General features: G+C 33.2%; 4 protein-coding genes across 7 annotated transcripts in view; 2 read left to right on the forward strand and 2 right to left on the reverse strand.

The window, feature by feature from the left end:
• Positions 1-3,746: 3,746 nt before the first annotated feature.
• On the reverse strand, positions 3,747-49,947 carry LOC139528613 (uncharacterized). Its single transcript, XM_071324648.1, has 6 exons — positions 49,833-49,947; positions 35,283-35,607; positions 34,322-34,557; positions 20,434-21,052; positions 11,715-11,741; positions 3,747-8,271 (listed from the first exon to the last, which is right to left on the reverse strand). Exons 2-6 carry the CDS (start codon positions 35,482-35,484, stop codon positions 3,806-3,808), a joined length of 5,550 nt encoding a protein of 1,849 aa, XP_071180749.1. The 5' UTR covers positions 35,485-35,607; positions 49,833-49,947; the 3' UTR covers positions 3,747-3,805.
• Positions 49,948-55,978: 6,031 nt separating this feature from the next.
• Positions 55,979-58,957, reverse strand: LOC139528616 (uncharacterized). The gene is made up of 4 exons (XM_071324654.1): positions 58,884-58,957; positions 58,041-58,168; positions 56,887-57,022; positions 55,979-56,327 (listed from the first exon to the last, which is right to left on the reverse strand). The coding sequence occupies exons 1-4, from the start codon at positions 58,953-58,955 to the stop codon at positions 56,013-56,015; spliced, it is 651 nt and encodes a 216-aa protein (XP_071180755.1). The 5' UTR covers positions 58,956-58,957; the 3' UTR covers positions 55,979-56,012.
• Positions 58,958-59,013: 56 nt separating this feature from the next.
• LOC139528614 (tubulin delta chain-like) lies at positions 59,014-67,303 on the forward strand. 4 transcript variants are annotated; one of them, XM_071324649.1, is made up of 6 exons: positions 59,014-59,110; positions 62,067-62,334; positions 62,729-62,851; positions 63,294-63,849; positions 66,017-66,181; positions 66,832-67,303. In XM_071324649.1, the coding sequence occupies exons 2-6, from the start codon at positions 62,230-62,232 to the stop codon at positions 67,233-67,235; spliced, it is 1,353 nt and encodes a 450-aa protein (XP_071180750.1). In that variant the 5' UTR covers positions 59,014-59,110; positions 62,067-62,229; the 3' UTR covers positions 67,236-67,303. The 4 variants fall into 4 exon arrangements, with proteins under 4 accessions (XP_071180750.1, XP_071180753.1, XP_071180751.1 ...); XM_071324652.1 differs by having other exon boundaries at positions 59,021-59,110; positions 62,109-62,334; XM_071324650.1 differs by lacking the exon at positions 59,014-59,110 and adding an exon at positions 61,291-61,778.
• LOC139528615 (carbohydrate deacetylase-like) overlaps positions 59,090-72,089 on the forward strand; it is a 19,520-nt gene continuing 6,520 nt past the window's right edge. Inside the window, exons 1-3 of the mRNA XM_071324653.1 lie at positions 59,090-59,251; positions 69,061-69,285; positions 69,982-70,112. Of these exons, the coding sequence (XP_071180754.1) occupies positions 69,117-69,285; positions 69,982-70,112 (300 nt within the window). The 5' untranslated portion in view covers positions 59,090-59,251; positions 69,061-69,116. The remainder of the gene's footprint in view (positions 59,252-69,060; positions 69,286-69,981; positions 70,113-72,089) is intronic.

Raw genomic sequence — 72,089 nt, forward strand, 5'->3', positions numbered from 1 at the left:
TAAACGAGTCTTACGTATGATTCGTCAAGCGTACGTACCTTTCGTCAATTTGGAAGAAAGCTCTATTAGTTCAAGAGAAAAAAGTACTGTAACAAAAATGCATGCTTCTTTCGAAGGCAGATTGTGAGCTTTAATGAACGGTGACCCTATGTTTTTATTTCATTTTTCTATTAGGTATATTATAAAGTATATTTATAGAAAAAAAATGGCTAAATCCTATATTTAAACGAAAACCGTTATACCCGCGAGCCCTTAACCTCCAGTATGTTGAAGATTAGAAGTAGACATATGTTGAAATACAATAATGGTATGTTAAAACACAGGTTTTCAAAAATAATAAACCTAATCGAAGTTTCAAAATAATATCTACAATTCAATACCTTTTTCTGAAGCAAGCTTAATGGGTTCAAAAAATTGTTATACCAATTCTACAATTATTTCAACAGTTTGTTTTCGTAAATCAATTCTGAGCTCGATACATATTTAATACGTTATGATGATACAAGTTTGAACATGATATTTACAAATTTAAACAAAATTATTACGGATCCAGCAGGTTTGATATTTACAATATTTCGATTACTGTAAATGCAGAAACTTTTGTGAAGGTTTTAATAAAGCAAAAATTGCAATTCGATATATCTTGCAGTTTGAATTTTGATAGCTATATATGCAGCATTAATTATAATTGAAATCACAATACTGTGGATTCATTTGTTTTCGTGGTTACCAATTTTCGTGGATTGCAGAAAACTTTCCTTTTCATGGATAAGTAATTTCGTGGTTTTGCCAAAGGTTGCATACAACCTGATGGACAAGTTACAATTCGTTGAACATTTAAATTCGTGGTGTACCTGTACCCACGAAAACCATGAAAATTGGTATCCAACGAATAATAATGAATCCACAGTAATAAATCTCACTTCAATTACTTTTTTTTTATGTCCATATAACTCTTTTAACAATTATTGATTGGCATTAATATTCAAACTTGTACGAGACATATAATAAATAACTAGAATATAATTGTTTTTTTAAATCGGACAAGAATTGTACACACGAGAGCGCTAACAACGCAATTTTTTTATAAAATTAATAATTCTAAGGGGCAGAACTCGTAAAAACTATTGATTGGCACTGGTTTTCGAACTCATCCCAGACATCATTGATATAATTTAAACCTACTTCATAAGTTTCATAAAAACATGGCAAGAATTATACACATGAGTGCTAACAACGCAATTTTACATATTATCAATATTTCGAAGGGCTATAACTCTTTTAAAATTATTGGTGGGTACTGTATTATGGACTCGTCTAAGACATCTTTTTTTTTTGTAAGACTTGAAATACATTTATTGAAAATCATCTGAATATAATTTACCTTGTATAACCCAGGGAAGTATACACAAGGGGCCCTGTGTTTACAATGACCCATCGTCCATGGATAAACGGTGGACTCTATCATATATATATCATGGCTTTTGTATATAAGTTATACATTCATATTAATTACACAGACGGAGTTTGCGTATAAAAGATTTACAACATTCTACCATTCTACAGTTGATAAAATACTCAAAAGACACACTACAATCTACACAATAATTTACCTTTACTTGTAATTGACATGTTTAACACCTGGATTACATTGTAATGTGTCGGTCTTAGACATTGCATATGATAAGTTCTATAAAAATCTAGAAAGAATTGTACATGTGAACCCTAACAAGACTGGACCGACGGAAAGATGGACACCCGGTATTTCTATGTCCCCCTGCAATGAATTTAGAGGGAGCAACGTACGTAAAAGGGTTATAAACAGGTGTTTAGCAGGGCGCAGCTTTATACGAACCCAGTGGTTGAACCCTGAACAGTTGGGGCAAATTTGGTTACAATATTCAAGCTTGATTCTGTCTGAATTTGGATTGTGATAAAATTTTTGACACAATATAGGTTTTTGTCACAAAATTAATGTGGTCAAAGATCTAACAAATCTATTGCACAATACTGTACAATTGAAGATTTCTTCTTGAAACTTTTCAAAATTCGAAATTTGAAAAAATTTAAAAAAAAAGGAAGCTCTTCAAAAAATGGTTAACAAAAAATCCCCCCCCCCCCAACTTTTTGAAACCCCCTTGGAGCAATAACCCTTAAACTCAATCCAATGCTTTCCATTGCAGTATTGAACCTTGTAGTACAATTTCAGAGAGATCCATACACTTAAACACAAGTAATTGTCACGATTGTTTGGAAACTAGAAACATAAATGTGCTTCTTTTTGGCCCTTTTTGGGCCCCTTATTCCTACATATTTTGGGCAATTAATCCAAAACTTAATCCCAGCCTCCCCTTTGTTATATGGTACATGGTGGTACAATTTTAGAGAGATCCATACAAGTACACATAAGTTATTATCTTGGAACTAGAAAAATGCTTGTTTTGACCCCTTTTTGGCCCTTAATTCCTAAACTTTGGCCCCATAACCCCTAAAATGATTCCAAACCTTATACTTGTGATTTTAAACATTGCGGTATGATTTCAGAGCAATTTAAATACTTCTACACAAGTTATTATCCTGAAACTAGAAAAATGCTTGTTTTGGGCCCCTTTTGGCCCCTAATTCCTAATCGGTTGGGACCATCATCCCCAAAATCAAACCCAATCTTCCTTTTGTAGTATTGAACCTTCTGGAAAAATTTCATGAAGATCTATTCACTTAAACTTAAGTTATTATCCGGAAACCAATTTGTCTTCGGACGACGACGACGCAGACGACGCAGACGACGACATCATACACAGCTACTTTTGCATAGGTACTATTTCTGTACTTAAAATCTGTAGTACTGGAAATTTACTTGTAATATTTAGTACTATTTCGTTACTTTAAAATTATTGTAATATTTAGGTACTTGTATTTTCAGATACTTGATTTGTACTTAAAATATTGGTACAAAAATGATACCAACAATGATCACAGTATTCCATATTTGAACATCATAACTTCATGAGATTTTCAAAATGCTGAAAATGTAACCGTGCAACCAAAAATCTGTAGTACTTAAATTTCAAGTACAAATCAAGTACTGTAAAATACAGGTACTTAAATATTACAAAAATTTGTAAGTAACACAATAGTACTGAATATCAAAAGTAGATTTCCAGTACTACAGATTTGTGGTACATAAATAGTACATAAATAGTACCTATGCAAAAGTAGCTGTGTACCATTATACGATCCCCAAAAAAATTGGGGTCGTATAAAAACTGACAAAATCAAACGCTTTCAATCAAAGTAATTCTATTACCTTCATAAAGTGTGATTGGTACTGACATCATCATTTAAACCTTAGTCGACTCATCATCACAGAAAAAAACCGACTTTCTTCTTTTTCTCTTTTTTTCTTTAATTCTTTGTATAGTATCAAATGTTTAATGTTCGTTTTATATGCATGCTCATATCATTTCTATTGTATATATACTCATACATTGTTATATATTTTAGTTATCAGAAAACTTCCAGTTGTGATTTACTTGTGTCTCATCAAATTTCCTTAGATTCAGCAAATAAAATATGTTTAAACTTATAATACAATTGTATCACTATTCTTTCCTATCACCGATTAATATTTGTATTATGATAATTTTTATAATCCAGTTATACATATAATGCGACCTAAAACATGCTATTTTAAATCTAAATACAGCGGTAAAAATTTATCGATGTTTTTCACATTTTATTTTATTTCAATCCACCTTCTGACATTTTATTTATTTTTGTTCTTCTATTTCCGAACGCAATCTTTTCACTGGTGATGGACAATCACCTGCTCATTGCTGCTGTTTGAATCATCCTCGTGTTGTAAGTCTTCTTTACAACATTGACCATCATTTACCTGTTGACTTTGTTGATTTATATTTTCCTCAATATTTAACAATACCTTGTCTGGCTGACATTTTCCCTGATTTATTTTTTTGATGTATAGTAACCAGGTTTTCAACGCCTCAAAAGAATTTGACAAATCCATGTTAGTATAAAACTGATACTTGTATGATTTTTTTTCTAAAACGGTTTTTAATACAGTATCTATCTTAAACATATTTATATCTTGTATATAGTGCCACATTAAAGCTACGCACAAGACATGTTCCCCTCTTTTTCGAAAGAAATCTGCTTTGTAATTGTTTATACCATAACAAGCCGCACGAAATGCAGATTTAATATTCAGTTTTTTATGTTCAACATTTCCTAAAATCCTCTGCACTAGATTAGAATTGCCATACATACATGTTTCTTTTAACAGTTTCTTTATGTCAATGTGCCTATAATAGCCTGCCTCTAGAAAGTACAGTATATATTCAAACTTGTTCTCCTCAAATAATTTATTCACAACGACTGATAAATAAGGTTCTTTATCATTTTCCAATTGCAACAAATAGTTTACAATCAATAGGTAATTTTCGTAATCTTCTTTCGTTATACTGAGACCCTCGAAGTTAGGTGGAAATGCCCGACATACCTGAACAAATGCTTCTGTTGTGTCAAGGTTTTCATTGTTTACCTCATGAAATATATACTTCACATGATAGATTTTACCTTGTTGACAACAGGTTATTAAAACTTCATTGATTGGAATTTGATCAAGAGGAAGGTTTAGAAGAATCCAGGTCATGACATTGTTACCTATTGTTTTCTTCTTACAAACTGTACTCACAAATTTGCTTATATCAATGAAACTTTTGTCAATTTTATCCATTTCTTTCCACAACAGACTCAAACATGCAACTGATTGATCATTGTTGAAATCTCTCGGTTTAACTGTGAATAGTGTTGAAGTGCATGCGTCGATCATTGTTTTATTCATGTCCAAAGCATAGAAATATTTACTTAATATCTTAATTGTTTCAATTTCAGCATCTTTACAGGCTTTGTTCAGAATCATCTGTTTATCAAATGAACAGGAACTCTTTTTTTTAAGAAACCAATTCACAAGAAAATATTTTTTCTGTTCGAGAGATTTGTTCATCATTTCTATCATATCTTCTGTTTTTAGACTGTTCAAGTATTGTTCAAGTAAAGAACAAACAAAAGTATCTACCTCATTCCTATCGGTATATTTGATATCAATGCTTATTAATTTTATAACACCTGTTACAACATCCGATCCTTTTAATTTAAATGTTGCAAGAATCCAATTTAACATGCCCAAAAATTTATTTACCCTTTTTTTCGAAGGATCCATGTTAATATCAAATGTTAAATGAAATTCTTTACTACATGCTATCATAAATAATGTTCCTCCGACAATATCCAATGATGATTGTCCAAAGGCCTGAAATACACGCTTTGCTACATCAACCCGCTCATCTTGAAATGCTAACATAAATAATTTCTTTGAATCAATAGAAACATGTAGATGACAGTTTTCATGAATCCACAACAATAACTCAAAGCGTTTTCTTTCATACCCAATATTTACTATTTCCTCCATGTGTAACACTTCCTTATCCTCTGTACTTTGCCAGATGGAGTTTACTATTTCCAATATTGTAGTAGAACATTTAGCAGTATAGTGTTCAAAAAAACATTTTAAAACTTCCCTCTTATCTAAACTGTCTATGTCAATCTTATTCATGATGTCTTCTAATATATCTGATTTTTTAGTATCTAAAGCTGAATGTATAATGGCATACACATCTAGTCTACTTGTATCAACGTTCTGAACAAACCATTCTATAATTATGAACCTTTTGGCAGAGCATGCTTGTTGACATATAACTTTCAAATCGAACTGTTCAAATCCAAATTTTTCAACAATGTATATTACTATTTTTAAATTTTTATCTTTAACTTTAACTTCAACATACACTTCACAAATATAATTTTCTGATTTCTTACATGCTGCAACAAGAGCTGACTGAATGTCTAAATGTGCAAAGTTGCTGCTTTCGATTATAAGTTTAACCAAATAGACCTGTCCATTATGGCAAGCCAAAGTCAATATATCTGTATTATTTAAACAGACTGGAAGGAAAGCATCAGACATATAATCAGGAATATAATGTTTCTGTATAACTGACTTAACAATAGGAATCAATTCTTTGGAAGTGGTGTCAATTGGTTTAAGAAAATTAAATAATTCTTGATTAAAATGAATTCTCCAAAGAAAACCCTTATCTACAAATGCTTGAAGACAGGAAACTTTATCAAATGATTTACATCTAGATGCAACATACTCCACTGTATCAAACATCTGGTACTTGCAAGCAGTTTTTAAGATAAAGTTAGGATTATCTAATTCCTGGTCTTTAAATGTTTCTATCATCCATTTCAGAGGTTCAAAAGATAATGATGGCAATCCCAGAACTGTTTCTTTATATTCTAGAACATTATGTATCCATTCATCCCTATATATCATATTGAAAAATAAATTGATATCAAATGGAGTCTGATTGTATTTTGAAAGTAAGAACTTCAATACAGGTGTATTAACAACTTCATATGCTTTCCATATACATATTGTAAGAAAAACACATGTTCCATTGTCATAACCTTCTCCAAATGTGAATTTGGAATGTATGTGTGGTATATGAGTTAGTATTATACCTTGATCAAGTAAAACAGGTATTTTGATTTCTTCTACTATGTCCAATGTGGCTTTAACACTTCTTACATCTTTAGTCGCACAAATCTCATAAAACGATGAATTTAAAGCAGATTTCATGTAAGCAATAGTTAAATGATTACTGCTGGTTTTTATTAATGTTTTTAATGTCTTCAATGCAAAGTTAAATATGTCTAACTGACTTTCTGATATGGCTAATGTGAGAAGTAAGTCAGCAAAATAAATATCTTTGTTCTTTATGAGTGAGAGATAACTATAAAAAATATTAATTTCACTAGATTTGATCATATTTTCCATGTGTTTATCTTTGTTATCTTCATTTTCTAAAGCCTCTGATAAACAAGGCAGTAGGAGACTATATTCTTGTTGGAATATTTCAGTATTACATAAGTTTTGTATAAAATGATTAGATCCACTAATCCTACTCTCTTCTATGTCATGTATGTAAAAATCCACTAATCTATTGGCTAATAGTTTATAGCTGTTTGTTGGAAATCTCAATACTACCTCTCCCTCTTTCTCTTGGTACGATTCTGGTTTTACCATCTTCATAAAAAATGACCAGCTGATTAAAGGTATGATTTTGTCTATATGTTCATCGTCAATCTGAGCAAAAGATAAGATAACACTCTCCTGGAGTGTTGGATGGTGTAATTTGTAAGATCTTTGGTTTGGGATATTTACTAAATAACTGCTTTTAAGATCCTTAACTGCATCTAATATGTGGCATTTTTTCATTTCTATTTCTTCTCCATAGATTGCATCAATTATGTTTAGAACCTCTTTAACACAAGTCTTATCTTCAGGGTAAATACAGTTTTCATTTATTGCTGTGTAGACCATTACTGCATACTGAATCATAAACTTCCTGTGATCCTCACCTTTACGTCTTATAGCATTCATTTCTTCTAACATGGCTTCTGTTGGCCTGTCAAAAAATTTGCTTCCATGCTTAAAATATTTGTCGTTATGGACAAATTGATACACTACTAGAGGAAATCCTTTGACTGGATTCTCACATATAATATTCCAAACTTCATCACTCTTTAAGATAAGATCACCGTTACAGTCTACATATCCTTTTCTTTCTATAAAGTCTGATTTATGAACTGTTTTCATGTATTTTGTGAGAATAGCACTTTTTTCCTTAGAGTTTAGTGAATAATTTTTGGAACTAAGATCAATAAGATCATACTGGAATAATCTATGACTGTCAAAGACTTCTTGACACTGACGTTTGACTGTATCTCTGATTGTTATAATGACTTTGATATTACCTTTACATACATATGCATGAACTTTGTCTAGAATTGGTGTATCTTTTTCTCTATTGTAAATACAATTTGTTTCTCCAAAAATGTCATCAAGTAGAAGCACCAAATTATCTGCTCTATTGTCCATATTTTCTTTTTTATTGCTCATATTATCCCATTCTGCCAATGTTAGCTTTATACATTTGAGTGACTTATTTTCAGTACAAAACATATGTAAGACATGACGACCAATCCGACTTTTTCCAGTACCTGCATATCCTGTTATCAACAAGACTCCATTCTGTTTCAGTAGTAATAAGCCATCCGTCACTGCCTTAGTAGCCAAAAATGTACCCTCTCTCACATCTTCTTCAATAAGAGCTTTTGTATCTTCTAAAATATATTTAAACAGATAATGATATGAATCAGTTTAAATCATACAATAATCATCTATCAATGTTTAAAGCATATACAAGTATAAAGTAAAATACCAAAAATAATAAAAGAAAAAGAAAATTTAAAATGGAAAGTCCCTTATTACGGTAAGTTAACTATCAATGCTTAAATATTACGATAATCCAGACCACTATCAATGGTTATATTACATAAAAGTTAATATGAAAATTTAACTAGAGGCTCTAAAGAGCTTGTGTCGCTCACCTTGGTCTATGTGCATATCAAACAAAGGTCACAAATGGATTCATGACAAAATTGTATTTTGGTGATGGTGATGTGTTTGAAGTTCTTACTTTACTGAACGATTTTGCTTCTTACAATTATATCTATAATGAACTTTGCCCATTAGTAACAGAGAACTATATTTGGTAAAAATTTACATAAATTTACCAAATTAATGAAAATTGTTAAAAATTGACCAGAAAGGGCAATAACTCCTTAAGGGGTCAATTGACCATTTAGGGCATGTTGACTTATTTGTAGATCTTACTTTGCTGAACATTATTGCTGTTTACAGTTTATCGCTATCTATAATAGTATTCAAGATAACCAAAAACGGCAAAATTTCTTTAAAAATTACCAATTGGAGGGCAGCAACCCAACAACCAGTTGTCCAATTTATCTGAAAAATTCAGGGCAGATAAATATTGACTTGATTTACAATTTAACTTCATGTCAGATTTGCTCTAAATGCTTTGGTTATAAGCCAAAAACTGCATTTTACCCCTATGTTCTATTTTTAGCCGTGGCGGCCATCTTGGTTGAATGGCCAGGTCATCGGACACATTTTTCAAACTAGATACCCCAAAGATGATTGTGGCCTAGTAGTTTCAGTGGAGATTTTGTAAAAGATTACTTAGATTTATGAAAAATGGTTAAAAATTGACTATAAAGGGCAATAACTCCTAAAAGGGTCAACTGACCATTTCGATCATGTTGACTTATTTGTAAATCTAACTTTGCTGAACGTTATTGATGTTTACAGTTTATCTCTATCTATAATAATATTCAAGATAATAACCAAATACAGCAAAATTTCCTCAAAATTACCAATTCAGGGGCAGCAACCCAACAACCAATTGACCGATTCATCTGAAAATTTCAGAGCAGATAGATCTTGACCTGATAAACATTTTTACCCCATGTCAGATTTCCTCAAAATGCTTTGGTTTTTGAGTTATAAGCCAAAAACTGCATTTTACCCCTAAGTTCTTTTTTTAGCCTTGGCGGCCATCTTGGTTGGTTGACCAAGTCACACCACACATTTTTTAAACTAGATACCCCAAAGATGATTGTGGCCAAGTAAGGATTAATTTGGCCCAGTAGTTTCAGTGGAGAAGATTTTTGTAAAAGATTACTTTAATTTACGAAAAATGGTTAAAAATTGAATATAAAGGGCAATAACTCCTAAACGGGTCAACTGACCATTTTGGCCATGTTGACTTATTTGTAAATCTAACTTTGCTGAACATTATTGCTGTTTACAGTTTATCTCTATCTATAATAATATTCAAGATAATAACCAAATACAGCAAAATTTCCTCAAAATTACCAATTCAGGGGCAGCAACCCAACAACCAATTGACCGATTCATCTGAAAATTTCAGAGCAGATAGATCTTGACCTGATAAACATTTTTACCCCATGTCAGATTTCCTCAAAATGCTTTGGTTTTTGAGTTATAAGCCAAAAACTGCATTTTACCCCTAAGTTCTTTTTTTAGCCTTGGCGGCCATCTTGGTTGGTTGACCAAGTCACACCACACATTTTTTAAACTAGATACCCCAAAGATGATTGTGGCCAAGTAAGGATTAATTTGGCCCAGTAGTTTCAGTGGAGAAGATTTTTGTAAAAGATTACTTTAATTTACGAAAAATGGTTAAAAATTGAATATAAAGGGCAATAACTCCTAAACGGGTCAACTGACCATTTTGGTCATGTTGACTTATTTGTAAATCTAACTTTGCTGAACATTATTGCTGTTTACAGTTTATCTCTATCTATAATAATATTCAAGATAATAACCAAAAACAGCAAAATTTCCTCAAAATTACCAATTCAGGGGCAGCAACCCAACAACCGATTGACCGATTCATCTGAAAATTTCAGGGCAGATAGATCTTGACCTGATAAACATTTTTGCCCCGTCAGATTTGCTGTAAATGCTTTGGTTTTTGAGTTATAAGCCAAAAACTGCATTTTACCCCTATGTTCTATTTTTAGCCGTGGCGGCCATCTTGGTTGGTTGACCGGGTCACGCCACACATTTTTTAAACTAGATACCCAAATGATGATTGTGGCCAAGTTTGGTTTGATTTGGCCCAGTAGTTTCAGAGGAGAAGATTTTTGTAAAAGCTAACGCCGGACGACGACGGACGACGGACGCCGGACGCAAAGTGATGAGAAAAGCTCACTTGGCCCTTTGGGCCAGGTGAGCTAAAAAAAATAGATGTTAAACGGGCACTAGCTGTCAATTAAATTTTTGTATATATATATCGTAGCTAGTACCCCTTTAAAGCAAATTGTTAATATGATTCAGGACAGTTTGATGGACAGACACATGACATGATAAATATAATTTTTCCTTGCTAAGGTAAAATCTGCATAAAAAGAAAATGAATGAGGGCACTACAATCTGACAATTTAATAGGAGGGGTTGGTATTGGCTAGATTTAACTGATAAGTTTTGTGTGTTTCATTAACTATAAATTTACTCAACTATAGATGCAAATTAAATCTCTCATGCAAACTTGACCGTAGATACTTTTTGTGTATTGTAAAACACATGCCATAAATAGAGAAAATAATGAGCTGTGCCATCAGCAGATGATATGCCCTTTATATCAACTAGATGGTTTTTAACCAATTTTCAAACAATAAAGTTTTAAAACTCCCCAATTTCATTTCAGAAATATATATATATATCTATAACTTCTATTGGCATGTTTTTACTTATTATCCGAAATACTGGAAAATTCCCCTTTTTTTAAATGAATGAAGTCCCCAAACTCATTAACACAAAATTAGAATTTGTTTTTAATATAAAGGGAACCTATGTCAAAATATAAATATAATTCACCAAAATTTCATGAAACTTATTGTCGGAAAACTGGAAAGTCCACTATTTTTAGGAATAAACTCCCATTACTCGGAAACGTACAACATAAAATTAATGAAATTAAAAGGGAGCAAATATCAATAGATATAAACAATTCACCAAAGTCTCATGAAAAAGACTGAAAGTGTGTTTGAGTTATCGTTTCAACATCGTAACGACAGATATACGGCTGGAACAAGAATATACTATAATATGATCCGTGAGAGGACGTAAAAAAAGTGTCATATAATATCCTATGGATTAACAAACAATAAATACTTACCCTCAAGTCTTCTTTGATTACCTCCACCTGGAAAATAGAAAACAGCATTAATTGGTCTATATTACCTACTTAACTTATGATAACAATCGGTTTAAAAGCTACCTTCATTTTTTTTTAACAATATACAACATATTAATGAATACCTCAGGGACATTTATAATTGACATATACCCTTCTTCATCATTTGTTCTTTACTAAATCGGTAAGTCTGTTTAGACAATTGGTACAGAGAGGCGGAATATATAAAAGGGATCTTCAATCTCATACGTCGAATACAAACTGACAACTTTAACGTCATGGAAAAAAACGAATAAAGACCAAAACACAATCAACCTCTATCAAACACAACATAGACAAGAGTGCACACGCTGAAATGTCTCGCCTTCTATATTAATCATTGATATTATGTTGATAGTCCTAAGTATAAAGCTTTATTACAACTGTCTCATTAACTTAACATTAACCAAAATAACTAAACAAAGACCAATGAACCATGAAAATGAGGTCAAGGTCAGATGAACCATGCCAGGCAGACATGTACAGCTAACAATGCTTCTATACAATATATATAGTTGACCTATTAATTATAGTTTAAGAAAAATTGACCAAAACACAAAAAATTAACACTGTGCAATGAACCGTGAAAATGAGGTCATGGTCAAAAGAAACCTGCCCTACTGACATAAAGATCATAAAATATTTCCATACACCAAATATAGTTGACCTATGGCATATAGTATTAGATAAATAGACCAAAACTCAAAAACTTAACTTTGACCACTGAACCATGAAAATGAGGTCAAGGTCACATGACATCTGCCCGCTAGACATGTACACCTTACAATCATTCCATACAACAAATACAGTAGACCTATTGCATATAGTATGAAAAAAACAGACCAAAACACAAAAATTTAACTATAACCACTGAACCATGAAAATGAGGTCAAGGTCAGATGACACCTGCCAGTTGGACATGTACACCTTACAGTCCTTCCATACACCGAATATACAAGCCCTATTGCTTATAGTATCTGAGATACGGACTTGACCACCAAAACTTAACCTTGTTCACTGATCCATGAAATGAGGTCGAGGTCAAGTGAAAACTGTCTGACAGACATGAGGACCTTGCAAGGTACGCACATATCAAATATAGTTATCCTATTACTTATAATAAGAGAGAATTCAACATTACAAAAAATCTGAACTTTTTTTTCAAGTGGTCACTGAACCATGAAAATGAGGTCAAGGACATTGGACATGTGACTGACGGAAACTTCGTAACATGAGGCATCTATATACAAAGTATGAAGCATCCAGGTCTTCCACCTTCTAAAATATAAAGCTTTTAAGAAGTTAGCTAACACCGCCGCCGTAGCCGCCGTAGCCGCCGCCGCCGCCGGATCACTATCCCTATGTCGAGCTTTCTGCAACAAAAGTTGCAGGCTCGACAAAAACTATAGACTGAGTAAGAAGAACCCAACCAGAACTGGGGTGATCTCAGGTGCTCAAGAAGGGTCAAAAGGTCCTACTTCACATGTGACACCCATCGTGTTACTTTTTTGATTTTGATGATACATTATATGTCCGATTCAGTGATGTCAAATTCAAGAAAAGAGAACAAATGTTTTACAGATATTCCATAACAGTCGAACAATTCACAATGGGTTCATTAAAAAAATTTGAAGAGATGGTTTCAATTTCACAACATGGAACTCTTGGTGTAACATACAGCTTCCTTGCAATCATTGTAAGCAGAAACTCTATAAACCAGAAAAGTATGATAGGAATCCCAAGCTCCACAATAGTGTTTTACCTGGAATATGTATATTCTAAATGAAGGCTCTGCTGGAATGTTGCTACATAGAAATGGTAAACTCACAATTTGAATGTTAAAACCATAACTTGTGTTGTACAGTTTTGTTCTTAACTTACTTTCATTGTAAATCTAAACAACAACAGAATACTGAACCAATATTTGCTGACATGCCATTAGTATCATAGCAACAGATCTGAACAACAACTGAATATGTAACATAAAATATTATCCCCTATAAAATAGTGTCCTTTGTAAAAATTTCATTAAAAATAGTGTACTTGTCCATGAGATTTTGTCAACTCCTATTGGACAACATTTCACTGTGAAATACTGTCCATGAAAATATTTATAAAATTAAAAACAGTACACATGAGCATGAAGCATGCACATTTGTAGATCTATAACTAAAATTATTTTGTAAAGTTATACATATCAAACTAATATTTGTTTTAACAAAAGATTTGTATATAACTTTATATACACATCCTCATTTTGACATATATATATATTTAGCTATATATGTAGTTTAATAGCCAATAATACTTTTTAGATGGTTAAGAGATTAAAGAATAGACAACTTTCCAGTTTGATGCATTTCCGTCAAAAACTTTTGTTTTAGTGAACATCATTTGTGAGTTTAGGGGTGTCGTCACTTCCGTTCCAATGTTGAGCGAGTAGTGGGAAAACTATAAAGCTATATTGCAGGAATTATTCGGCAAATTGAATTCTCATTATTGTCTTTCAGCACTGCTGTCATTAGGGAAATGTTATTAAGTACCTACAGAACAAATATTATTTCTATTTTATCTTGCACAATGACGATCATTTAATTTAACTTAAAAACGCTTAATAAACGTTTATAGTTCAGGGATACAGGCGATCCCCTCTATCTGGTAAATGACGTCAGAAAGGCGCGCATAATTGAGTTTTTTTCCGATGACAGACAGGCGAGAGTCTCGAAAATGGCATATTGTCTTACATGTGTTTCATTGTACTGCATTAAACTATACAAGAGTGCACACGCTGAAATGTCTCATTTTCTTTACTTTATGTTGATAGCCCTTAATATAAAGCTTTACTACAACTATCAAATAAACTTAACATGATCCCAAACCAGATGCTCCACAGGGCGCAGCTTGATACGACCGAGTTTGGGCAAGTTTGAACACAGCATTCAAGCTTGATACAGCTCTGAATTTGAATTGTGATTAAATAGTTGACACATAAAAGGTTTCTGTCACAGAATGCATGTGGTCTAAGAATTGAAAAAAATAAATTGGACATTAACCTAGCTATAATGGTCAAATATCCAAAATCTAAATACATGGTTAGATTCAGCATATCAAAGAACCCCAAGAATTAAATGTTTGATGAAATCAAATGAAGTTCAATTTTGGACCCTTTGAAACTCAATGTGGACCAATTTGATAAAGGGGCCCAAATATCAAAATCTAAATATATGGTTAGACTCAGCATATAAAAGAACCCCGTCTATTCAATTTTTTGTTGAAATTAAACAACGTTTAATTTTGGACCCTGATTTGGGTCAACTTGAAAGATGTCCATAATAAAAAATCTAAGTACATGTTTAGATTCAGCATATATAAAAAAAACCCAACAATTTAATTTTTGTTAAAATCAAACAAAGTTTAATTTGACCCTTTTGGCCCTTAATTCCTAAACTGTTGAGACCAAAAATCCCAAAATCAGTCCTAGACTTCTGTTTGTGGTCATAAACCTTGTGTTTAAATTTCATAGATTTCTAATTACTTATACTAAAGTTTTTGTGCAAAAACCAAGAAAAATGCTCATTTGTGGCCCAATTTGGCCCCTAATTTCTAAACTGGCCCGAGAACACAGTTATTTCGTAGTGCATTTCTTTTAAACTGAAAAAATCGCACCTGCTCTTTCTCAAAAAGATTTTTACAGTGAAGTGTACTATTAGTGAGACAAATAACATCAAAACTATAGAAACTTCTACCAGCTCTAACTCAAAATATTGACAATTCTGTGTTAAGGGGTTGTGAAATTCAGTTTGACAGCTTCAGACGTGATAAAATTTGACCTTTTTGAACTGGACCAAATTACTACTTAATATAAAGATTCAGCACCCAAATTTTTTTGACATGTAATTATGTCCCCTACTTAATATTTCATGCATTTAATATCAAGAAATAAATTGGGTAAGTGTATCAAATAAAACATGCAAGTTATACACAATTTACACTAGGGACTATATTCGTAGACAACGAAAACCAAAGGACGATAACTGTGTCCTTGGACCTAATAGGACAGAAAGACTTGACCAATCTTTATAACACTTTGCATAACCTTATTTTAGGCAATTATGAGATAGTTTGTCAAGTTTCATGGCCATATGGCATATGTTAGAGAAACTAGGGTCATTTAAGTATTGACATTTGGATGTTTATTTTTGACGTATAAATCAAATATCTTCAACAGCCAAGATTTCGGCCTAAAAATTTGAAATTTTGCAAACATTTGCTTTTTAAATGCTCTTGAATATTATATATTAAGTATTAAAAGCATCTGAACAGTCATTTTATTTATCAGATGTATTGTAATTATTCCAATCAAATTTATATCAGCCTATGCCTGAAAATAGGGATTTTCCAATTCAGGGAAGCCTTATATAAATATGCATTTTTCTCAGCCAATTTGAAGTTTTTAAAGTTTTTTAAGCCTAAATTATTCTTTCATATTAACCATGATATTGGGGTCAAACTCTAATTTCGCATTAAAATTAGAAAGATCATATGACTGCAAAATGATAACTAAGTTTCAAGTTGATTGAACTTCAACTTCATCAAAAACTTCCTTGACCAAAAACATTAACCTGAAGTGGTAAAGACGTACCATTGAATGAACAAACAAACGAAAAAAACAGACAGACAGACAGACTGAAAAACATAATGCCCCTACATAGGGCATAAAACCAAAAACTTCACATTTGGCAATGAACTGTAACTAGAGGCTCTTAAGAGCCTGTGTCGCTCACCTTGGTCTATATGTGCAGATTAAACAAAAAGGACACAGATGGATACATAACAAAATAGTGTTTTGGTGATGGTGATGTGTTTGAAGTTCTTACTTTCCTGAATATTCTTGCTACTAACAACTATCTCTATCTCTAATGAACTTTGCCCATTAGTAACAGAGGAAATTATTTTGTAAAAACTTACAAAAATTTACCAAATTAATGAAAATTGTTAAAAATTGACTATAAAGGGCAAAAACTCCTTAAGGGGTCAACTAGATTGATCTTGACCTGATAAACATTTTCAACCCATGTCAGATTTCCTCAAAATGCTTTGGTTTTTGAGTTATAAGCCAAAAACTGCATTTTACCCCTATGTTCTATTTTTAGCCGTGGCGGCCATCTTTGTTGGTTGACCAGGTCACGCTACACATTTTTTTTAACTAGATACCCCAAAGATGATTGTGGCCAAGTTTGGATTAATTTGGCCCAGTAGTTTCAGAGGAGAAGATTTTTGTAAAAGATTACTTTAATTTACGAAAAATGGTTAAAAATTGACTATAAAGGGCAATAACTCCAAAACGGGTCAACTGACCATTTTGGTCATTTGACTTATTTGTAAATCTAACTTTGCTGAACATTATTGCTGTTTACAGTTTATCTCTATCTATAATAGTATTCAAGATAATAACCAAAAAACGGCAAAATTACGAATTGGGGGCAGCAACCCAACAACCGAATGTCCAATTCATCTGAAAATTTCAGGGCAGATAGACATTGACTTGATAAACAATTTAACCCCTTGTCAGATTTACTCTCTAAATGCTATGGGTTCGAGTTATAAGCCAAAATCTACATTTTACCCCTATGTTCTATTTTTAGCCATGGCGGCCATCTTTGTTGGTTGGTTTGATCACCGGACACATTTTTTAAACTATATACCCCAATGATAATTATGGCCAAGTTTGGTTAAATTTGGCCCTGTAGTTTCAGAGGAGATTAAAAAAGATTACAAAATATTATGAAAAATTGGTAAAAAATTACTATAAAGGGCAATAACTCCTTAAGGGGTCAATTGACTCCCTTGGTCATGTTGACTCATTTGTAGATCTTACTTTGTTGAACATTATTGCTGTTCACAGTTTATCTCTCTCTATAATAGTATTCAAGATAATAACCAAAAACAATAAATTTCATTAAAATTACCAATTCAGGGGCAGCAACCCAACAACCGGTTGTCCGATTCATCTGAAAAAAGATAGATCTTCACTTGATAAACAATTGTACTCCATCAGATTTGCTCTTAATGCTTCGGTGTCAGAGTTATAAGCCAAATCTACATTTTACCCCTTTGTTGTATTTTTAGCCATGGCGGTTATCTTGGTTGGTTGGCCGGGTCACTGGGCACACTTTGTGAACTAGATACCCCAATGATGATTGTGGCCAAGTTTATATTAATTTGGCCCAGTATTTTCAGAGGAGAAGATTTTTGTAAAAGATTACTAAGATTTACGAAAAATGGTTAAAAATTGACTATAAAGGGCAATAACTCCTAAAGGGGTCAACTGACCATTTCGGTCTTGTTGAATTATTTGTAAATCTTACTTTGCTGAACATTATTGCTGTTTACAGTTTATCTTTCTCTATAATAGTATTCAATATAATAACCAAAAACAATAAATTTCATTAAAATTACCAATTCAGGGGCGGCAACCCAACAACCGGTTGTCCGATTCATCTGAAAATTTCAGAGCAGATAGATCTTCACTTGATAAACAATTGTACTCCATCAGATTTGCTCTTAATGCTTCGGTGTCAGAGTAATAAGCCAAATCTACATTTTACCCCTTTGTTGTATTTTTAGCCATGGCGGTTATCTTGGTTGGTTGGCCGGGTCACTGGGCACACTTTGTGAACTAGATACCCCAATGATGATTGTAGCCAAGTTTAGTTAAATTTAGCCCAGTAGTTTCAGATGAGAAGATTTTTGTAAAAGTTAAGGACGACGGACGACGGCCGCCAAGTGATGAGAAAAGCTCACTTGGCCCTATGGGCCAGGTGAGCTAAAAATGAGGTCAAGGTCAAATAAAGCAAACAAGACTAACATGTACATCGTAAAATATTGTCATACACCAAATATAGTTGATCATTTGCATACAATACTAGTGATATAAAAACAGACCAAAACAATAAACTTAATTTTTAACCATTGAACTTCAAAAATGAGGTCAACGTCACATGACACTGCCAGTTGGGCATGTACATCTTCCAATCATTCCATACACTATAATAGTAGACCTATTGCTTATAGTATCTGAATAAACAGCTGCGCCATGAGCCCATGATACGCCGACGTCTGGTGTGGAAGTATAATGCAATAATCATATATAGTTTCTGAAAAAGTTTTAAGCAATAACCATATATTGTTTTTGAGATACGGCGGAACATGTGAACCCCCCCCCCCCCCACTCTTTTTTTTTTTTTACAAAAAACTAAATATCACTAACTCAAAATTTTGAATCAAAACCAAAAAGTATACAGATCTTTAGATTAATATAACAAAGAAGTGTGTTAAGCAATAATCATAAATTGTTTTTGAGATACGGCGCGACATGTAAGAAAACCCTCCTCCTTTTTTACAAAATACTCAATAACTCAAAAATAAAATTTTGAATCATTACCAAAAAGTAAACAGATCTTAAGATTGATATAACAAAGAAGTGTGTAAAATTTTAAGCAGTAATCAAAAATCGTTTTTGAGATACAGTGCGACATGTGAAAAAAACACACTCCTGTTTTAGTTACAAAGTGCCGTAACTCAACAAGTTTTAATTTTATTTTCACCAAAAAGTATACAGATCATTTGACCATCATAAGAAACAACTATATTAAGTTTCATGAAATTTGGATAAGTCGTTCTCAAGTTACGGTGAGACATGTTTACGCCGGACAGACGGACAGCCGGACAGACGGACAGACAGACGGACAGACAGACGGACGCCGGACATTTGTATACCATAATACGTCTCGTCAAAATTTTGACGGGCGTATAAAAATAGACTTGACAACGAAAACTTAACCTTGTTCACAGATCCATGAAACGAGGTCGAGGTCAGGTGAAAACTGTCTGACAGGCATGAGGACTTTGCAAGGTACGCACATACTAAAAATCTTTTTTTTTCAAGTAGTCACTGAACCATAAAAATGAGGTCAAGGACAATGGACATACGACAGATAGAAACTTCTATATAGTATACAATGAATGATGGACCCAGGTCTTCTACAATCTGAAATGTTATGATTTTAAGAAGTTTGATAACGCCACCATCGCTGCCATCCCGGCCTACTGACACAGAATCACTATCCAAAGTCAAGCTTTCAGCAACAGAACTCACAGGCTCGACAATAAAACTGACAATCACATATATGTATGTTCAAATTTAAATTACCTTACAGTATTAGTGAATACTACATGGACAAATCTATGTTTTTCGATGTACATAATTTTTTGAGTAACTGGAATATTTATATGTGTTTATTTATTATTATAAATCAAATAAAACAATTTAATGACATCATTATCCAACATGATGTTTATAACCTCCCCTTCATGAGACTTTATCTTATGACAAGCTGTTAATGAAATATAGTCTAATAACACACGAAATATAACATCCCCTTAACATGACAAAACCTCATAGTATTCATCTGTGAAATATTGTCTATATATACAAAATTTCACAATGAAATTTGTCCTTCTCTACACATGTTTTCAATCTTGGGAAACATTAATCCATAGGACAATATGTTGTTTTACAAATACTTAATCAATCTCTTACCTGGTTGTCATCAGTATCATGGCTAAAGAACAAAATAACTGAAAACTGAATCCATCTCACCTTGGTGTGCCATCTGTTCCTTTTGTTGTGCCATTTGTTCACTTTGTTGTGCAATCTGTTCATTTTGTTGTGCCATTTGTTCACAATGTTGCGCTATCTGTTCTCCTTGTTGTGCTATCTGCTCACCTTGTTTTGACCCCTGTTCAACAAGCATACCCAAATGTTCATCATGTTCTTTTAACATCTTGTCATGTGTTTCAAGTTTACATACATGTGAAATAAGATCAGCTATCTTATCTTGTTTCTTATCTAACTGGTATTGCAATTGTTGAATCATTTCTTCATTCTTTTTAATATCATTCTTACATGCTTCAAGTTTTTCTGTGCATTTGTTATTGTTATCAGAAGGTTTGGTTGACAATTTTTGTGTTTCAGCTTCCCCTTTTTGATGGGAAACATGTACCTGATGAATTTTCTGTTCATGCTCTTCTTTATTATTCCTAAGACAGTCAATTGCTGATTGGAGATTTTTTATCCTTTCTGTCAATTCCTGTTGTGATTTTTCATAGTTTCTAAGTTCCAGTAATACATCTGTGAGGGAACCTATGGAGACATGTTGTGCCAACTGAGCTTCTTTGAGCATTGGCAGACCACCTTTGGCACTAAGACGTTTAATGGCCTATATGAATTGAAAATAAAGAGCTATTTCACTATATTCTAATGTTTTGTTGGGAGAAATTTAAAATAATTTTTTGACAATTATATAGAACCTGGAGGGTGTCTATGCCTTTGTCTATGTTAAACATTTATATGGATATCGATCAGTCTATACTTAAATTGTAGAAAATTACCAACCAATTTCAGCTATTGACCTTTCCAAAAAACATTTTTTAATGTCAAATTCTGAGCCTCTTGTTGTCCTCAGGGTTAATATGGAAACCGTTCGGAAGGAAAAAATTGTGGTTTTTGATAAACAATTAAATGCATACCTGTCAGGCAGGGATACTACTTATGCAAGTAATGTTTATTTACTTAGAGATGTAATACTTACCTGTGTGTATATAACTAGAGGTTCTAAAGAGCCTGTGTCGCTCACCTTGGTCTATGTGCATATTAAACAAAGGACACAGATGGATTCGTGAAAAAATTGTGTTTTTGTGATGGTGATGTGTTTGTAGATCTTACTTTACTGAACATTCTTGATGCTTACAATTATCGCTATCTATAATGAACTTTACCCAGTAGTTTCAGTGGAAATTATTTTGTAAAAATTCACAAAATTTATGAAAATTGTAAAAAATTGATTATTAAGGGCATAACTCCTTAAGGAGTTAATTGACCATTTTGGTCAATGTTGACTTATTTGTAGGTCTTAATTTGCTGTACATTATTGTTGTTTACAGTTTATCTCTATCTATAATAATATTCAAGATAATAACAACTAGAGGCGCTAAAGAGCCTGTGTCGCTCACCTTGGTGTTTGTCCATATTAAACAAAGGACACAGATGGATTCATGACAAAATTGTGTTTTGGTGTCAGATGGTGATGTGTTTGAAGTTCTTACTTTACTGAACGTTCTTGCTACTTACAATTATCTGTATCTACAATGAACTTGGCCCATTAGTAACAGAGGAAAATATTTTGTAAATTGACTATAAAGGGCAATAACTCCTTAAGGTAGCACAATACAAAGATTTTATAACTCCAACTCCCAAGTTTTAAAATGTTGTAACTTTCTTAATAATGATTGAAAATTTATAAAAGTGGTAGTTTTTGGATAGCTAACAGATTACTCTTTCAAATTAATGCAATGTTAGCATTATGCAACAATTATGTAACCAATTATAATGTTAACTGTGTCTAAAATATTTTTCACGAAATTTCCACTTTCAAATAAAATTAGCTTCTGCATAGGTATCCCTAGAGGGTTGATTTTATTATATGTTGTTCCTATGGCCATTATCTACAAAAGGGTGTCTCAGATTTCAGATAGAATGTATAAAACAAATTTTACACCTAATCAAACATTATCTTCTTTTATGTGGTTAGGATGTTTACACTAATTAGAGATTTATGAGAGAATGGAATACCATAAGAACAATTTGAGACACCCTTTTGAAGCCCATGATGTGTTGATTAAGATTTCGTTAAAATTTTCTGTATGGTTGAAGAGATGATAGAGCTAAATTCATTCAAGTGAACTGACCCAGATTTTGCCACTAATTACATAATAATTGATTACATAATGATTGCATAATAAAAATATTGCAACTATTTAAAAGATTAATGTTTTATCTTTCTATATATGCCTCTTTTATTATTTTCTATGCATTCATAAGAAAGTTACAGCATTTTAAAGGTTAGTGATTGGAAGTAAAAAAATCTTTGTATTATGCTACCTTAAGGAGTCAACTGACAATTTTGGTCATGTTGACCTATTTGTAGATCTGACTTTGCTGAACTTTATTGATGTTTACAGTTTATCTCTAACTATAAAAATATTCAAGATAATAACCAAAAACGGTAAAATTTCTTTAAAAATTACCAATTCAGGGGCAGCAATCCAACAACCAGTTGTCAGAATTATAAGCCAAAATCTACATTTTACCCCTATGTTCTATTTTTAGTCATAGCCACCATCTTGGTTGGTTGGCCCGGTCACCCCACACATTTTTTAAACTAGATACTTCAATGATAATTGTGGCCAAGTTTGGTTAAACTTGGTCCAGTAGTTTCAGAGGAGACGATTTTTGTAAAAGATTACAAAATACTACGAAAAAGTGGTAAAAAATTACTATAAAGGGCAATAACTCCTTAAGGGGTCAATTGACCATTTTGGTCATGGAGACTTATTTGTAAATCTTATTTTGCTGAACATTATCGCTGTTTACAGTTTATCTCTATCTATAATGATATTCAAGATAATAAGCAAAAACTGCAAAATTTCCTTAAACTTACTTATTCAGGGGCAGCAACCAATCAGCGGATTGTCCGATTTGTCTGAAAATTTCAGGGCAGATAGATATTGACATAATAGATTATTTTACCCATGTCAGATTTGCTCTTAATGCTTTGGTTTTTGAGTTATAAGCCAAATCTACATTTTACCCCTCTGTTCTATTTTTAGCCATGGCGGCCATCTTGGTTGGTTGGCAGGGTCACGCCACACATTTTTTAACATGATACCCCAATGATGATTGTGGCCAAGTTTATATTAATTTGGCCCAGTAGTTTCAGAGGAGAAGATTTTTGTAAAAGATTACTAAGATTTACGAAAAATGGTTAAAAATTGACTATAAAGGGCAATAACTCCTAAAGGGGTCAACTGACCATTTCGGTCTTGTTGAATTATTTGTAAATCTTACTTTGCTGAACATTATTGCTGTTACAGTTTATCTCTATCTATAATTATATTCAAGATAACAACCAAAAACAGTAAAATTTCCTTTAAATTACCAATTTAGGGGCAGCAACCCAACAACGGGTTGTCCGATTCATCTGAAAATTTCAGGGCAGATAGATTTTTACCTGATTAACAATTTTACCCCTCAGATTTGCTCTAAATGCTTTGGTTTTGGAGTAATAAGCCAAAAACTGCATTTTACCCCTATGTTCTATTTTTAGCCATGGCGGCCATCTTGGTTGGTTGGCCGGGTCACCGGACACATTTTTTAAACTAGATACCCCAATGATAATTGTGGCCAAGTTTGGTTTAATTTGGCCCAGTAGTTTCAGAGGAGAAGATTTTTGCAAAAGTTAACGACGACGGACGACGGACGACGACGGACGACGGACGACGACGGACGACGGATGGAAAGTGATGGGAAAAGCTCACTTGGCCCTGTGGGCCAGGTGAGCTAAAGGTAGCAATAAACAGTTAGGAAAAAATACTAAAATTTGCCCTCATGAATTTTACCCTCCCCTTTTCTTTGCTTTCTTGCAATATCAAGCTTACAAGGTACTTTTGATAACTATTTACACCACTGGGTCGATGCCACTGCCGGTGGACGTTTCGTCCCCGAGGGTATCACCAGCCCAATAGTCAGCACTTCGGTGTTGACATGAATATCAATTATATGGTCATTTTTATAAATTTTCTGTTTACAAAACTTTGAATTTTTCGAAAAACTAAGGATTTTCTTACCCCAGGAGTAGATAACCTTAGCCGTATTTGGCACAACTTTTTGGAATTTTGGATCCTCAATGCTCTTCAACTTTGTATTTATTCGGCTTTTTAACTATTTTGATCTGAGCGTCACTGATGAGTCTTATGTAGACGAAACGCGCGTCTGGCGTATAAAATTATAATCCTGGTACTTTTGATAACTAGTTACTGTTTGTGTCATATATGGGCATATGTATGTAATCAGAATCTTCCATAGATTTTATATCCAGTATATCAAATGGTAAAATATAATTTCTTTTTGGTGTATCCATGGCAACAATCTGCATTTATTTGTTATAAAATATTGCAAAAAGGGGGGGGAAGATGTCACATATTTCCCCAAAATTTGGCTAAAAGTAGAATTTCAATCGCTTGAAGTAATACCTTTTCTGAAACTGTGTACATATATCATTCAGCAAATCCAATGAAAATCATATGTCTTTCATCTCATTTTTTTGTAAAATTGCGTCAAAAACTTCGTGTAGAAAAAGAGTGTTTGTAAACATTACATTAATTTCTGGACCGATGGCCGGTCTAGCTATGAAAATACGGATTGTCAAACAGAAAACAGCCCATAAAACAGGTAAAAAATAGTCTTGATGCACTTATAAACCATCTTTGAAGGCTAAATTAGCACTCATCTGTCTAAAAATGAATTTTATTACACAATAACTTTCCTATTTGAAAAATCCACAGGGGCCAAAATGCGAAACTAAACTCCTAACTGTGTATTGCTACCAAAAAGCTGAAAAATTGCCTGAATGGTCTGAAAATTTAAGGGCAGATAATTCTTGACCTAATGAACAATCTTGATTTTTGAAAGATTTGCTGGAAATGCTTTGGGTTTGTATATAATAGCCAAAAACTACATTTTACCCTATGTACTATTATTAGCCATGTCGGTTATCTTGGTTTGCAGGCAAAGTCATCAGACACAGTTTTTAAACTGCATACCCTAATGATGATTTTTTACAACTTTGGTTAAAATCATCTTAGTAGTTTCAGAGGTAAAAAGATTTTTGTAAAAGATAACAAAATATTAGGTCAAATTGTTAAAAATTGACTATAAAGGACAATAACTCCTTAAGGGGTCAACTGACCATTTTGGTCATGTAGACTTATAAGTAGAATTTACTTTACTGAACATTGTTGCTGTTTATAGTTTATCTCCATCTATAATAATATTCATGATAATAACCAAATACTGCAAAACTTTCTTAAAATTACTAATTCAGGGGCAGCAACCTAACAGGGCAGATAGATCATGATCTGATAAACATTTTTACACTTGTCAGATTTGCTCTCAATGCTTTGGTTTCAGAGATATAAGCCAAAATCTACATTTTACTTCTATGTTCTGTTCTTAGCCATGGCGGCCATCTTGTTTGGTTGGCCGGGTCATCGGACACATTTTTTTTAAAGTAGATACCTTAATGAAGATTGTGGTCAAGTTTGGTTAAATTTGGCCCAGTAGTTTCAGAGGAGAAGATTTTTGTAAAAGTTTAAGGACGACGGATGCAAAGTGATGAGAAAAGCTCACTTGGCTAGGTGAGCTAAAAATCGTAAGATTTTTATTTTCAATGTTTGAATTAGCTCCCCTTAATTTTCCTTACAAAAGAAACGGTTTTTTACAACCTTGTTAATTTTCAATAGATATAGGAAGATGTGATGTGAGTTGTGAGTGCAGCTTTTTAAAGTCAAAAACATGCATAAACAAATTCTCCATGATGGCTATTTATCTTATAACTATGTTATATTATATCAGGGTTCAAACTTTGATGATCTTAAAAACTTAACAAAGAATTAATTTATTACACACAGTAATTTTGCCAAGCCTTCAAAAAATGTTTCAGGAAATCTTACTTTTATGAGAATTAATTAAAGGAAAGAATACCTGTGTATAGAGTACCAATATCCAAACAAGATTTTTCTTTGGAGCTTAACGTTATTGATATTTTCAGTGTGTTTTGATATTGTTCAGCCTCATTATATTCATAATGACCCTTATAAATATATAAAACCACAAATTTCAATCCATTACTGGTGCGACCTTGACAATGGGTCCTGGTGTCCCTACATATTTAAAGACCCCCCCTGAGATGCATTAAACAATATAGCAACTCATCTATCAATTACTTACAATGATATGATGATTATAAAGTTGAAAGAGGAAAACATAAGAAGATTTGACTTTTATTTCAGGAGCTGGATTTCAAATTTAGGAATAAGGTTTGCCCACATGTATAATTCAGGGTAATTTAAACTGTGTCGCTTGCCTTGGTCTATGTCCATATTAAACCAAGGACACAGATGGATTCGTGACAAAATTGTGTTTTGGTGTTGGTGATGTGTTTTTAGATCTTACTTTACTGAACATTCTTGATGCTTACAATTATCTCTATCTATAATAAACTTGGCCTAGTAGTTTCAGTGGAAATTATTGTGTAAAAATTTACAAAATTAATGAAAATTGTTAAAAATTGATTTTAAAGGGCAATAACTCCTTAAGGGGTGAACTGACCATTTTGGTCAAGTTGACTTATTTGTAGAACTTACTTTGCTTAACATTATTGCTGTTTACAGTTAAACGCTATATATAATAAAATTCAAGATAATAACCAACTAGAGGCTCTAAAGAGCCTTTGTCGCTCACCTTGGTCTATGTGCATATTATACAAAGGACACAGATGGATTCATGACAAAATTGTATTTTGGTGATAGTGATGTGTTTTTAGATCTAACTTTACTGAACTTTCTAGCTACTTACAATTTCCTCTATCGTTAATAAACTTGGCAATTTAGATACAGAGGAAAAACTTTTGTAAAAATTAACCAAATTTATGAAAATTGTTAAAAAAAAATGACTAAAGGGCAATAACTCCTGAAATAGTCAACTGATCATTTTTGTCATTTTTTACCAACCCAAATACCAGTTGTCCAATTCATCTGAAAATTTTAGGGCAGATAGATATTGACTTGATAAACAATTCAACCCCTGTCAGATTTGCTCTTAAATGCTTTGGTTTCATAGTTATAAGCCACAATCTACATTTTACCCCTATGTTCTATTTTTAACCATGGTAGCCATCTTGTTCGGTTGGCCGGGTCACTGGGCACATTTTTAAAACTAGATACCCCCATTATGATTGTGGCCAAGTTTGGTTAAACTTGGTCCAGTAGTTTCAGAGGAGAAGATTTTTGTAAAAGATTACAAAAATTGATAAAAAATTGATAAAAAATTACTGTAAAGGGCAATAACTCCTTCAGGGGTAACTTATTTGTAGGTCTTACTTTGCTGAATATGAATGCAGTTTACAGTTTATCACTACCTATAATAACATTCAAGATAAGAACCAACAAGAGGCTCTCAAGAGCCTTTGTCGCTCACATTGGTCTATGTGAAGACATGTATTAAACAAAGGACACAGATGGATTCATGACAAAAATGTGTTTTGATGATAGTGATGTTTTTGTAAATCTTACTTTACTGAGCATTCTAGCTACTTACATTTTTTTCTATCTAAAATGAACTTGGACCTTTAGTCACAGAGGAAAATAATTTGTAAAAATTTACCAAACTTATGAAAATTGTAAAAAATTTATTATAAAGGGCAATAACTTCTTAAGAGGTTAATTGACCATTTTGGTCATGTTGACTTATTTGTAGATCTTACTTTGATGAACATAATTGCTATTTAAAGTTTATTTCTATCTATAATAGTATTCAAGATTACCAAAAACGGCAAAATTTCTTTAATCAAAGAGCCCTTGTATCTATTTTTTTAGGGGGGGGGGTCTTGTGATAGTCTTCATATACAGAATGAAAAAAAGAACAGCTAGAACATGTAGAAAGGTTGAAAATATTGAAATCAATTGTTGTTTAATGTAATTTCGTTTCCTTAGTTTAGGATTCAATTTGGACCAATGGAAGAATTTTGCATCTTTTAAATCAATCATTCGATTAAAATTGATAGTTAATTATCTAAAATTCAACTGAATTCTGTCATTTAACTACAACTACAATATTTTTTTGAAATCTTAATTGTGTACCATTGAACTGCAGGCTATTTTCCATTTTTTTGTGACAGTACTTTAAGATTTTTTTCTTTTTTTTTCTTAAGAAAGTGAGGACTTCAGTTTTAAATTTCCATTGATAAAGTTCCCAGATACAACCCTCATCATAGGGATACAGGTACTAATAAAAAGCAAATGATTGATGTAAACTGTGCGAAGCTTGTTTCCAGATCCTACATTTTGAAATATGGATATGAAAGTTTCATGAATAAATAGGTTTAAAGTACAAAATGCAACATTTTTAATTTATTATTTTTTATTTTACTATTATAATGACTATGTTGGTACATAAAATTTAGTTTTAATGGAAGACTACTTATCATATACTAAATGTCACATTTTAAGTGTTCAGATACATTAACTTTTATTTTAATGGATAATTACTCGTCAATCGAGGTGCTCCTGAGTTTGAGGAAGAGTATATATGTGTGTGACGTGAAGATGACAACTGACTGTTTTGTTTTAATACAAATGAACAGATCAAGAGTCAAGAATGATCTACAGTATCCAATGACTACTGGCTGGGTTTTTTTGTACAAATAAATAGGTCAAGACTACCTGAATGATCTACAGTATCCAATGACTACTGACTGTTTTTTTTTGGTACAAATAAATAGGTGATCAAGAATACTGGAATGATCTACAATATCCAATGATTACTAGCTGTTCTTTTGTAGTAATAAAAAGGTCAAGACTATTTAAATGATCTACAATATCCAATGGCTACTAGCTGTTCTTTTGCACATACTAAATAAAGACTACCTGAATGATCTAAAGTACTCTAAGTAATGTGTATTTTTTTCTTGCAATTACATTTTTCTAAATCAAGAATACAGACTACTAAAAAAAAGAAGATGTGGTATGATTGCTAATGAGACAACTATTCACAAAAGACCAAAATGACACAGACATTAACAACTATAGGTCACCGTACGGCCTTCAACAATGAGCAAAGCCCATACCGCATAGTCAGCTATAAAAGGCCCCGATAAGACAATGTAAAACAATTCAAACGAGAAAACTAACGGCCTTATTTATGTAAATAAAAAGAACGAAAAACAAATATGTAACACATAAACAAACGACAACCACTGAATTACAGGCTCCTGACTTGGGACAGGGACATACATAAATAATGTGGCGGGGTTAAACATGTTAGCGGGATCCCAACCCTCCCCCTAACCTGGGACAGTGGTATAACAGTACAACATAAGAACGAACTATAAACATCAGTTGAAAAAGGCTAACTCATCAGACGGACAAAAATACAAGTGGACTAGTATCCTTTTAAACCAAATGATTATGAAGAGCCTGTTGTAACAAGCTCTTATATCCCACTAGTCCTATAACATATGACTTCGCATTCTAATTTAATTTTTAACGTTTTTATACTGATATTTTCATTATTTTTCTTAATTTTGAATGCGAAGTGTGACACATTGATAGTAAAAAAATATTATCAGAACAGTAAATAGAAATAGTAAATAATGCTCCCGAGGTCATATGTTATAGGACTAATTACCCACATACTCATTAAATAAGTTACTATTGACATAGTTATTTCTGTTACCGTTGAAGCAAATTCTATTTCTGTAGATTTATACAATAGCATAATATTGCTATACTTGTTTTATTTCACCTTGAAGATTAGACAAATAGGGATACTCCTTTTATTTTTTATTTCATATCAGTCAGGTTCCTTTATATGAAACTTGAAACCACTTCTCTGTCATATTGATATTTTATAACAACTCTGCTCAATTTGATATTCATTCGAACCATATATCATAGTAAGCTAATTTTAATTTACACTATAGTGTGTGATAACATTGTGTGAGGGAATTCGACGTTTGATGTACCACTGTTCACTCCAGTGCAATTTATGACAATACCACTGCATCAATCAGAATTATTTTTTTTGCAGTGTTTTAAGAAATGATTTTGCTTTGTTGTCGCGTATTATTTGTGAAACATTCAATGTTTTAAAAAGGCGAATTTTCTTTATAAAGTCAGTGATTATGTTGACTTTTGAAGGCCAAACTTTCTACAGCCTTAAATACGCTAATGAAAGATCCAAAAACTATACCAATACATAACGACATGATTATGAAATTATAACAAATCTATTGGTTAACAAATTTTTACTCGTTATTGCAAAATAATGAACTTAATATATCTGACATTTTCTCCCTACCCAGTTTACCCCTATACATTTTTATGATGTGGACTGGTCATTGTTATTGAATCGTAGGCAATTTGATTGGATTAAGTTGTTATTAGTTTACCTTCAAACCTGTTTATGCTTTTCATACATGACTATTGATTAATCAGAACGTGCATGAATGTGACCGGTAACTGAAATGACCTTCAAACTGGACACTGGACGAGTCAATATTATGTTTTATCAATGAAAGTTAAGGTATGAAAGGTAAGAATTGCCACTTATTCGATTTTCACAAAATTTTCGGAATATACAGTTGGAAAGGTTATTTTTTAAAAGCCTATTGTGAAGAGTAAAGAGAAAGTTTACAAATAATACGTTTTGTTCCATTAAACAAGTCATTTTCGTAAGAGAAATACCGAAATATATTTTACGCACGACTACGGCAGGTAAAATTATTATTTATCATAATAAAAAAAAAGCATTTTTCAGTCTCATTGGAATATGTTGATTACAATTAATCCCAAACTTAAGAAGTAAGTAACTAAAGTCAAAATATGTCCGATCTGCCTATTTCTGCACATCAAAAGTCAATACGATCGTTTTAAAGTCAATTTCGTCTACCTCACAAAATCTTGTTAGGCACTATAATCCACAATCTTTCATGTCAAATTTCTGTCTCCATTTAAGTTTATGCTTTTGAACCATGATATTAAACACAATTCCAAGTAATCATGCTGTTATAGTGGGTCACCATATATTCAACTTGGGTGGCATTCCAGTTATTGAAATTTGTGTCAGATAGGATAATGAACTAGAACTTTAGGAATTGATCTCATTATTTAATATGGAACCATAGTATGGGACCCCTATCCGATAACAAAATAAAACATGCCAAGCGGCAAAATTTATCACCAGAGATTACAAGTCAAGAGAGGATGGATAAGTCTCCATAATGCTTGCCAAACTGGAACTTCAACAAAATTTCCAGACAAGGACGAACAAGGAGTTGAAGCCTAAGTTAGTATTTATGTAAAAAGTAGTTGAGGGGCTGATTTACGCTTTTGAACCAGACGAATTCCTCAAAAAAGCATGTCCAAAGAGAACCATAACTGCAGAGAAATTCAAAGAATACCACGCAACAATTATTGTGGAAAACAATGGAAAAGCAAGTAAAGAATAACTCTCACTGAGTTTATTTACATTCCACTAAGTAAAACACCGTATATTATGCAAACTCATCCTTTGTAAGACAGTGATCGCGCCGAATCAGCTATGACGACACTGTTATGCACGCATCAAACGTACAGAGTTTCAAATCTGTTCTCCCGCCCGGCCGCCAATAAATCCGCGGCGCTCTCTCAAACCGTTGTATTAAAGCCAGTATCTATAATTTATATCGACAATTTATTCACATGACATACAGATACAGTCTGTTACAGACTCTACAGGTGTAACTTTGTAAACAAAGATTGAGTCGGATTTCCGGTACTTTGATCTGTCTTATAACCAGTAGAAAGTGGACCAACACGGACATATTATATTTTTTTATAAAAAAAGGCAGTTGTTTGTAAAACGAAAAGACTATCAAGTATTCCCCGATTAATTATATATATTTAATGTTTTAACAATGATTTAGTTTTACCACATAATCAATAAAGTTATAAAAATAGATTTATGAGTATCTTAACTACATTGATTAGTACACTTCGATCTTTTTGGTAATAAGAAGGACCGGAGGTATGTAAACTGGTTCCCGGTTGATTACTACACATGGAGCACACATGATAATACAAGCAGATTCCAGTTTTTTGGTAAAATAGTAAATACGAAACCAAGCGCGGTAGGCGGAGAAATGTAATGGGGAAGAAAATATACGAAACCATGCGCGGAAGGCAGAGAAATGTAATGGAATTTCAGGTCAGCAGTATTGGAACAAGACGCTGAAAGCGTCATTTTCCATAAAACCAGTGAAGGATATCCCTGCTTCTGCGTATTGTGGCATTTTCACAATGAAGTCACTATAAAATATAATGTAGGTTGGATATATTTATAATATCTCGTCATACTGAATTTTCCGGATTGTAAAAGAAACGTAAATAGTGTAAAGAAGAGTTCAAGATACGATAATTTCGAGAGAAACAGAAGGGAAATGTGTAAAAAAAAAGTGTTTAAAGTCAATCTTTTCATTTGTGTGTCTCCTTCTCATCAATCTCAGTAACTTTGTTGGGGTTTTTTTCCACACTATAAAAACAAAATGAATGATGTGAGGGGATGTCACTCTGGTCAACCACATAGGGGATTGACGGCTTGAAGCAGACTTTCCAAAAAAAATACCAATTCAGGGGCAGCAACCCAACAACCCGTTGTCCAATTCATCTGAAAATCTCAGGGCAGATAGATCTTAACTTGATAAACAGTTTTACGCCGTGTCAGATTTGCTCTAAATGCTTTCGTTGCAGAGTTATAAGCCAAAATCTACATTTTACCCCTATGTTTTATTTTTAGCCATGGCAGTCATCTTGGTTGGTTGGCTGGGTCACCGCACACATTTAAACAAGATACCCTAATAATGATTTGGCTAGTATGTTTGCTAAAAAAAGGCAATAACTTCTTAAGGGGTCAACTGACCATTTTGGTCATGTTGACTTATTTGTAGATCTTACTTTGCTGAAATTCACCATTTACCATTTTAGGGTCAGCAACCCAACAACAGATTGTCTGATTTATCTGAAAAAATCAGGGCAGATAGATTTTTACCTCACTAACAACTTAACCCCCATGTCAGATTTGCTCTAAATGCTTTGGTTTCAGAGTTATAGGCCAAATTCTACATTTTACCCTATGTTCTATTTTTAGCCATGGCGGCCATCTTGGTTGGTTGACCGGGCCATCGAACACATTTTTTTAAACTAGATACTCCAATGATGATTGTGGACCAGTTTGGTTAAATTTGGCCCAGTAGTTTCAGGGAAGAAGATTTTTGTAAAAGTAAACGACGGTGACGGACGACGACGACGGACGCCAAGTTATGAGAAAAGCTCACTTGGCCCTTTAAGTAAGGTGAGCTGAAAACGGCAAAATGTCCTTAAAATTACCAATTCAGGGGCAGCAACCCAACAACCAGTTGTCAAATTCATCTGAAAATTTCAGGGCAGATGGATCGTGACTTGATAAACAATAAGTATTTCAAACCAGTCAGATTTGCACTAAATGCTTTGGTTTCAGAGTTATAAGCCAAAATCTACATTGTACCCCTATGTTCTATGATTAGCCATGGCGGCCATCTTGATTGGTTGCTGGACACATTTTGTAAACTAGATACCCCAATGATAATTGTGGCCAAGTTTGGTTAAATTTGGCCAGGTATTTTTAGAGGCGACGACGACGGACGCCAAGTGATGATAAAAAATCACTGAGCTAAAAAAGGAGTATTGGCATGGGGATAGGGTCAAAAAGACAACAACCCTATCAAAGAGCAGAAAACAGCCCAAGGCTATGATTTGGAATAATTTAATTATATTGTGGTCAGGATCTATATACTTACACCTTCTAAATCTCCCCAGCACTGATTGAAATCTGTTGACGATAATATCCCATCTTTACTATGGACTGACTGGTTTCTGTACCATTTAAGTCTGGCAAGGTCTGCACCTGTACTGGTATCACCTGGTAGTGGTAAATTATCCCATCCGGTAATAGGAGCAGATTCACTTGGTGGCAAGTTCCGTAATAGACAAAGTATCAATGTTGTATCAAAGTCTGCTGAAGTAACTGTTTGGCCTGTAACAGATAATAAATATAATTACCGGTATATCATTATACATTTCAGATTAAGAATTGGATGAGGTCAGTTATCCCAGCCTGTTACAGGGACAGATTTATGTATGTCATGTTCCTTAAACGGCTGATAATTAGAGTTATACATAAATATCGAAGTATTCTGATACATGATATAATGTTGTTATAAGCTTCATAACCAATGATATAATGTTGTTATAAGCTTCATAACCAATGAGATTTGAAACAAGAGTCAAGACTAACTGCTATTTGCTTCAATTGACAACATTAACCCAGGCATTTTTGTTAAGCTTTTAGACGAGTTAACAATGAAATGAAAATTGACAAAAAAGATATTTTTATTCACACATTTTATACAGAAACTATGAAACAATGTTTATATCAAGGGTTTTCTTGAATAATTCAATGAATTTAAGTTCTGACTCTGAGAGTGGTTACCGGTACCTAAGTAAAAAAAACGTCTTAATGTAAATCAAGCTGATGAAATTCCTGAACCTTGAATTGTTTCAACTTTTTCCATGCCTGTTACCCCATCCCCACATATTAAAACAGGTTAACAGTCTATTCTGTTTAACTTTAAAAGCTTTACATATCATGCACCTATTTTCTTGTTTTCATTTGAACTTGTGTGTTTAATCTTATGAATGTCAACATTAAGTCTCATCTGGTTCACCTTTACCACAAGAACACACATAGCTGACACTTACCAGGACTTGGATATAAAATATCCAGTTGCAGTTTTGTCATAAAACGAAGTCTTTTCAAGGTCGACGAACTATTTGCAAGTTCAGTGGCTAGTCCTGCTGGTGGATGGATAGAATCAAAATATACCCTGACAGCCTTAGAAGCAATCTTCAGATTCAGGAAGTAAAATCTTAAGAAGTTCAACTCTTCTTCTTTTAGACTCATGTTAGTGTCTAGTGTTATCTCATTATCTCTGTATATATTGGGTTCTTTTGCTCGCTACAATGCTGCCCTTTAACATCACTGTAGCCACGGTCTATAACTACATTCTTTTCTCTCAAAATGAACCTGCAAAAGAACAGACTAAAAATATATAAAATATCCTGTCCATATGATATCTTACATGCCACAAAACCAGGTTCAACCCACCATTTTTTTCTTTAAACAAGAATGTGTCCTCAGTACACGAATGCCCCACTCGCACTATCATTTTCTATGTTCAGTGGACCGTAAAATTCGGGTAAAATCTCTAATTTGGCATTAAAATTAGAAAGATCATATCATAGGGAACATGTGAACCAAGTTTGAAGTCAATTGGACTTCAACTTCATCAAAAACTACATTGACCAAAAACTTTAACCTGAAGCGGGACAGACGGACGAACGGCCGAACGGACGAACGGACACACAGACCAGAAATCATAATGCCCCTCTACTATCGTAGGTGGGGCATAAAAATGTCCTGTACCAAGTCAGGAATATGGCCATTGTTATATTATAGTTCGTTTCTGTATGTGTTACCTTTTAACGTTGTATTTCTGTTGTGTCCTCTTATATTTAAGTCAGGGGCGTATACAGGTATCCATTCAACTGTAGGCACCGATCGGCAGGGGGTCTGTGGGCCGCTTAAGGCACCCAGCAGGTCAAGGGCTCTCCCTGTTTGGGGTTCAGGAGGGCGAAGCCCCCCGACGGAAAACAGTTTTCAGCGTTTTAGCTGCTAAATTTTATGTACAAAAATACTAAATTTACTGGTTATCTATTCATAATAATTATAATATATATGCATGATGAAAAGTTCGAAGAATTATGAACAGTGTACCATAACATCTGACTGGTGAATTAAATAACGCAATCGGAAATATAAAAAACATGTTTACAATATGCATTGTCCAGCGTAGATCAGCGTATCCCTTTAATTAAACACTGTACACCCTGTTTGGTATTATCATATCTATTCCCTTCTGATTGATATATGCGTTTGACAATCCTTCATTAAAAGAAATCGGCACGTAAACACTGATATTACTATATAATAAAACATTTTGGCTAGACATCAACCATCAATCTTTTGAATCTTTATCCTTCACCCTAGCCACACAAACACATACACACATAAATTGATGCCTAACACAATTCAAGAAATTCGTATTTCTTTATATTCTCTACTGTAAAATCCCTACCTGCTTAGGATTTGAATAATTGTGGTCATTACACGCAGATTTGAGAGTACTCAAAATTACTGGAAGCCAGTTTATTGATTGATTTTTAAACATCCCAGTGTCAAATATGTATGCAAGTTTGGGACAAATTTTTTTTTACAATAAATACAACTTGGAGCTAGGTCCTGTAATCGGTGTCGTCCAGGACGAACGTCTGGAAATTTAAAAATGCCATGCATTTGAAAATGAGGGATTGTTGGATAGGAGCAGAAATTTTACCTTTCAGTAGACCAACTACGAACTCCTCAAAGAGTTGCATTCTCTCTACAACTATTACGGGGCGCCGAATGGGACTCTTGTGATTTTGTACTCGAAATTCAATTGTGTACGGACAAAAGTGAGTTTTGTTCAACAAAAATGAGTTCAGTTTAACAAAATTTGTAGCACACTACAAATTTAAAACTTTGTCATACAAAATTATCTTTCAGTGGACAAAAGTTACTTTTGTCATGACAAAATTCATTTTTGTTACACAGACTTTACTTTTGTTACCTAATTTGAAAATTGGGCGACAAAAGTTTGTTTAGTTTGGATTCTGTGAACTAATTTGCATACAAAATTGACTTTTGTAAGACAAAGTCACAGGCACTTGTCTTAGAATTTTTTCCCCCTATATATATACCTTAATATAACACTAAGGTATATAGGGGGGAAAAAAATCTGAGACAAGTGCCTCTGGACAAAGTTGGCTTTTGTGAGACAAAATTGACATTTGTGAGACAAAATTGACTTTTGTGAGACAAAATTGACAAAATTGAATTTTGTCTCACAAGATTGAATTTTGTCTCACAAAATTCAGTTTTTTCTCACTAAAGTCAATTTTGTCTCACAAAAGTCAATTTTGTCTCACAAAAGTCAATTTTGTCTCACAAAAGTCAATTTTGTCTCTCAAGTCAATTTTGTGACGACAGAACACAATTTTGTGACGACAAAATTGACATTTGTGAAAGTCAATTTTGTATCACAAAAGTCGATATTTTATGCAAAATAGTTCACAGAATCCAAACTAAACAAATTTGCATACAAAATTGACTTTTGTGAGACAAAACTCAATTTTGTGAGACAAAATTCAATTTTGTCAATTTTGTCTCACAAAAGTCAATTTTGTCTCACAAATGTCAATTTTGTCTCACAAAAGTTAACTTTGTCCGGAGGCACTTGTCTCAGAATTGACTTTTGTGAGACAAAATTGACTTTTGTGAGAAAAAACTGAATTTTGTGAGACAAAATTCAATTTTGTCAATTTTGTCTCACAAAAGTCAATTTTGAAGTTCTCATAAAACAAGTCTGTATCACATAGTTTTGTAAGACAAAAATGATTTTGTTATGAAAGAATTGAATTTTGTACAAAACCACAAGAGTCCCATTCGGCGCCCCGTAAATATAGGCATCGGATTTAATGTCCCCATTCTGACCAGACGTGACTGCGTATTTATACATCCTGCACAGCCAAACGGACGATCAACATTGGCAAGTCGGGTGAAGACAAAGTGGAAAGCTAGTTGAACGGCCGACACTCGGCTAACCGAGAGATAGGTCGGTTAATCTATATTGAGTATGCGGCTATATCGGCGGTGGGTCTGTTAATCGGGTTGGCTAAAGTCTGTTAATCAGGTGTTATCGTGAAAATCAGTGCAAGGTCAGCATGTTTCATTGTATTACTTTTTAATTATATTTATATCATAAAAACTATTCATGTCTGACAAAATGATTTGGAGTACTGAATACAGTGGTGTAATTATTTTTTTTCTAGCTTCAATAAACGATCTATAATATGAAAAGGCGAGTTACTCATCAATAAATTTATACACATTTTACACACACAAAATGTACACAAAAATGACAAGTTGGTTGAGTTTACTTGCATGCAATCTTTTGAACATCGAAAAAAGACTGGCATTATGTTTGTTTACCATATTAACATCAATATGTGAAAAATCTACACGAAAAACTGTATTTTGGTGACATAAATCAATTTTTGATAAAAATATGGTCTGTTAATGGGTCGGATGTATAAAACTCGGTCTGTTAATTGGTCTGTTAAGAGTTATGAATGACTTTACAAGTATAATTTAATTGCTATATGGGATGTTATCTGAATAAAGAGATAGGCCAAATATTAGTGGTTAGAATAAATGGAAACAACACATGAACAATGAAACATAAGTTTAGACAATGGAATCTGAAAATTGATAGAAATGATTTTAAAAAGTGTAAAATCAAAGTAATATTAATTTCATCAAAGAATGGTCGCATATATCATGTGGATTCTGTTTCATTGATATAAATGGCACCAATTTGTCATTTACATAGCTAACAAGTACATACATCAGAGATAAACTTCGTAATGTTTTGATCTTTTTTATCAAATGAACTGAAATATGTTTATAATGCAAACAAATATAGACAAACCTTTCAACATCAACCTTTCTCTACACCACCTTGAAGGTCACTCGATAGAAAAACAAGCACGTTTGCGGACTGCGAGTCGGCTAAATGACTTAAGATATCATAGGAATACATCATTACTCGAAAAATAAAATTAATATTATGCATTTATTGTGATTTACAGGAATATAAAATTGTCTTGTTGTTACACATTAAATCAGCACCCAACACTAATATAAAAAAAACTTACTAATGTCTATTTCTTGTTTAGAACCACGGTTTAGAACTTGGTAAAGACATTTCCTTAGTCGGCAGAAAATGAGAATGATGACTCGATACAAAGGAAAATACATACCGGAAATAAACTTCTCATAGATACCAGGATTGAAATTTTATATTCGCGCCTTATTAATATATTTACGCCAGACACGCGTTTCGTGTATGAAAAACTCATCAGTGACGCTCGAAAAAGATGTTTAAAAGGCCAAAATCAAAGTTGAAAAGCATTCAGGAAATACAACTAATACCGGCGTCACACATCAGCGTATAGCTCCGGCGTGTTAAAAATCATTTACGCTGCCAATATGCTTTAAGCGTGTATTGGGCGTACTAGAAGTGTACCTAAGGCTAAGCGTTTATCCGGCGTTCAAGAAACGTGTGTTGGCGTATGTTGTATGTTTTTTATGCTGCATACACATTTCCTCGGGTTGTAGCGTTCATCAAGCGTATTTACTTTCCTTCAGTGGCTAGAGGTATAGGGGAGGGTTGATATCTCATAAACATGTTTATCCCCTCCGCAATTTTGAGCCTGTCCCAAGTCAGGAGCGTCTGGCCTTTGTTAGTCTTATATGATTTTTAATTTTAGTTTCTTGTGTATAATTCGGAGTTTATTATGACGTCCATTATCACTGTACTAGTATGCATATTTTTTAAGGGGCCAGCTGAAGGACGCCTACGGGTGCGGGAGTTTCTCTCTACATTGAAGACCCATTGGTGGCCTTTGTCTGTTGCCTGTTCTATGGTCGGGTTGTTGTCGCTTTGACACGTTCCCCATGTCCTTTCTCAATTTTACCTTTGTTTTTCGACGTACTTCAAACTTATGCAACGCGCTTTGAACGATTGCTAAACGTTCCTATGGCGTGCAACTAACGTATACCGACTTTGTCAGTTTTCTCTGTACGTTTGATGCACGCTGGTCTATCCGCCAATGTGTGACGCCGGCATAAGGTAATCTTTTCCTAAGGTAGAAAAGCCTTAGTAATCCAAAGAAAACGCATGGAATTTAACCAGCTGAATTGCAACACATGACAGATTCATAGATGTTACAGACTTTGAAAAGACAAAAAAATAAGGCTGATTGATAACTTGGCGTAAATAATAAATTCATGCGAATTCGAGCGGCCAATCAGTCCATATAACGCTAATTTGAAATGACACACCCTTTTAATGAAATGCAGAGAATTTTTTTTTAAATAAAAGTGCTCTTTCTATAAGGATACTGTTGCACCGTATTGTAATTTTTTCGTTATAAGTACATCTCATTTTTTTCAATGTGAAAATATAAACTCAAGGTAGTAAGACTATTGTCGTGGCTAAATAACTCTTAACTGACACGATTTAAATTGTCCAACCCATTAACAGACTGTATTCCCCTAATATTCATTAAAATGTGGTATAACTCAACTTACATAACAATTATGAAATATTTATCAATGACAATTGATTTTTTAGAACCAAAGTACTACTTTGTGTCCTTTAAATCATATCTAAAAATGGTTTTTGGCCTTTTATCTAAAATATTGCTATGCGTACAAGCATAAAAACCACATACTTGCGCGACGCCTTTTCGTTTTACTTAAAATTGCGCAGACTATGCATTTTTTTTAATGGTGGAAAATGTTCTATGATAGATATCATTTTGTCAGACACTTTTCTTTTTTTGATGTGATTCTCATAATGTGCCAAAAAATCTGTATATTTAACAGAGTTTAACATTAAATTGTGAGTTTTACTCTTAACAGACGTATAACCAACCCGATTAACAGACCCACCGCCTATATAGCCGCATACTCATTATAGATTAACCGACCTATCTCTCGGTTAGCCGAGTGTCGGCCGTGTAACTACTAATTGAAAAACTCATGTGTCTAAGTTGAAGTTAATTTAATTTTTTGTTGATAGAAGTGAAATGATCTGAACCAAACTTCTAGTTTATAGTTTCTATATAAGGTAAAATCGTAAAAACATTCAATTCTATCCAATATTCCATTCATTATAAGGACGAGCGACTAGTGTACACATGACATTCGATAATTAATAGTTGTGACAACTTCACTGGCTTTCATCTACAGATAACGTTGTTTATTATTTTTTTAATATTTGTGAAAAAATTATGTGTAGGCACGTGCTTAAAGTGCCTAACGGCAGCTACGCCCCTGTGAGTGTGAATTCACATTACAGTAAGACGTGTCACGGTACTTTTCTATCCCAAATTCATGTTATTAATTTTGATCTTATATTTGTTATTCTCGTCGGATTTTGTCTAGATTAAATGCTCAGTTCGTTTCTTTGTGTGTTACATTTCATTGTTGTGTCGTTGTTCTCCTCTTGCGTTTCCCTCAGTTTTAGTTTGTAACCCGGAATTTTTTTTTTCATTCGATTTATGAGTTTCGAACAGCGATATATACTACTAGTAGTTGTGCCTTTATTTGCACTTGGAGATGTATGAATCAGCACATGTAAAGCAAAATATTGTCCTATGAAATATTGTACCACAAGACAATATTTCATAACTATGTATCATGAAATATTGTCCTCGTCTATGGAAAAATGTCCAGAGAAGGACAAATTTGCATAGTGAAATTGTGTCTGTATATAGACAATATTTCACGGATGAATACTATGGAATTTTGTCTTGTTAAAGGAGGTTATATTTTGTGTGAATTAAGACAATATTTCACAGATAAATACTACAAAATTGTGTCCTGTTAAAGGGAGGTTATATTTTGGTTATATTTCGTGAGTATTGAGACAATATTTTATAGACAGATTGTCATGGAATTTCGTCTCATGAAGGGGAGGTTATCAACATATATTCATGTATATAGAATTTTTTCTGCAGCATGTGCCTGTGTATATATTTACAAAGTAAGCTATTGTCAGTACATTACTTATACTTGTACAGTATAATGTAATAAAATGAAACCTACGTTAAACAATTCTTTAATCTATAATAAAACATTTGTAATGTTTCTATGCAAATTTGAAACTCACTATTAGTAATAATATAAATTCTCTACTATACAAAACAATTTCTGTTATTAATCTAAAAATATTCATGCTGCATGCTTGTGCACTATTTCTAATTGTGAAATAGTTTGATATTTTCAAAGCCAGTATTTCATATATAGTGAAGTATTGTCATGAACAGAATTTCATAGTAAAATATTGTCCAGAAGGAGGTGACAAATTTTAATGGACAAGGACACTATTTCATAATGAAATATTGTCCAAGACAATATGAAATACTGTCAGTGGACAATATTTTATATGAAAATTTGTCCGACAGACAATATTTCATGGAGGACAATATTTTATGTTACACACATTGCAAGGCGGATGCATTTTCACGCATGTGGTTTAATTGTTGCAGTATGTCAGTTGTGTTTTCACAAATTGGGAAAAGGACCAATGTCAGTCAGGGCACAGGCACTTGTCTCAGAAAAAAAATTTCCTATATACCTTAATATAACACAAGGTACTTAACTAAATTTTTTGAAAAATGACACCCAGTCCCGAATTCCCGTTATTTTTCGATTTCTCGGTTGTCAAACCTACTTAAACTTATTATGCCGTAAATCTAAATTGATTTATCTACACAATGGTATATGACACGACTATCATTGTTGCCGGGATCATTAGTAGCTAAGCAGGTCTCAGAAGTCGGTCAACAGGATTTTTTTTTGCATTCGTCTCAAACTTTGGCAACACCCAGTCCGCATGTAATTTTATACTGGTTTTTCATTGGTCAATCGTCTGGCTAAAACTAAATGTGGGAAATTTTGGTCAATTTATAACTCTACATTAGTGTCGTTGTGTACACGTGTGCTTCATAACAAAATGAATGTCAAACAGCTTATAGCATTGAATGAGGTAAAAAATGGTCATAACCTTTTGCTTCTGGGGCAAAATGGAACGAGGAAGAGCCATTTGGTCTGTACTATAGAACAAGAACTAAAACAAGAACGTGTCCTCAGTACACGAATGCCCCACTCGCACTATCATTTTCTATGTTCAGTGGACCGTGAAATTGGGGTAAAATCTCTAATTTGGCATTAAAATTAGAAAGATCATATGATAGGGAACATGTGTACCAAGTTTGAAGTCGATTGGACTTCAACTTCATCAAAAACTACCTCGACCAAAAACTTTAACCTGAAGCGGGACAGACGGACGAACGAACGCACAGACCAGAAAACATAATGCCCCTCTACTATCGTAGGTGGGGCATAAAAAGGGGGGAAACGGTCGCAGTCACAGGAACAACGGGAGTGGCTTCCTTGAATATATGTGGGATTACTGTCCATTCCTGCTCCGGTATAGCAGATGGTCATTTTTCAAATGACGAACTATTACAAAAATTGACTATTGATGAATATTTTCGAAAATACAATTAAGGGGTTCTGCATGTTTAGGATTTTAAAAATGTCAATTTACCATTCAAATAAGGATTGACATATGTTTTTGTTTTGTTTTCCCTACTCAAAATGATATCAAAATGTTATTAGAAATATACATACCATGAACAAATAGCATTATTAGCTAAATACATCTTTTCATGATACTTCAAAATTTCTCGCTTTTCAAACCTTTTGGAGTTATCTCAATATCTTATGTAAAGTCCAGAGAGAGTCTGAATGATGTCAATAAAATGGGAAAATCTGAGTTCTAAAATTAGAAACTCCTGACACATTCGACAGACCTCAAAAAACACTTATTTGGGTTTGTTTCACATAATCTGTAAAGAATTAACAATAAAGATAATAATTTATAGTCAGAGGGAAGCAGACAGTTTTTATTTTATTAATTTTTATAATAATTCAATCACTGCGGGCTGGGTCACTTCAGTTGCCAAAGTTTGAGACTAATGCAAAAACAATCCAGTTGACCGACTTCTGAGACCTGCTACTAATGATCCCGACAACAATGATAGTCGTGTCATATACCATTGTGTAGATAAATCAATTTAGATTTACGGCATATTAAGTTTAGGTAGGTTTGACAACCGAGAAATCGAAAAATAACGGGAATTCGGGACTGGGTGTCATTTTTCAAAAAATTTAGTTAAGTACCTTGTGTTATATTAAGGTATATAGGAACAAAATTTTCTGAGACAAGTGCCTGTGAGTCAGGGGTAATGCTAAAACAAGTCATGTTTATTTTTTTGAAGATGTAAGTAATATTTACATAAAAATGAATTTGTAATATTGTCATTTCATTTTCAAGGTTAGAAAAATCTCTCCCTTAATCTTCTCAAAAATCTCATCATAGTAATGGTTTTACTTTTGGGAGGTAAAAACATGCCTACGCAAAATCATCATGATTTTTGTCTTGCCTTGACGGAGTTAAAAAGCAAGATATAGGTATGCTGTTTCTGGCGTAGGCGCGATGGCAGCGGTATCAACAATGTATTAGTTTGTGATTTATAGGTCTAGTTTATGGTGAAAAACCACAAGTGGTAGGTCATGATATCTTATTATCATGGAGGTTATTTTGCCCTGCATTCTCAGTCTTGGTCTTGGTCGATTGACTTTGATACTTTTGCTTATTTTACATGCATTAGCTTGTGATTACGTCAGTTTATGTGGAACCACTAGTGTAAGGTCGATCAACGATATTTGGTATGCAGTTGTGTAAGCATTGGCATATCTCATTTCCATGAAGATTATTTGGCTCTTTCCTGCTAATCGTGGTCTGTTGACTTTGAAAATTTTGCTACGTTACCACGTATACATGTGTGATAAGGTCAATTCAAAGGGAACCATTAGTGGTAGGCCAATGTTAATTGGTATTCAGTTGAATAAGCATGAGCGGATTACATTTCCATGGTCCTGAACCCCCCCCCCCCCCCCCTCAGTCATGGTCTATGGACTTTTAAACTTTTTCTTTGTTTACAAGTATTAGTTTGTGACTAGATCCGTTTAAGATGAACTGCTATTAAATGTTAAGTCAACGAAACTTGGTGTTCAAATTTATTGGCATTTGCATGTATTATCGTTTCCGTGGAGATTAAATAGCCCCAATCCCTCTTCATGGTTCATCGACTTTGAAACTTTTACAGTCGACAAGTTAATGTTTGTGTTTTGGTTTGTTTAAAAGGAACGTCTTTGATAAGTCAGTGATATTTGAAATGCAGTTGTAATAGCATTGGCACATCTCATTTACATGGAGATTGTTTTGCCATGTACCTCATTCATGGTTCATTGACTTTGAATGTTTGAATAACTGATGAAAAGTGTTAAAGTATTGCTATTTTAATTTCAACATTTGCATAATAAAAAAATTAAAAATGCAAGATATATCTCTGTGATAAACAGTTTATCTAATTGTCTTCTGATAAGGGATAAATCTTAAAATCTCCAAAACTAAACAAAGAAATCATTTCGCACAAATTTCAAGTAATTGTTTAAGGCAATCAAAAAGATTAATCAGATGGCTTGAAAATTAGCAGTATTTTGAAGATAACAGACAAATCAGATTTGCAGGTTCAATCAGCACTGACAGCAGTAGAGTGAGTAGCTGCATTTTAGCATTGTAAGCACATGATTACAAATAATTTAAGAATTTTTTTCACGTCATTGAAATTATACTTTTATGAATAGCTAATATAAACCAGAGGCTCTAAATAACCTGTGTCGCTCATCTTGGTCTATGTGCATATTGAACAAAGAACACAGATGGATTCATGTCAAAATTGTGCTTTAGTGATGGTGGTGTGTTTGCAGATCTTACTTTACTGAACATTCTTTCTGCTTACAATCATCTTTATCTATAATGAACTTGACCCAGCAGTAACAGTGGAAAATATTTTGTAAAAATTATGAAAATTGTTAAAAATTGACTATAAAGGTCAATAACTCCTTAAGGGGTCAGTTGACCATTCTGATCATGTTAACTTATTTTTATGTCTTACTTTGCTGTACATTATTGCTGTTTACAGTTCATCTCTTAAAATTTCCAATTCAGGGGCAGTAACCAAAAAACGGGTTACCTGATTGATCTGAAAATTTCAGGGCAGATAGATCTTACTCTAATGAACAATTTTATCCCGTCAAATTAGCTTTAAATGCTTTGATGTCAGAGATATGAACCAAAAACTGCAATTTACCCTATGTGCTCAAATACTATTTTAGCCATGTCGGCCATCTTGGTTCTCGGGCGGGGCCATTGGACACATGTTTAAACTTCATACCCTAATGATGATTGTGGACATGTTTGGTTAAATTTGCCTTAATAGTTTTAGAGGAGAAGATTTTTGTAAAATATTACAAAAAATTACGAAAAATTGTTAAAGATTGACTATCAAGGGCAATTACTCCTTAAGGGGTTAACTGACCATTTTGGTCATGAAAATTATTTGTAGATCTAATTCTTACTTTTCTGAACATTATTGCTGTTTACAGTTTATCTCTATCTATAATAATATTCAAGATAATAACCAAAAACGGCAAAATTTCCTTAAAATTACCATTTTTCAGGGGCAGCAACCCAACAACAGGTTGTCTGATTCATCTAAAAACTTCAGGGCAGATAGATCTTGACCTGACAAACAACTTTATGTCCATGTCAGATTTGCCCTGAATGCTTTAGTTTCAGAGATATAAACCAAAATCTACATTTTACCCCTATGTTCTATTTTTAGCCATGACGGCCATCTTGGTTGGTTGGCCAGGTCAACGTACAAATTTTTCAAACTAGATATCCCAATGATGATTGTGGCCAAGTTTGGTTTAATTTAATTGGCCCAGTAGTTTCAGAGGAGAAATATTTTGTAAAAGTTAGCGACGGACGACGACGACGGACGACGGACGCCAAGTGATGAGAAAAACTCACTTGGCCCTTTGGGCTAGGTGCAGAGGGCCGAGTGAGCTAAAAAGAAGATGTAGCGGATTGCCAATGAGACAACTCTCCACAAGAGACCAAATGACATTACAACCTTCAACAATGAGCAAACCCATACAGCATAGTCAGCTATAAAAGACCCCGAAATGACAATGTATTAACAATTCAAACGGGACTACTTGTTATACCAAAAAATATGTATACAAATGATAACTACGAAAGAAAAGCCTCCAAATGCATTGAATTGATTTTGTTGCCAATAAACATGATAAAGTGTGTGGTTCAATTGTTTTGATATTTTTGTCATACATTTTTAAGACGGACGCACAGGCCCGCCATCGTTAAAACATCATGCGCCATCGTCAAAAGATACCCGCCATCGTTGAATTATCTTCCGCCATCGTCAAATGATATCCGCCATTGTCAAAACGAAGGAGGGACAAGGTTAAGGTCTGAACAGTTGCAATAACCATGTGTATCAACTCTAATATACCAAGACAAATATATGCATGAGAAGAATAACTTGAATCAAAATAGATCTAGATGTTCAGAGAAAATTTACAATACACAGACAAAAGACAGATGCATTGTCAGAGTAATGGGGGTACAGAATAGTGGGGCTGTCAGAGTAATGGGGTGACAAAATAATGGTTGTAAGACTAATAAGATTTAATTTAAACATATTTATTATTTATAGTGGATTGGGAAACAAGTTTTGCAATTTATATTAACCCCTTTCCATTTTGCGGGTGCAAGTGCTGACTTGCAGCGGCATTAGCCTGCTCTTTTTCGAAATCTGCAAGGGTGTCTTTCACGTGCAAAAGATATGGCTCTCTCTTAACACGAGTCAGCCATTTATCGTCCCCTTCCGACGGACGAATAAGCTCGAGATGTCACCGTATTACCAAATTCCACCTCAAAAACCTTTTGCCATGTCTGTGAAAGGAAAACATGCCTATCAAATTCCACATGAAACACAAAACGCATTTAACTTTTATATATAACAATCTAGGGGGGGGGGGGGGGGGGGCAATAACTTTTATGTTAACCTGTTTTAGCCTTTTATAAGGTGTTCTTAACTGTTATATGAGATAAAATTGAACTGTTAACTGTTTTCAACCCACAGTCTGTTATCTGTTCCGTTAAATTTTGCAATGATTTTTTTTTGAAAGTGGGACTCCTGTTATATGTTAATTCACTCTTAAAGTGTTCACTGTTTTTGACATAATTTGTCTCTGTGAACTGATCTTAACTGTTATTTACACGAATCTTTGACGCCTTACAGCAAGGCGTCAAAGAAAAAAATATAATAGCCTTTCAAGAAGTCATAATTATTTGGACTAATATGTTACTGTCTTTGGGGATCTTTGAAAATATTAATCCTTGATGAAATTGAGAATGGAAATGGGGAATGTCTAAGAAGCAACAACCCGACAAAAAGAGTAGAAAACAGCCCATGGCAAAACAAAAACGAGTCTTCAACACAAGTTATATGGTCATCATCATACTTTATTTCCTCCTAAAAAAAATCAAGACGTATATGGCTGAGGTTCCAGACTTGGGACAGGTACAACAAATGTGACGATGTTAACAATGTTTTGTGAGATCAAGAAATAAAAAATGTTTTGTGAGATCAAGAAAAAAAAATTGTTTTGTGAGATCTCAACTCTCCCCCTATACTTCTAACCCATGTAGTTCATTTCTGCCTCCTATTTATAATTTATCCAACAGTTTATAGGAGGGGGCCACTTCACACCTAGCTAAAACCCTGGTCAGTCCCAAGATAAATACATTTAAGATGTTAAAGAAAGTTACATTGACCCAGAGCACCGCAATGGAGTTGTGAAAAATAAAGTACTGTTTGAATTTGCAATTCGAAAAATAATTGAACAATGCGGCATGGTATAAGAGGAAGACACATGAGGACTTAGTTCTCAAATTGATGCCAAATTTGCTAGTCTAAGACTTTAGAAATGTAAAGATGGACAAAAGGCTTTTTCTATATCAGCTATGGGTTCTAGGGTACTTTGTGATTTATACATTCATTTTAACATGTTTCATGATTTGCAATATAAATCAGTAATCTTTTCAATTCCTTTTTATAAAAGCTTATAAGCTACGAGTCGCATGAATACACCGATGTATTAGGCCCCCAACCATAATGGTTAGACCCTATAGTAATCATGGTAACAACTCCGTCTGTATGTCACACTTTCCTGCGTTGCACGAGAACCCAAGTTTGATTCGAATGAAACGTTAACACAACAATACACATAACAAGAGGAAGCCTTTCTTTTGATTATAAAGCATTTTCGATGATTCATATCTGAAAAATTGGACTATGGCTGGTGAGGCCTTTCCTCAGGGCCTTTCAAGACGTCACTCTGTCAATGTGGGATATAAAAAAAAACACAGAAAATGTCAAAATCCATAAATACCCACAGAGGCGCATGATTGATTATCTGGACAAATTTGAGAGTTGGTATGATTTGTGGTATCTGCATGTTTTTGTGGTTTTTTTTACATTTGAATGACAAAATATTTTGCAAAAAGAATTTTGAATTACCCATTAATATGTCGATAACATAAATACTACAGTGCCACCTATAACAATGTAAATTCAAAAGATAGTCACGATCCAGAGCAAAAATGTTTATCCTTCTATTTTAGTTCCGGGATATGGTTTTTAGACGAATCTGTCATATGACTTCCATCATCACGTGACAAAAATGTATGCATCGTCAATCGGCAATCCTCGGGTGACTCCGCTACTCTTCCTCTATCCTTAGATGATGGTACGGAATATACCACGGAATAGGTCAAGTTGTGACGAATGTATGCATAGTCTCAGTCGGCAATCCTCGGTAGAATCCGCTACTCTAATTATATCCTTAGAAGGTGGACCTTAAATTCTATGGCAGCTAGCCAGATCAGGGTACGGAGCCGGCCGAGTTGAGACGAATGTTCACTGCATTTTACCCTTTTATATTATTTTTGATAGAGCATCTAACAAAACTTACAAACTTCAATCTATATACCATAATAACTAATCATAGGAAGTTTTTTTCTTTAATTGTCTCTTTAGTTTCAGAGAAAAAGTTTACTGGTGCAAGAATAAAATTGAATGCAATAGCCTACGCTGGCCTTTTGTAAACTGGTCCGCCGTTTCATCTATAACTTCGCACCAATGTAGCGATAAGTGACTGAACACAACAGTTCATGCCTTTAGTGGAGGGTAGTAATAACTTTTACCGCCAGACGTCAAACGGCCATTTTCGGCTACCGTTAGCGTCAAATTGATTAAACTGATTTTACCGTGATTCGTCGAGATTTTTACCCTTATAAATATATTTTTCATATTTTTTTACTATCTTACTGCTTACTAATCATCTAGATCAACTTTTGTAAGTAATATATATATATATATATATGGAAGTTTTTAACGACCTTGACTGGCTATACAGCCCTTGCACAGTCGGATAAGTAAAATATCAAAGAGATTATGACTTATCATGCATCGGTCAGTCATTGCCCACTTTGGTCATGTCAGTCACGTATACTGAATTTTCTGATATTTAATCTTAACATTTTACTATATTTATGAACTAAATATTTTATAATTTCTTTTTTATAATAGAATCTATTCTTTCAGTACTTTTTATTTTCTCATAAGTTGTCTACCTTTAGAATGTCCGCCATATTGTCTCCAACAAGGATTTTGCATATACAAGACATACAAATCGATTTTTTTAAATAAAATTATAATTACACTTTTATTGAATAAAAACGAGTAATATATCTAATTAATATTCTTTTATATTGTTAAAAGTAGTATACACTATAAAAAGTAGAATAACACCATCAGAGACATATAATACAATTTTATGTCTCTGACACCATAAAAAATCTTTTTCTCAGGATATATTTATCAGTTTATTTTGGGGATATAATGTTTTTTTCGTATTTCTCGGGAAATCGTGGTACTGTCAAAAATATCATTTTCGTGATTCGTCAGAGGTATCACATAATTATCGTCACCGCTATTTTTGGAAAAGAATTAACGTGATTCGGCAAAAGCATTCTATTTTTTTATCGTCTAAAAGAAAATGCATATTTTATCGTCATGCACCAAAAATAGTCGTTAACGTTATTTGGCAGCAAGAATTTTTTCCGTTATTCGTCATGAAGGTACCCCCATTACCACCCTCTTAGTGGGGTGGCCTTTAGTCAAATCGGCTAAAAAAACATACACTAATATTTTTTTATTGATAATAGTTATCAAAGGTACTAGGATTATAGTCATTATAATTTAATACGCCAGACGCACGTTTTGTCTACATAAGACTCATCAGTGACGCTCAAATCAAAATAGTTATAAAGCCAAACAAGTACAAAATTGAAGAGCAACAAACACTTAAACCACATGGCAACCTTAAATTGCACAATGTATGACTGGTTTATTTATACATGTTATATGAAAGAATTAAAAAACGCATGAAAAAAATTCTGACATGTTTTCTTGTCAGAACAAAAAAAAAAAAACCATGCTTATATTCTAATATGCCAGACACCACGGACATATCTATACAAATTTCATCAGTGGCACACCAGCACCTGAACAGAAACAATTGTTTTTTCACAAATTAATCTTAATTGATCTTAGTTTATTTTTGTCATTTTGGGGAATTTGGTGTTGATGACAATCTTTGATAAAATTGAGAATGGAAATGGGGAATGTGCCAAAGAGACAACAACCCGACCATAGAAAAAAACAACAGCAGAAGGTCACCAACAGGTCTTCAATGTAGCGAGAAATTTCCGCACCCGGAGGCGTCCTTCAACTGGCCCCTAAACAAATATATACTAGTTCAGTGATAATGAACGCCATACTAATTTCCAAATTGTACACAAGAAACTAAAATTAAAATAATACAAGACTAACAAAGGCCAGAGGCTCCTGACTTGGGACAGGCGCAAAAATGTGTGTGTGTGTGTGGGGGGGGGGGGGGGGTAAACATGTTTGTGAGATCTCAACCCTCCCCCTATACCTCTAGCCAATGTAGAAAAGTAAACGCATAACAATACGCACATAAACTGTAAAATGTATTAACCTTTAAAGTGGTTGGCTGGTTGAGGGCTCAACTTGTTGACATTTAAACATGGTTGCTTTGTGGTCTTCAATCCAATCATTGATGATATAAGCGTTTGATTCTATGTGGTTTTGATTTCAAAACTGCATCAATGATATTGTTTTACTTGTTCTTTGTATATTTGTTGACGGTCATGAGCCTGAAATTTACCATGTTTATTGGTTTCATTTGTTGCTGTATACCAAATATATTTTGTACATAAATCAGGCTGTTAGTTTTGCATTGATATGTGGATGTTTTACGTCCGGCTATCCTGTCTAGATATTGCGGACTGGAAAAACTTATTAACAGACCAGTGTCGTTTGTTTTTTGGCCTTCATTTTACTCTCGACTGCTTTGTTGTGGCTGGTAAGGAGTATCAGGTCGTTCTGCTAGCATGGCTGTTTATAATGCCTCTTTCGATTCCGTTTTGATGACGGGCGATGTGTGTGGTGGTGTGCACAGTAGGTCTGGGTTGTTAATGTCAAACCCTTTAGGGAGCTACCATTTGATTTTTATGGGGGGGGGGACTAGGATGAAAAATTTTGTCCTGCATTTTTAACCGGATTTTTGTGACAAAAATGTCGGTTATTGATTTGGGGATGTACGGCGGGTGGCCGGGCGGGCGGCAATCAAATGTTGTCCGTGCATTAACTCATGAACCGTTCAACCAAAGCTTTTAAAATTTTAATATGTTATTCCTGACAACTATACGAAGGTCAAGTTCAATAACTGCGATTTTGACTTTTACCGTTCAGGAGTTATGGTTCTTGAAAGATTGAAAAATGGAGTTGTCCGTGCATTTACGCATGAACTGTTCTACCAAAGCTTCCCAAATTTTAATATGTTGTTACTAATGAAAGAATGGAGGTCAAGTTCAATAATGACGAATTTGACTTTTACCGTTCAGGAGTTATGGTTCTTGAAAGATTGAAAAATGGAGTTTCCAGTCGTGTCCGTGCATTTATGCATGAACTGTTCTACCAAAGCTTCCGAAATTTTAATATGCTGTTACTGATGACAAAATGGAGGTCAAGTTCAATAATGACGATTTTGACTTTTACCGTTCAGGAGTTATGGTTCTTGAAAGATTGAAAAATGGTTTTTCCCGTCGTGTCCGTGCATTTGCTCATGAACCATTCAACCAAAGCTTTTGAAATTTTAATATGTTGTTACTGATGACAAAATAGAGGTCAAGTTCAATAATGACGATTTTGACTTTTACCGTTCAGGAGTTATGGTTCTTGAAAGATCGTAAAATGGCGTTTCCATTCAGGTTGTTGCAATTTACTCATGAACCATTCAATCTAAGCTTTTCAAATTTTAATATGTTGATACTGATGACAAAATGGAGGTCAAATTTGATATTGACGATTTTCACTTTCACCATTCATCAGTAATGGTTCTTGTGATATTGCCAGGACACAAATAAATGTTAATAAATCCGGTTTGCTGTCGTTGTGACAGCCTCTTGTTTTTTAGTTGTAATCTCTGTCCTGCCTTTTTATTTTTCACTCTATTCGGTCCTGCCTTTTTTTTATTAGTTTATCCTGACTTTTTTTTACCTAAATTGTCATCTTGCTTTTTTTTTTTTGCAAAGTGTCTCATCCTGCCTTTTTTTTTTTACTCCAAACTGCCTATTTTTTTCAAATTTCATCCTAGCCCCCCCATAAAAATCAAATGGTAGCTCCCTTAGTTTTGTATTTTTTATTGCAGAGACTTTTATAGCTTACACAATGGTATGGGTTTAACAAATTGTTGAAGGCCATGTGGTGACCTAAAGTTGTTAAAAAACTTCTACGATGAAGAGCTTTCTCATTGGCAATCATACCACATCTTCTTATTTTTATAAATGAGTTGTGGATATTTAAATATAGTCAACACTAGGAAGAGATAATATTATTGTCTATATTGCTACCAAAAATAGAATCTTTAAAACTGACCAGATCGACTTAACACATGATACATTGTACCTAATGTTGATATGTATTTGGCGGATCCAGGGGGAGGGTTCCGGGGGTTGGAACTCCCCCTTTTTTTGGACGATCAATGCATTTGAATGGGGACATATAGTTGGAACACCCCCCTTTTTAAAATGGCTGGATCCACCCCTGGATATATATTTTGAAGTCAAAACCATACAAATATATAACAACAGTAAGTCATATTGATTTATATTTTGATGTTTTGGATAAAAGTCTGACAAGACTTATTACATGTATTAAATTCATAAATATAGATTATATGTTCCTGGCCAGTTTGAAATACACTAAAATATGTACAAGGCCAAATAAAAAATACATGTTTTCTATTTCCCTACCTCCCCTATATTTTAGGCTTTGAAAAAGTCTACCTTAAAGTTTTCTTTTTGTCATTTTAATAAGCACTGTTAAAGTCAAAATTTCTCTCCCATAGACTCAATGTAAAAAAAAATGTAAAATAAAATAAATTCCCTATCTACCTACTCTATTTTTTTCAAAGATGTAATAGGAAACACAATTATTATTTTATTTGGCTTAAAACACCTGCCACGAAAAAACACAGACATTAACTGTTATGATTATAAGTTGCCTAACATTGATCATGGAAACATTATAAAACAAGGTAGGACAATATCTTATTTCATCCAACAGAAAATAGATCTCTATGGTTAACAAAAATAAAATTGGAATTTTTATATCTAGTTACACATTATCTTACAGAAGTGTATATAGAACTCCCAGTTTTAGGTGGGGTTCATGTTGCTAAGTCCTTATATAATTAGTATTTTATGTTGTCTTGTCAATGTGTACTTTAATTTGTCTGGTTTTTTTTTTTAGTCATGGCCTTGTCAGTTTGTTTTCAATCTATGAGTTTGACTGTCCCTTTGGTATTTTTTGCCCCTCTTTTTGAAGACATTGCACAATAAGTTCATCTTTAAACTAATATAGGATTATAAATCAGAAATGTTGGTAATGACAACAGTGAACTGTGACAAAAGTGCCCTTCATTTAATTAGTCCCAAAATCTATTCATTGATTATTTAAATGAAATATACCTCTGTCTTTCTGTATGCCCATCTGCCTTTCTGTCTGTCCGTCCGTCCGTGTCCGTCTGTCCATCCATCTGTGTATGTCTGTCTGTCATGTTGAAATATTGATTTGATAATTTGTATATAGTTTTATGATCTTTTATCATGACCAGTTAGTTCAAGTTTGAATTTTGTTCTGGTCTGATGATTTTGTGCAGAGATTTGGTCATTGGACTTAAATATGTAGAAAATTCACTTAAATAACTTAAATAATCAATTTTTCAACACTTTTTTCGTCATCCTTGAAGATATTGACTTGATATTTATTACATGTATATAGTTTACACCATGACCAGATGACAAGTTATAGATCAAGTTAGAATTTTGTTCCAATACAATGAATTTTTTAGCGGTAGGGGACTATATTGCCATGCAATACTCACAGAATGCTTTTTTGTCTCATTTATGTCATTGTGTAGTATTGACCAATTGTCTTAGTATTTTGTTTACCCAATCCAGGCCCTTATATAAATGCTGAATTACCAAATACCAATAAAGAGACTCATCGGTTGCTATTTTTCACAATTAAATTTATTAAAACTGATAATCAATGTTGTAATACTTCTAACTCTTTGTCAATTTGTGCCTTATATTTTCGACGATATTTAATATTTTTCTCATCCTTTTTGTAGTGCTGGTATCCATCATTTGAATCTTCAAGATCAGAGTGTAATAACACATTTGAATATTCCATGTTCATGTGTAAATTCTTAGGTAAATCCAATTTTGAAATATCTTCATAGGCACAAGAATCCTTGACCTCAGTTTTAAAGTAGTTCACTACATCTTCAACAGTGTTCATTGAATTCAAATCCATATTTGTAACCATGTGATCAAATTCTGTCTGGCATTTTGTAAGAAACTGGAAAAAAATTAAGAACAGCATTAAATACATAGACCCTTTAATCTTGTAATTTCTCAACTTATTACAGTGTAATTTTAAAACATGATTGACATATATGAATGATATTTAGTTATCAAAATTACATATTTTTTTTTGTGTTGATATACTGCCTGGCATTTCAGTAATTCTAGTGAGGTAAAAAGGCAAAACACTGAAATTGAATGAATATCTCGGAGAGCATTCTCAAAATGTAATTGTATGAAGTTTTTAGTTGAAATCTTATTTTGTATTCCAGTCACATCTGGCTTACTTCAGCCTCACGATTAAGAGGAAAACAAGTTTAAAAAGACAACAAATATGATGGCAGGCGCGGATCCAGAGGGGGGGGTTCCGGGGGTTGGAACCCCTCTTTTTTTAGGACGATCAATGCATTTGAATGGGGACATGTAATTGGAACCCCCCCTTTGTCCTGGGTTAGGAACCCCCCCTTTTTAAAATGGATGGATCCGCCCCTGGATGGTGATATATCTAATGACACTTAAGGTCACATGACCCAGCCAAATGTAAATAATTTTACCTTAAATTTTTGAGTTCTATCTTCTAGTTGAGTAGATAACCAGTTGTGACTGTTACCATAGAGATCATTAGTTATAGTTTGTATTTTCTGTTCTACATCTTTGTTAGGTTTATAACCTCTCACTGTCTGGATACCGCTAAAATTAAAATACACTGTATCACAAGATAGGATAGTCAAATTAATCATTTATAAGTTAATATGGGGACGAAGTCTCCTATTACAGTCATGACAGTAGAAAAATCAATGAAAATTTTTTTTTTAAATCAGGAAAATTTCTGGAAATTTTCTTTGTACAAATGAATTCAAAATCATTCAAATTTTTTGTTGTCTCTTTTTGTAATTCCCGCATTTGCGCAGAACGCAGAAAACAACTTCCTTCTTCCAGTCTCGTTGTCGTGAGACTTTGAGAAGTCTAGTAAAATATAGGAACTCAAGGAACACAATACCAATATTTCATTTTTAATAATTCTTTGTCTTTTACGTTTGAATTAACGTTACCTGATGCATTGCGTTTCTTAGTTTACATTGAACATAATGTCATAACTTAAATAACGCCACAAGTAAATTCTCTTACAACAGAACCAAAATCGGACGTTACAGTATTTCCGTCTTTAAATAAAAATATGTTTGAATTTAAAAAATAAATCATATAGACTTCATCCCCTTTCACAGGTAATGCCTGCCTCATATTAGTTATATACAGGTCTACATTTTTGTAAGTCAGTGAGTAGCTTTCTCATCACATCTCACTATCTTTTATTTATTTTGAGAATTATATGTTGTACCTTTAGACTTTGGACAATTAAAAACTTGACATACATTGTACATGTATCACCATTTTTACGACTGTGGCGAAATGACCCAGTGGTTTCAGTAAAAGTTTTTATCATCAGAAAGTTAAATGGGTTAAAGTTAATATTTTGGATAGACACAAGTCTATTGATAATTGTTGAAGATTTATTTCCCTCTAGAGTTGCTGGATATTATGTGGGTTGCTACATGTATCTCTTTTATGTGTACCACACATCTCCCTTAATTCATAACGGTCTATTGTTGATGACTGTCCTTGATAATTTGTGTTGTTGGGTTGCTGTATCACAGACAAATACTTCATACATGTATATATGATCTCCTTTTATTTTGAATTTTCTTACGATCTTTTCTTCAGTCCCTGGAATCTTTCTTTAAATGTTATTCTATCCTCCTTCTGTTCTCTCTTTAGCTCCTCTTCAAATGAGTCTTTACCTCGAAATCTGTCAAAAAATCCTGTCCTGACAAATATCTGCAAAAGATCAGTATTGTTATCATTACAATCAAGAAATGAAAACTTTGACATCAGAAATATTGACTGCAGCTGCATAATTCTTGTACACAAAAAGAAATAAAAGTTGCAATTTGTGACATTGGTGAAGCCCAGCACGGTCATGAAGTTATTTATTTACTGTCTTTGTCTCTTTCACAGGTTAAACTCATCCTTCAATGCCAGGGACGGATCTAGTCCAAATAATTATGACGTCTGGCAAGGCTATTTTAATTTTTTTCTGGGACGCGCGTCCCAGTCGTAAGAAGGCATCCAAGAAAAAAATTAATGTAGGAAGGCGTCCCAGAAAAAAATTAAAATAGCCTTGCCAGACGTCATAATTATTTGGACTAGGGCGGATCCAGCCATTCTAAAAAAGGGGGGTCCCAACCCAAGACAAAAAAGGGGGGTGTTCCGACTATATTCAAATGCATTGATCGTTAAAAAAAGGGGGTTCCAATCCCAGGAACCTTCCCCCTGGATCAGCCACTGAATGCCAAACATGACATTGTCCCCAGTGTTCTCATCCTATTTTTAAAAGTGTCAGAGTAAATTTTGTGATGTAAACATGGCCATATAAAATTTATTTGTCATTTTCTTGTGATAATCAGGTTAATGAAAAAGTTCCACTGAAGGAATTGTATTCAACCCTATAGCTTGTTATTTTTTTTCTCATTTGCAAGCACACTTTACATACCTTGTATTGATTGAAAGACTGCAAAGTCAAGTTTTTCAGAGGACAAATTTTAGATCGCACGGAGGCCGCCATGTTGGATATTGACGCTTTCTATTTTAAAGAGCCCTTTCTTTCAAACATTTGATTAACCCAGATAAATTTTTATAAGGATTAACCATCCTTTTAAGTAATGTTGGTGTACTCCATCTATTGGAGGAAGATATAGACGAAAGAAGAAGAAAAAGAGGGTATAACAATCTGACTAAATTTTCAAGCTTTATGAAATGGTTCTAGCTTAAATATGTACCTTTATGATTTATACCCATTGCTAGTTTATGTGTTTGCCATCAACAGCTAATGATCACCAAAGGCAAAGGTGTATACTTCAGGTTGGCATGTCAACAGTTATAACTAATTCACATATTTTTGAAAATTCCTTATATATTATTATGATTAGAAAATATTACAAAATGTTTATAGAATTGCTTATGGAGGGGGTCTCTCATTGGGGGATTCTGATCCCGGATCCCGCTTACTGTTTTATCAGATTCCCGCATCCGCTTACACTATGAACGTAAGCAATTCTCATTTTTTTGGTAATTTCCCATGTCCCGCTGGACTTCATTTCCTGTTTTCAAGGCACAATAATTTGACTTTCACGTGTCTCGCGTACTAAAAATCGTCAATTCCGTGTCATGCTAAGACCCAAATGAGACCCCAGTATAACAGGCTTAAGCAAAATTTATTGTGAAATGACAGGGGTGTAAAACAATTCAAACGAAAGAACTAACAGCCTAATTTGAAGAACCCCCACCCCCTTTCCTTTTCTCCCGTATTGGGTTCTGTAACAATCAATCAGTTATTACTATTTATCTTGCAGTGCATGCACTTAACATTCTTTCCCACAGGTTTCTCAGTCAGAGCTCAGACATAAACAGGCTGTTTTATGCCCCATTTTCTGGTCTGTGCGTCCCTCTGTTCTTTTGTTTGTCCGTCTGTTTGTCCATCTGTCCCGCTTGAGGTTAAAGTTTTTGGTCGAGGTAATTTTTTATGAAGTTGAAGTCCAATCAACTTTAAACTTAGTACACATGTTCCCTATGATATGATTTTTCTAATTTTAAAGACAAATTAGAGATTTTTCCCCATTTCTACGGTCAATTAAACATAGAAAATGATAGTGCTGATGGGGCATCCATGATTTAGGGACAAATTCTTGTTGTCTTTGACTTAAAGCCAAAACATGTACAAAAAAAAATGTACCAATTATAAAAATGTGTTTTCAATTTTAGACTTAATTAAGTCAGAAAATGACAGACTTTTTCAGGTCTATTTATGTTGATGAAAAAACTTAATTTTACTTGGTGGCCAAAGTACACCACCTATGACAGGAAAATTTAATTCTTATTTGATTATCTAATTTAACATCCTTACTAAACACAGATGTTTTACCTCATTAAGTGTGGTTCTAGGTGGTTGCATTGTAAGGTTAATTAATATTATCTCTGATTTTTTAGACTCTCATTCATATTTTTCTTTAGAAGACAAAGCATTGTCTTTCAATGTTGTCATTATTTGATTTAGATGCATGACCTTTTTATAAATATGAGTTGGTCTTTAAGTTAACCAACTTTGATAACTTATCCACTTGTAGGAGTCGATATTTGCAACTTTTTGATTCTGGTCAATTATTTCTTGCTTAACAATATTTGACTTATTCAAGTCTTATTTTGTCTTGCATTAAAGGGAGACAAATCCTAAAACTTACAAATTTAGACCTTTATTAGTCCTATAATATAAGACTGAAGGTTCATATCATTTACATTCAACGTTTTTTTATCGGATATGTTTTTTTTTACTATCAATGTTGAACCTCAGAGTTCAACATTGATAGTAAAAAAAAAATATCCAATAAAAAACATTAAATGTAAATGATATGAACCTTCAAAGTCTTATATTATAGGACTAGACCTTTATGAGTCAAAAGCAGATTCAGACTTATTTATGTCTGAGCTCTGACTGTGTCCCAAGTTCAAATGAGAAATCTCATTGTTAAGATCACCATAGTCACTGGGAAATCTGTAAATTAGTGAACTTTACGGGTAGACAATATTTCAATTGTAATATATATATCATGTATATATATAATATTTATAAAGATTTTGATGATGTAAATCTGCTGATACATATTTTCATAATTTATTTTAGAGTCCATGCATTGTTAATTGTTTATTTTAGACTTTTAAGTAATTTGGATATGATATGTTTTATAAATGCATTTTATGTTAAAAATCAAATATGATAAATGGAATTGAATTGCTGTACATGAATTTGACAACTAATCTTCCTATATCTTATCATTATTTAATACTTATTCATATAATAACACATATATATTTGTTTATAATACAATGGCTTGCCTACATTTGGTGGTGACATGTCCATTTAAATTATGTGTTTAATTAGCATGCTATATAAAGACATATTTGTATGTGCAGTTCAATCTTTATATTCAGTTCTATAAATCAGAGAGAGAGTGTATTTGCTCTTTTTAATGGAGGATCCAGAACTTTTCATAAGAGGGGGGCCACTGACTGACCTAAGGGGGCACACACCAGTCATGCTACAGTGATTTCCTATATAATCAACCAAATTTTTCCCAATATTTATGGCCCCGGACCGCTAGAGCCACCTGGCTCCACCTATGCTTGTGGGTCAAGTTTGAGAGCTGATTTTAATTTGCATTTCGAGATATTAAACTCTTGGTATTATTTGTCTCCAGAAAGCATATGCTTTTAATGCAGAAGTGAAAAGACATACATTTTGTATAATGTTTTATACACAGGGACTGTAGTTTCATGTATGACTAAAACTGATGCATAAAAACAACCAGGACACAAACCTTGTCAGGTTTGTCTAGTAAGTGTTACAATATGCAGAATTTTATCAACATTTGTTTATTTGATATCTTCTCTAGATGAAGGAAAATTAACTGTAACATGTGTAAATTAAGCTATAATTGTTAATGAAAACAATAACTTTTTCCTAAATTATCATGTCTGCTAATACATATTTAATAGAATTTTATATTTCGATGCTAGTAGATTTTTTTTTGTCAGTTTTAATTCTTTCTATATGTTCATGATTCACATTAAGTTTTACAAAGTCCTCCATGAGACAACATTAGTTGTTTTATTTTTTTTGCAGATGAAAATAACAATATATGTTGTATAAGGAAGGTTTTTTCAGCAAACTGTGACATCAAGCAATAAGAGCTACCTGGTTGTGATCAATGTAGAAAGCACTTCAATATTGTAAAATGAGAAATAAGACCATGGCTGATTGTTGATGTATTACTAGAAGTAGAAAGATGTCTATTATAACACTACAGTTAGGACAATGTGGGAACCAGATCGGAGGTCAGATGTTCCAGTCTCTTATGGACGATGTTCACATGAAACCTATAAATACTATGGTAAGTATAGTGTACAATTTATATACCGGTACACATTTGATAATTTTGCTTATAAGGCTATTTATCATAAGGCATGTCCAAGTTTCTCTGAAAATTGCTTTGAATTATTTCTACGCAAATTAAGAGATTTGATGTTTTTTTGCCAGATGTCTCTATATACATGATATAGTCCAAAAGGTACTAAAGGAAAATGCTAACTCATCAAAATAAAAAGAGAAAAAAGGAAATCATCATTTGAAATGAGAACCATTGAATTTTGATGTAAGTTTGTCTTGCCAGATTTATAATAATGAGTCCAGAATAGTGATATACACACATCTAGTATTCATTAATTCAGTAATAAATATTTTCTCACAAAGATTACTTATATGAAATGTTTATTACTCTATTTTAGGTTCCACCAAACAGAAATGAGGAATACATTAATGATGTGCTATCAACATTTTTCTACCAAGATGGCCGATCGGAAAATCAGTTACCTAGAGCTAGAGCTGTTATGGTTGATATGGAACCTAAGGTTGGTAATGATTAACTACTTTACATGCTTTGTAATACTTTTGAAGTACTATTATTCTTTGATTCTTATTTACAGAAAGAAAGGAAATGTATTTTTTAAGTAGACAATTAAAGCTTTAGACTTTACAGAAAACAGTCAATTTGAAAAACAAAATTTAGTATAGTATTAAAATTATTAACTAAGAAAACCATGAACTCTTGTAACTGTGCATGTTTTTCAATATCTGCTAACTACTGCTTGTATTTAATTGATATAAAAATGTATATGAGACTATGTGTTATGATTGGAAATGATATAGCTCTCTACTAGAGACCAAATGTTATACAAATCAACAACTACAGGTCACCGTTCAACCTTCAACAATTAGTAAAACACATACGGCATAGTCAACTACATAAGTTAATCAATTATTTGCTAAGTTACTAATTTTCTTATTTCACAGGTTATTGCCCAGACTTGTATGGATGCCAAAAAATCAGGAAAATGGCAATATCCTGAAAAACAGCAATTGAGTCAACAGCGTGGATCAGGGAACAACTGGGCACATGGTTTCTGTATACATGGACCAAAAGCTAAAGACCAAGTCATTGAAATGGTCCAGAAAGAAGCTGAAAAATGTGATAACCTTGGTGGTTTTTTGTCTTTGATGAGTCTGGCAGGAGGAACAGGGTCAGGTGTTGGTGCTTATATCACAGAATGTCTTCGAGATGAGTTTCCTCATGCATTCATTCTTAATCAAGTGGTGTGGCCATATAATACAGGGGAGGTAATCGTGCAGAATTACAATGCTATATTGACTTTATCCCATCTCTACAGAACTGTAGATGCTGTTATTGTAATGCAGAATGACCATTTACATAAGATCTGTTCTCAGTTGTTGAATATCAAGAAGATTTCATTCAAGGACATTAACAAGGTCATTTGCCATAAACTTTTGAGCATTTTGTCACCAGGAACACTACATAAATACCCAGGATTCACATGTTCAAACTCAATAGGTAATAATCTAATGTAATAGTTAGCGGAATTTTAACAAAATAAGCGGTTTATAAAGGTTTATACAGAATTCAAGGATAAGTTGAGAAACATAGAAGATAACTACATGGACTAAGAGGTGAAAAAAAACCATAGTTCCCATTAAAACAGATGCTATGACAAAAAAAACATCAATGACAAGACAAACATAGAATCACACAGAAAATTAAATATTGAATTACATAAATCCCACTAAAAACAAACTTGGGGTCAATTCAGATGCTGTGGAAGGGTAAGCAATGTCTGCTGCACAAGATGCACCTTGGATATTTAATTACATGGCATTTATCTATGAGAATTTTTCTTTTCCATATTGTTTATTTACATTTCAGGTGAGATAATGGAGCACATGGTTCCTGTATCAGATTATAAACTGTTCTTATTTACATTTCAGGTGAGATAATGGAGCACATGGTTCCTGTATCAGATTATAAACTGTTCTTATTTACATTTCAGGTGAGATAATGGAGCACATGGTTCCTGTATCAGATTATAAACTGTTCTTATTTACATTTCAGGTGAGATAATGGAGCACATGGTTCCTGTATTAGATTATAAACTGTTCTTATTTACATTTCAGGGGAGAAAATGGAGCACATGGTTCCTGTATCAGATTATAAACTGTTCTTATTTACATTTCAGGTGAGATAATGGAGCACATGGTTCCTGTATCAGATTATAAACTGTTCTTATTTACATTTCAGGTGAGATAATGGAGCACATGGTTCCTGTATTAGATTATAAACTGTTCTTATTTACATTTCAGGGGAGATAATGGAGCACATGATTCCTGTATCAGATTATAAACTGTTCTTATTTACATTTCAGGGGAGATAATGGATCACATGGTCCCTGTATCAGATTATAAACTGTTCTTATTTACATTTCAGGTTAGATAATGGAGCACATGGTCCCTGTATCAGATTATAAACTGTTCTTATTTACATTTCAGGTGAGATAATGGAGCACATGGTTCCTGTATTAGATTATAAACTGTTCTTATTTACATTTCAGGTGAGATAATGGAGCACATGATTCCTGTATCAGATTATAAACTGTTCTTATTTACATTTCAGGGGAGATAATGGAGCACATGGTTCCTGTATCAGATTATAAACTGTTCTTATTTACATTTCAGGTGAGATAATGGGGCACATGGTTCCTGAATCAGATTATAAACTGTTCGTATTTACATTTCAGGTGAGATAATGGAGCACATGGTCCCTGTATCAGATTATAAACTGTTACTATTTACATTTCAGGGGAGATAATGGAGCACATGGTTCCTATATCAGATTATAAACTGTTCTTATTTACATTTCAGGTGAGATAATGGAGCACATGGTTCCTGTATCAGATTATAAACTGTTCTTATTTACATTTCAGGTGAGATAATGGAGCACATGATTCCTATATCAGATTATAAACTGTTCTTATTAACATTTCAGGTGAGATAATGGAGCACATGGTTCCTGTATCAGATTATAAACTGTTCTTATTTACATTTCAGGGGAGATAATGGAGCACATTGTTCCTATATCTGATTATAAACTGTTCTTATTTACATTTCAGGGGAGATAATGGAGCACATTGTTCCTATATCTGATTATAAACTGTTCTTATTTACATTTCAGGGGAGATAATGGAACACATGATTCCTATATCAGATTATAAACTGTTCTTATTTACATTTCAGGTGAGATAATGGAGCACATGATTCCTGTATCAGATTATAAACTGTTCTTATTTACATTTCAGGGGAGAAAATGGAGCACATGGTTCCTGTATTAGATTATAAACTGTTCTTATTTACATTTCAGGGGAGATAATGGAGCACATGGTTCCTATATCTGATTATAAACTGTTCTTATTTACATTTCAGGGGAGATAATGGAACACATGATTCCTATATCAGATTATAAACTGTTCTTATTTACATTTCAGGTGAGATAATGGAGCACATGATTCCTGTATCAGATTATAAACTGTTCTTATTTACATTTCAGGGGAGAAAATGGAGCACATGGTTCCTGTATTAGATTATAAACTGTTCTTATTTACATTTCAGGGGAGATAATGGAGCACATGGTTCCTATATCAGATTATAAACTGTTCTTATTTACATTTCAGGGGAGATAATGGAGCACATGGTTCCTATATCAGATTATAAACTGTTAACAATGAAAAACATCCCACAGATGCCAGAATCATCTATACAATTCAGTTCATTCCAATGGCATGGCTTACTGAAACATCTCAGACAGATGTTGATAGCTGATGCTGCTATGGAGGAAGGTATGTCTAGATAGACAGTATGCCTCAATATATGATAAACAAAAATGCAATGACTGAAACCAATTATCAATTACACACAGGAGTTATTTTCCTTAATTAAGGAATTTTAATAAATTTTAATGGTTTTGCCTTGTATAATGAAAACTTAGAAAACAGCAACAAAACAGCTCATCCAAAAACAGTCTAGTTTTCAGTTAACAGTCTTCAAATGTTATCAAAAGTCTTTAAATTATTCTGAGTGTCTAAAACAGCTAAAAAAATGACAGAGAAATTAAAGTTTTGCCATCAACACAAAATTCCCCAATTGATAAAATACATTAAGATATATGTGATACAAGAAATACAAAAGAGGTTCCTGAGTTGGGACAGACACTTGAAAGTTCTGGTAAATTTACTTGATACTTAAGGTACATAAATGGCATTTGAAGGGCTCACTAATTGCAATTTCTATTTTCAACTTTTTTACAGAAAACATTTGTTTTATTCTTAACACATTATGAAACAAAATGATTAAGTAATGATATATAAATTATCAACATTTAAATTTGTTTAGGACTTTTGTCATAGATTTATTAACATCAGTATGTTGGGCAGTTTTAACTATGTACAAAAATGGATTACACGTATTATTATTTGTTTTTAATTTGTAGGAATTGATTGGCAGGTCAAGGTCGGTGATGAAACTCCAAGAGGTGGAGCCAAACACAACCAATCACTTGCTAACTTTTTAATGCTCCGTGGAAAAGATGTAACCACAGCAGACACCACTGCCTTTGAAGATTCAATGTTATATGCTCCTTGGGTTCCACCAGGTGGCGCTTTATTGAAAGGGACACAACCAAGAGTGTTTAATCAGTATGAGAAATCGGCATGTTTACTGTCCAATAGTAAATCACCAATTGTACAAATGGATTACACAGTGGGAAAAGCTTGGAATATGTTTTCTTCAAGGGGTTATGTACATCAATATAATAAACATGGACTCGTAGATGAAGATTTTGTAGATAGTTTTGTAACATTAGAACAAGTTATTGCCAATTATAAAAATTTGTAACCATTTTTTTATTTAGATAAATCAATTTCATACTGATTTTGTGCAGTACTTTATTTAAAAGTTGTATTTATTTTTAGATTCTTTTACTGCAATGCCTTACATCTGTCATTTTTATTTTAAACAACCACCTTGTTTAAAATATCTCTACATGTTAGCCTCTATTGTGGGAGGTAGTGTGTTTATTCTGACAGAGTCAACAAGATATTTTAAAATTGGTATTTTCTGCTTCTCTGCTACAACTTGGCATTTAGAATCAAATACTTGGTATTAGAATTATGTTTCTGGTTAGTTTGATTTATCTTCTTGTGAGCTATATAAAAATTAGGGATGAGGTATTAACTATTGAGACAATTTCCCATCAGAGACTACAAGATGTTATTGTAAGCAACTTTAGAAATTTTTGTACAGCCTTCAACAATGAACAATACAGTAAAGTATGCTTTAAAAGGCTGTATGTCCTTTGGCTCCAAAAAGAGTCAAATAGAAAACAATCATAACATTGGCACATCTCAACTTAAAAGCCTATTGTTAACATTTGAAGGTCGGGACTATGTATTGATTATCTAGCACCTAAATATGATAGAAAAGAATGATTTTGAAGTGTTAAACATTCTTTGAATGTGAATGTTTTAGATAAATCAAGTGGTAGACTAAAGTTGTGGAAAGCGGCATATAAGACATGCTTTATGTCTGCGGTGACAGCTGTTAATTTCTGTGTCTTTTGGTCTATTGTGGAGAGATGTCTCATTGGCAAGCATACCACATCTTCTTTTTTACATTCAGGCCTGCTGCAATTGTAATATACCAACCATAATCTTGAGGACTGTGTAAGAAAACTTGACAAAGAAATGCAAGATGAAAATAAGCAGTTCAAGGAAATGAGTTTAATGATTTATTAAATGGATTTCAGAAATTTTGTTAAACATTGTGTAGTCACAAATTAATCATGTGAGAAGATGACTGTGTTACTTATTAAACCTGTCAAAATAAGTTCTAATATAGATGTTACTTAGTCATATGCTGCTTTAGTAGACCAATGTTTAAATACCCCATGAAGACCAAGCCAAGACCAGAACAAAGATGAGGTCATCATAGAAAGTGCATGATAAAAAGCAAAAAGTAAAAAGGGAAAATATTGTGCTATAAAAAAATTCAAAGTAGCAAACCGTTATTGATTACAGAAGTATACCATGAGAAATTATCTCCACCCCATTACATAGAAGATGATGTCCTTCAAACATGTGGATGCTGATTTCTGCTTCAAGCATAATGGTAAACTCAAAATTGATAGTTAAAAACAAAATAAGTTTGCCTTCCCTACAAATGTGTGGGTACATTCTGCAGGATCATTATATATTTTTTTTAACATGATTTTTTATGGAGTGCTACAGAAGTGAAAATTAGGCCTGCTGAAGGTGGTGTCAACAATTTGTTATGAGTTTGTGATTGGGTATGTTATAAGGGGATCAACTTGATAAGTCAATGATATTTAGTATGAAGTTGTATTTGCATCAGGACCTCATTTTCATGGAGATTGTTTTGACCCTGCCCTCTTAGTCATGGTCTATTGACTTTAAAATCTTGCATAGTTCACATGTTTAAGTTTGTGATATGGCCAGTTCAAGAAGAAAGTTATGGTTAGTAAATAGTATTTGGTATACATTTGTATTAGCATTGGCAAATCCCATTTACATGAATATTATTTAGTCCTGCCCCCTCAGTCATTGTACATTAACTTCATAAAATCTGAAGGGGCTATAATGTCATCATGTTCTTGTGAAAAAACATAAACTTTTGCCTGAAAAATAGATCTTTTTACTTGCAGATATAAAGCAGTAAAGCATAGGAATTAGAGAACCAAAATAATACATTTTAAATTAGATGAAGTATTTGGTTGTCAATGGTGATGACCTTGGTTACAGTGTACCTAGAAATGAAGGAATTTTAAGATGTTTTACTGAAGGAATTGTCACTAGTACATCTATATTGATTAATGGTGAAGCAGTTCTACATGCAGTTGACCTAGTCCATGAGTATCGTATCCCTACAGGTGAGACTTTCTAGTGTAAGGTCAAGGTTACTGAAGGAATTGTCACTAGTACATCAATATTAATAAATGGTGAAGCAGTTCTACATGCTGTTGACCTAGTCCATGAGTATCGTATCCCTACAGGTGAGACTTTCTAGTGTATGGTCAAGGTTACAGAAACCATTTATACAAATTGAAGGGTTTATTTTTGTTTCATTATTTCAGAACATATTTTTTAAAACAAGAATGTCTGTATGTGCCAATTCAAGGTCAAATTCAAGTTGAAAGGATCAGAGAACAAGGAACTAGAAGTTCATTTTTGTTGATAAAATATTAGTAACTGTAAATTCAGAAATGATTGCGTACATTTATTATTGCGATTTTTCAAGAATGGACAAAAATGCGAGTTTAATTATCACGATTTCCAAAAAACTACGTTCAGATCTATGTTTCAGTTATCAGAATGCAAGTTCTTATGGTTGCGATACCCACCCAGTCGCATTATTCGCAATGATAAAAACCTCGCAATAATTTCTGAATTTACAGTATTGATTTTAACAAATATAAATATTATATCTTATAATAATGAAATAATAAGGTTAAAACAATATTTTGCATCAAAATTTATAAAAATTGTTGTGGGCCACATCAATTATTAGTAAACTGTTTCAATTCTAACAGAATTCAAACAAATTATGTATCTTGATTTATTTATAGGGTTACATCTGAACTTGTCAGAAGGATTACCTCTTACAGAAGCTACCTCACTACTTGGAGAAGATGGGTGTTTGTTGGGGAAGCTTGGAATCAGAGAACAAAACAAACTAGGAAGCATTGATTTTAAACAGGTAGTAAACTCATGTAGCAGAACATTAGAAATAGGATTACTCTTGTAGATAAAATCATAAATATTGATGTAACATACTAGCCATACATGTTGTGAACATCATAACTAGCTATATATACATGTTGGGACCTCATAGCTAGCTGTCTATATATGTTGTGGATTTCAGAAATAGCTGTCGATACATGTTGTGAACCCCAAAACTAGCTATGTATACATGATGGGACCGCATAACTAGCTGTCTTTGCATGTTGTGGACCTCAGAAATAGCTGTCGATACATGTTTTGAAACTCATACATGTTGTGAAACTCATACATGTTGTGAACCTCATACATGTTGTGATACTAATAACTAGCCATTTATACAAAAGGTGAACTTCATAACTACTGTAGCCGTCTTAGCCCGTTGTGAACATCATAAATAGCTTTCTATACATGATGTGAATATCATAATTAACCATGTATACATTTTATCAACCAAGTGAATCTAGTATCTGTTCTAAAAATATCAATGCTATTATTGAAAAAGTAAAATCTAAAATTGGAATTATCTACCTTTGTCCATAATTGAAACCACTACGATTTGTAGTAAAGGCTTCTGATGCCAGATACATTTTTAGTTCCCATTGCAAATTTATGCATTTTTTACCATTCAATGCTCACAAGCATTTTGATTGGCTTTTCAACTTACACTGTTATTATGAATTTTTTATATGTATAATTTTAAGCCATCTGTAAAAGTCTTATAAAATCCTTGTTATTTTGTAATAGTTTTTGAAAACTTTTACTTGTCAATGATAAAGCTATGAAAAATCAAGAGAAAACTTTTTCCTGTCAAAATTCCAAAGGTTAATATATCTCGAAAAGTAGCATATGACCTATATATTTTTTTTGCTTTTTTGGTTCCTTTATTAAACCCCTATCAATATATACTAGTGTTAAGAAAAGCTTGTTATTTTGAAACTGAGTAGCCAACTTCCTTAATAGCCTCTTGTTTCTATTTGTAGTTTCAGACTTAGCATGTAAAACATAAAGGGAAATAGTTCCTGTATTGTATGTCATGTTTACGAAGAACTATTTTTTTTGAAAAAAGAAATCACTTTGGAATTATACTTTTTTCATAGCTAGTTAGAAACCTGAATGTATCTTTAATGTTCAATTCAACCTAATGTATTGGCTATAGCTATTTTAGAGTTTTAGTATTTGCCTTCAATTATTTTAGATTCTAGAGAAATTAAACAGAATTAGTAAGTGCTAATTTGTTTTGTTTTGAATTTATTATTTTGAGTACATGCTATATTTATGTACGGTTATGACTATTAGATTTATCTGCATGTGTTGATATCTTCGTTTAACCATGACCCCTGTTAACCATGACCCCTATTGTCCGTGCAATATATATATATATATACCTTTATTTGAAAAATTTACCCTATTGGAATGATATAATTATTTACATTTATTTTAGCTTTCTCCATTTATCAAATATCCAATTTTGATAGTCTTTTTCCATGTACCATTTATTTAAATTTATAACTTTATAGTGAACTCTACACTTGTGACAACTGTTATTGTCAAGAAACATACATGGAAATGAATATTTAAAAATTCTAGAAAATGTGAAACTGATGAAAAATGCTTCAACAGTTCTAGGAAAAAAGAACCACAACAGGTTTTTATGATTTTGATGATTTTTCTTTTAGTCAGTTGGTTTTATACGAATGGATATACTTATTGGCTTTCCATCACATTAGGAAAATAACTTCTTTTTGCTGTTTATAGTCTTATGATGGCTAGAAAATTGAATCCTATTCCTCAGTTGCAACTGTGTGTTTACATTGTATGAATAAAAAATAAATCTAGATCTGGGAAAGATTTTAGGGAAATTTTCTACAATCTTTTTTCTTAATTCTATATACACTTATGTTAAGGTTATGCAATTAGAATAAATTAGACTTAAATAACAATTTTTTACTTTAAA

This window comes from Mytilus edulis, chromosome 6, assembly GCF_963676685.1.
Source record: "Mytilus edulis chromosome 6, xbMytEdul2.2, whole genome shotgun sequence".
Lineage (NCBI taxonomy): Eukaryota > Metazoa > Mollusca > Bivalvia > Mytilida > Mytilidae > Mytilus > Mytilus edulis.

Excerpts from the sequence above, each read along its gene's own strand:
- LOC139528613 (XM_071324648.1), bottom strand. The coding sequence starts at position 35,484 with ATGAGTCTAAAAGAAGAAGAGTTGAACTTCTTAAGATTTTACTTCCTG. Across the intron at positions 21,053-34,321 it reads GCTGGGGAGATTTAGAAGGT|GCCATTAAACGTCTTAGTGC; the intron begins GTAAGTATATAG and ends CAATTCATATAG. Across the intron at positions 11,742-20,433 it reads GGAACAGATGGCACACCAAG|GTGGAGGTAATCAAAGAAGA; the intron begins GTGAGATGGATT and ends TCTATTTTCCAG.
- LOC139528616 (XM_071324654.1), bottom strand. The coding sequence starts at position 58,955 with ATGGCGGCCTCCGTGCGATCTAAAATTTGTCCTCTGAAAAACTTGACT. Across the intron at positions 57,023-58,040 it reads CAGGGACTGAAGAAAAGATC|CGGTATCCAGACAGTGAGAG; the intron begins GTAAGAAAATTC and ends TTTTAATTTTAG. Across the intron at positions 56,328-56,886 it reads ATAGAACTCAAAAATTTAAG|TTTCTTACAAAATGCCAGAC; the intron begins GTAAAATTATTT and ends ATTTTTTTCCAG.
- LOC139528614 (XM_071324649.1), top strand. The coding sequence starts at position 62,230 with ATGTCTATTATAACACTACAGTTAGGACAATGTGGGAACCAGATCGGA. Across the intron at positions 62,852-63,293 it reads TGGTTGATATGGAACCTAAG|GTTATTGCCCAGACTTGTAT; the intron begins GTTGGTAATGAT and ends CTTATTTCACAG. Across the intron at positions 63,850-66,016 it reads CACATGTTCAAACTCAATAG|GGGAGATAATGGAGCACATG; the intron begins GTAATAATCTAA and ends TTTACATTTCAG.